The sequence below is a fragment of the Equus caballus genome, chromosome 21 (assembly GCF_041296265.1).
Source record: "Equus caballus isolate H_3958 breed thoroughbred chromosome 21, TB-T2T, whole genome shotgun sequence".
NCBI classification, from domain to species: domain Eukaryota; kingdom Metazoa; phylum Chordata; class Mammalia; order Perissodactyla; family Equidae; genus Equus; species Equus caballus.
The window spans coordinates 40,519,087-40,591,175 of NC_091704.1; the positions used below are offsets into that span (position 1 = coordinate 40,519,087).

The 72,089-nt window shown below is 38.7% G+C and overlaps 1 long non-coding RNA gene across 2 annotated transcripts; it reads left to right on the plus strand.

The window, feature by feature from the left end:
• Positions 1-37,383: 37,383 nt before the first annotated feature.
• On the plus strand, positions 37,384-59,330 carry LOC102147371 (uncharacterized). 2 transcript variants are annotated; one of them, XR_011430124.1, is made up of 6 exons: positions 37,384-37,487; positions 49,868-49,977; positions 50,631-50,772; positions 51,341-51,473; positions 52,509-52,590; positions 56,492-59,330. It is a non-coding gene; the product is annotated as an uncharacterized lncRNA (long non-coding RNA). The 2 variants fall into 2 exon arrangements; XR_011430123.1 differs by lacking the exon at positions 52,509-52,590.
• Positions 59,331-72,089: the final 12,759 nt, after the last annotated feature.

A 72,089-nucleotide genomic window follows, 5' to 3' on the forward strand; every position in this document is an offset into this window, starting at 1 on the left:
AGTAGGTACCAAGAGTGCATCTTGAGTTTGGAATCAAGTGTTTGGAATCAAGGATAGATTTAGATATCTAACCTGGAAGGTTAGGTCCAGGTGTCTAGGGCATCAGCATAGGGTAGGAAAGAGTGGGTAATAAGAGATTCCTTCAGAGTGAGGGGTGGTCCAGATCTCGGGATCCAGGCACTTAACACCTGAGCAGTACTTGTTCTCCATCTTCCTCTCTCAACCACTTTTCTTTTGGGGTGGGCACTGTTGAATAAGGACCTAAGGGTGGCTAAAGGTTGAAAGAGGGCTTCAGGTTGCTATGGAAGTGCAAAATAGTTTTGGTACCTACCCAGAATCCAGTGAATAGAGGTAGGTTAATATCCAAGCTGTAATTAAGAAGAAAACATTTTTCTTCCTTTGCTTTAGTTGGTCCTTAGGGTCTGTTATCACAAACTTGGGGTGGGGCTAGGGGATAATATTTAGAGAGGGGAAGGAGTTTCAAAGCTAGTCAAGGCTTTTGGCCTAAGGCAGGCAATTTAAAATAGAATGCCTCGGGAAGCCAGCAGGTGGTGTACAGACTGAAGCCAGGATGGAGTAGACAGTGATGCAATGAAGAGTGCGTGCTCTGTCGGAAGGGTCAGTTCCACTGTTTCTGTCATGTGGGAATCAAGGCTCGTGGTTTCTCAAATATAGAAAGCAAAAATCTGTCTTTTTAAATGAAACATCTCTGTTTTTAAACCTTGGCAGCTAATTCCCCAGGTATAGGATGCCGTAAGGGCTGGAGTCAGTTTGATGGGTGCCAGTTTGTGATGTCTAGCTTCAGGAGAATTTTTGGCTACGAGTAGTGCACAGCTTCTGTCTTCTGGATGCTTTTAAGAACCACGAAGACTTGAATAGAAACCAAAGAAAGGGAAACAAGAAACTGGTTAGTTTGGGCTTGTTGAAGTTGACATGAAATCAATCATCTCACTCTAACCACCTTCCAACTCACCAAAGTCAAAAGCAATTGAGCACAAGTGAAACCACATGAAAGGCAAAAACAACTGCCCCAAACTTCAGTTGCTCCCTCAGTGTTTCCGTGGATGGCATCAGTTACCTACTAAGTTATTTGAGAAATCTGGCAGGCTTTTTTGACTCATTTTTCTCCCTCTGTCTTCTTATGACTATTACGTGTCCTTCAGACTTCTTATGGCACCTTATGACTATTCAGGGCCAGTAGATTTCACTCCCTAAACATCCACAGTTCATCCCCTTCTTTCTCCATCCCTATTGCCATGGTCCTACATCAGGTTCTATTGTGTTTTGCCTGGATTATTCCAAAGGTTTCCTTATTGGTATTCCTAACTGATTTCATGAGGAAACAACACAAACAGACTCTATACATTTTCTTGCAGGATTATGTGTTTGACTACAGTCTGTGTCTGAATCCACAGGTGGGGCTGAGCAGATCCTTCTTACCTGGTGAGAGTGGGTGAGGCATGAGACCAGAATGTTCTCAGCAGTGGGTGGAGTAATTCCCATTTCCAGAATTAGAACAAAGTAGCATACAGGTCAATGTTGTCTGTGAAATCTCTTCTTCCCCTTTCGATTTCCATGGGTTAGCACTGGCCGTATCTCCACATATTTTTGAAAACAGGTCATGAATTAGGTGAGTTTCTAAAAAATGTACAATAATGAGATGAACTGGATGAAGCAATGATTATTTTACACCGTATGTCTCATCAGTCCCAATGGCTTATTAGAAACTTGGATGTCCATTTCTTAGGAGGCTTTGAGATCCATAAATCAAATAATTAACTTTAGATAAAACATGAAACTGGGGAAAAAGTGATCTTCTCAAGGTTAGGCCATCCTCTGGCCTGAAAGGTTAACCTGGGAATACTTCCTGGAGGCCTACATCTTCCAGATCTGATCTGGAGAAGTCTCAGCAGGACCGCAATCACTCATACTAATTTTCCTAATGCTAACTTGAAGGGGAATGAATGATTACAACAGTATTAATTAGAGTCTATAAATGAATTTTTTAAAAAAGAAGGACTCAGATTGGGGAATGTGTACTAACTTGTTTTTAGCTAGAAGGCTCTATAGTTAGACTGCCTGGATTATAGCAACAGGTTATACCAGTTACTCACTAACTGTGAGATCTTATATAAGCTGCTTATTCATAATAACTCTTAATCCCCTCATTTGTACAATGGCAAAAATATCATCACCTACACCAAATTTTGTGATGAGGATTAAATAAATCTCTTAGCAAAAATAGCTAGCATATAGTAGGCAATTGATGAATTACGACATCATTAAATTTATTGCTCAATGAATGTGTATCTCCACTTCTATGTGTGTCAATATAAAATTATTTTAAGCATACTCCTAAAAATCAAAATCCAGATATTTGGAGGAATATCAGAAGGAGAAAATACTCTTAAGAACTGTTGAAACTATAATATATTCTCACGGTTCAAAATTCAAACAGCAAAAAAAGCTAAAAGGTTTTGTATCACTCACCCTTCTCAGCCAGAAAGTTTTTCTTGAACAGGGAGCCAATGTTACCAGTTTCTTGAAAATCTTACCAGAGAAAATTGGTGCATCTACAGGCATAAGTAAAAAGGCATTTTTTCCCCAATTGTTTTTAAATCTGAATTTCCCATCCATACTGGTATGAAGAATTATTCTTATTTTTCATAAGGACTGAGGTGCTACCACTTTTATACACATACGTCTATTGTAATTTTTCTACAGTTGTATCTAAAACTTGTCTTACACCTAGGCTACAGCACTGTGGGACATATTTTATGGCTCTATTTTTGTGCCAAACATTACCTTGTTCTATATTGAATTTATATGGCAGTTCAATATGGTTAGGCCCAGATGATAAAGAACCTGCTGTGCTTAATTAAATTGACCGGGTTTGTGTGTACCCTGATGCAAATATGTTTTCCTTATAAAGAATATTCTGATCTTTGCAAGGCATAGGAAGTCTGAAATTAGCTCTGGTTTTTTCAATGAGTTTCAAAAAGTGGATCCTGAAATAAGGCAGCAAAATATCATGGTGTTCTGAAAGGAGTTTCTGGAACATTCTTCTTCTCTATTCACCCCATCCAAACGATAAAGAAGTATCAGCTTTTGAGAAGTTAAGGGCAAACTCTATCCTGGGCAGTGTTAGAAGAGTGGGAAAGCCCAATTATTCCTTTTGATAGACCATTTAAGGGCCACATTCACCCTGCAAACAGACTTTGCTATAGGAACAGGAAGTCTTGGAAACTAGCGAATTCTATAGGTGCCCTATCTAGACCCCCATTACCAGCTGGTGCACTCTCCAACGCCCACTCTGGGTACTGTGAGTGCTGCAAGCTAAGGCTTGCTGCTACTGGCTTCTCTGGAGAAGTACCCGCAGTCAAACAGGAACCCTATCATGGGAAGTTATAGCCCTGGCCCCAAGGAGCAGTCCTCAGCCAATGATGGAGTGGCATAGGCATTCTTAAAACCAATCTCCTCATCTGAAGGTAGAATAATTCTGTGAACAACTCAGGCTCCAGCGCTCCCTGTGGGATCAGGCTGAAGCTAGACTCAGCTGAGACTTCATTATTGTTTAGCTGTGGAGAGGAACGACTGGAGAGCAGGGGGCAGACATTAGGGACCTCACTTAGAATGGTATGGTTCTGCAACAATTATGGCAAAGTTCTTCTGAGCAAAAGTGAAGGAATGTTCCCAGTGCATCCTGCTTCTGCCTCAACCTTCCTAATCCTAATGTAGTGAGCGAGCCAATGGTCAACTTGATCCTAACAGAGCCACCTCATCAGCAGTGTTCCGTACCGTCCACAGAATTGCTAAGGTTACTCCTTGCACCATTGGAATCTTGATATTTCCTGTTGATACATGACTCCCAGTCAATGATAGAGCTAAAATATTGGAGTTTTTCTTCCTTTCTTTTTCTTTATCTAAAATCCAGCAGGAGGAATTTAAAAGAAGGAGCCACCAGCGGCAGTGGGAAGACAGAAGCACCTGTTTTCTTCTGACTCTCTTTTCTTTTAGGGTTCTCACTTCCTATCACAAGAAGACTGTGTTTTTGAGTTTTAGTTCAGTGGTATTTTTAACGCAATAACTTTGACAACAGTGGGAAAGAAGTAAAGGTAAACAGGCTTTATGCACCTTGGTCAGATTCAGGTAACATTCACAGCTTTAGGAACAGCCTGTTTCCTGACTCCCCAAATGTGCAGCCAACTCTAGACCCTAAGAGAGGGTGGGTAACTATTTTCAGCATTTAACAAAACCTTAGAAGACAGAAAAAGGATATTCACTATGACACAGCAGAGTGATCTATCAGTTAAAAATGGATAGAAGTCATAGGATCATGTGTTAAAGAAACTCAGAGCTGCACCGGGTCACCTTTTGCAGTCTTATAACTTTGAAGAGGAGAAAACTAACAGACGTTAAGTGCTTTGCTTACGATTCCACAGCTAGATAGGGAAAAGCTAGCGTGAGAGAGAAAATCTCTTGATAATGAACTTGCTGAGAACATCGCAAATGAGGAAACCTCCTGACTTCAAACACCAGAAATGTTGCATAAAATACAACAAACATGCTCTAAAATGCACGGCTGAACTCCTAAGCAGATAGAATCTGAAGAAATTAAGAAAACACACTACTAGAAAACAAAGAGTTTAGCAATATTGTACTTTTTCCAATCTCTTCTGAAAGAGAAGAAACAGGGAGGAAATAATTATATTATATATTATTATATATTTTTGATAATAATCTTCCAGTTTACTGTTTCTGTCTTAAACTGATAGTCTGCTATTTTACCTGTCCTGACTTAAATCTGTGTGTATGTGTGTGTTTACGTGCGTGATATCCATTATTTACACAGAAAAGTATATCAAACATATATATTACAGGCATACTCATTTTATCGCACTTCCCTTTATTGTGCTTCACAGATATTGCCCTTCTTCCAAATTGAAGGTTTGTAGCAACCTTGCATCCAGCAAGTTTATCGTCATCAATTTCCCCAACAGCATTTGCTCACTTCGTGTCTCTGTGTCACATTTTGGTAATTCTCACAACATTTTGAGCTTTTTCATTATTATTATATTTGCTATTGTGATCTGTGATCTGTGATCTTTGATGTTACTCCTGTAATTGTTTTGGGGCACCATGAACCACACCCATATAAGAAGGTGAACTTGTTAGATAAGTTGTCTGTGTTTTGACTGCTCCACTGACCAGCTGTTCTCTCATTAATCTCCCTCTCCTTGGGCCTCCCTATTCCCTGAGACACAGCGATATTGAAATTAGGCAATTAATAACACTACAATCACCTCTAAGCATTCAAGTGAAAGGGATAGTTGCATATTTCTCACTTTAAATTAAAAGCTGGAAATGATTAAGCTTAGTGAGGAAGACACGTCAAAAGCTGAGGTAGGCCAAAAGCTAGGCCTCTTGTGCAAAATAGTTAGCCAAGCTGTGAGTGCAAAGGAATGCTTCTTGAAGGAAATTAAAAGTGCTACTCCAGTGAACACATGAATGATAAGAAAGTGAAACAGCATTATTGCTGATACGGAGAAAGTTTTAGTGTTTGGGTAGGGGATCAAACCAGCCACAACATTCCCTTAAGCCACAGCCTAATCCAGAGCAAGGCCCTAACTCTCTTCATTCTGTGAAGGCTGAGAGAGGTGTGGAAGCTGCAGAAGAAAAGTTTGAGACAACGTGGATGGACCTTGAGGGTATTAGGCTGAGTGAAATAAGTCAGAGGGAGAAAGTCAAACACCATAACATCTCACTCATAAGTAGAAGATAAAAACAACGACAAATAAACAAATAGCATTGGAGATTGAATTGGTGGTTACCATGGGGGAGTGGGGGATGGCAGAGGGCAAAAGGGGTGATCAAGCTCACATGTGAGGGGATGGACTATAATTAGTTTTTGGGCAGTGAACATGATGCAATCTACACAGAATTCAAAATACATTATGATATACCTCCAAAAATAAACAAATAAATGAAAAAATAATTAAAAATAATTTAAAAAAAGAAAAGTTTCAAGCTAACAGAGATTGGTTCTTGAGGTTTAAGGAAAGAATCCGTCTCCATAACAAAGGCGCAAGATGAAGCAGCAAGTGCTGACGTAGAAGCTGCAGCAAGCTCTCCAGAAGTTCTAGCTAAGATCATTCGTGATGGTGGCTACACTAAACAACAGATTTTCAATGTAGACGAAACAGTCCTATAGTGGAAGAAGATGCCATCTAGGACCTTCATAGCCAAAGAGGAGACGCCCATGCCTGGCTTCAAGTCTTCAAAACACAGGCTGGGCTAATGCAGCTGGTGACTTTAAGTTGAAGCCACTGCTCATTTTACCATTCTGAAAATCCTAGGGCCCTTAAGAATTACACTAAATCTACTCTGCCTGTGCTCTATAAATGGAACAATAAAGCCTGAATGACAGCACATCTGTTTACAACATGGTTTACTGAATATTTTAAGCCCACTGTTGAGACCTACTGCTCAGAAAAAAGATTCGTTTCAAAATGTTAGTGCTTATTGACAATACACCTGGTCACCCTAGAGCTCTGATGGAGATGTACAGCAAGGTTAATGTTGTTTTCATGCCTGCTAACACAACATCTATTCTTCAGCAACATTCATTACTCTGTGGATCAAGGGGTAATTTTGACTTTCAAGTCTTATTATTTAAGGAATATATTTCCTAAGGCCATAGGGGTCATAGATAGTCATTCCTCTGATGGATCTGGGGAAAGTAAATTGAAAACCTCCTGGTTTAAAGGATTCACCATTCCAGATGCCATTAAGAACGTTCATGATTCATGGGAAGAGGTCAAAACATCAACATTAACAGGAGTTTGGAAGAAGTTGATTCCAATCCTCATGGATGACTTTGAGGGGTTCAAGACTTCAGTGGAGGAAATAACTGCAGATGTGGTAGAAATAGCCAGAGAACTAGAACCAGAAGTGGAGCCTGAAAATGTGACTGAATTGCTGCAATCTCATCTTATCACGGATGAGGATTTGCTTCTTATGGACGAGCAAAGAAAGTGGGTTCTTAAGATGGATTTTACTCCTAGTGAAGATGCTATGAAGATTGCTGAAATGACAACCAAGAATTTGGAATGTTACGTAAACTTAGTTGATAAAGCAGTGGCAGGGTTTGAGAAGACTGACTCTAATTTTGAAAGAAGTTCTATTGTGGGTAAAATGCTGTTGAACAACATCTCATGCTACAGAGAAATCATTTGTGAAAGGCAGAGTCAGTTGAAATGGCAAACTTCATTGTTGTCTTGTTTTAAGAAATTGCCACAGCCACCCCAACCTTCAGTAACCATCACCCTGATCAGTCTGCAGCCATCAACACCAAGGCAAGACCCTCCACCAGCAAGAGAATTACAACTTGCCAAAGGTTCAGATGATGGCTAGCATTTTTTAGCAATAAAGTATTTTTTAATTAAAGAATGTACATTGTCTTTTTAAGACATAATGCTATTACACGCTAATAGACTACAGTATAGTGTAAACATAACGTTTATATGCGCTGGGAAACCAAAAAATTCCTGTGACTCGCTTTATTGTGATATTATAATATTCTCATTACTGCGGTGGTCTGGAACCAAACCTGTAATATCTCCAAGGTATGCCTATATTAATATAAAATGTATGTTCTCTCTACTTAGGTAACAAAATAGAATATTTCCAATATTTTAGAATCCTCCTGTGTGCCTCTCTCCAATCATGCCAGCAACCACCAGGTAACAATTGTCCTGACTTTTCCTTAACCATTTACATTAGTCAGAATTCTCCAGAGAAACAGAACATGTAGAACACGTGAGTGTGTGTATGTATATATATAAGTGCATGTATAGATATGTATCTATCTATCTATCTATCTATCTATCTATAGATAAGAATTGGCTCATGTGATTATGGAAGTTGACGAGTCCAAAATCTGCATCATAAGACAGCAGACCAGAGACCCAAGGAATAATTGATGCCACAGTTCAAGTCTGAAGGCTGTCAGGCTGGAGATCAGGGAAGAGTTGCAGTTTGAGTGCAAAGGAAGTCCACTGGCAGAATTCCCTCTCGCTCAGGGGAGGCAAGTCTTTTGTTCTGTTCAGGCCTTCAACCGATTGGATGAGGTCACCCACCGTATGAGGGGCAATCTGCTTTACTCAAAGGCCACTGATTTAGATGTTAATCTCATCCAAAAATATCTTCACAAAAACCTTCAGAATAATGTTTGACCAAATGTCTGGGCACTGTGGCCCAGTTAAGTTGACACATAAAATTAAGCAGCACAAGTCCACCACTTGTCAACTCACCATCCACGTACATCTCCTTAAACCATACTCAATCTCCAAATAAAGACAATAACAAGGTCCTACTTATACCTAACATGATATAACTATCTTGCATAAAACTGAAAATGCCCTAACCTTTTTCCCAGAAGAAGATGCAAAATTCTTGGGGTGTTTACTATTTTCCTTGACATCCTGTGACTTAAGTGGTATAATATAAAGCTAACAATGCTAAATGCTATGCTATAAAGTCAACATACCTTATGTTTTGTAATAAGAGGATGAGAGTCAAGAAAACAAAGACATTTGACATACACACACATATTCATAATAAAATAAGGAAGAAATACTCATGACAATTATAGTCCTAATTTTATATCTGGTCATGTTGCTGATATTTAGAACTACCTTCTTTCATTACCCATTCCGTAGTCCCATTACCCTCAGCAAACACCTCAGCTGGTTATGATTCTTAAGCCGATGGGATGACCCCAAGCTTCAATTTGGAAGGGTCTAGGCTGTTAAAGTCCTACCTGGCTTGAGCTGTCATTGTTTTCCGTTGACTTTAATCAGAGCACCTGGTAATACTAAGAGATGCCCTAAGGGATCGTCTGTATTCCAGATATGTTCCTCCTTACCTTCATTGTGTGGTAGTAATCCAATTTCTCCTTGATAGTCTGGATCACTCATGCAGCCAGCACAGTAATTTTCTTCCTCTCTTGATTTAGAGGCATGAGGAGTCTAAAGTGGCTGGGTGGTAGTCTTAACTTCCAATTTAATAGAATCATTGGTGTGTCTCCTGTTGAGAGCAGTCTTTCCTTTGGAACTAAGGCCTCTAACCCAGCAGAACATAAAGTTTTAGGGGATAGGAAGACAAAATTTTGCTATTATGTCACTAAGAGTAATAGTGACTGATGCCCCTGCCGTTTCCACCCCTTGACTCCCAGACCCATGGATCCTGGCTATGAGAGAAACAGAACCATGTATTGGAAACTGATTCAGAGCACACGTGGCCTCTTGGAGAACCTTGCCTCAGTCCCAAAAGGAATTGCCACCTAGCTGGTGCTGTAACAGTCTTCAAAAGGCCAGTCTACCATTCTCTTAAGCCAGCTGCTGCAGCATGGTGGGGAACGTGGTAAGTCCAGTGAATTCAGTAAGAATGGGTCCATTGTCTTACTTCATTTTCTGTGAAGTGGGTTCCTTGATATATACAAAATTGAATACTACTCAGCCATAAAAAAAGATGAAATCTTGCCATTTATGACTACATGGATGGACCTTGAGGGCATTATGCTAAGTGAAACAAGTTAGAAGGAGAAAGCCAAATACCATATGATTTCACTCATATGTGGAAGATAAAACAACAACAATGACAAATAAACATATAGATATAGAGATTGGATTGGTGGTTACCAGAGAAGAAGGAGGGATCAGGGAGGGTGAAAGGATTAAAGGGCGCGTGTATATGCTGATGGATGGTAATTAGTTTTTGGGTGGTGAACATGATGTAATCTACACAGGAATCAAAATATAATGATGTACACCTGAAATTTATATAATGTTATAAACCAATGTTACCTCAATAAAAAAATTAATAAACTTAAAAGAAATTGTCAAGTATGGTACCCTGAATGAAATATATTTGAGCTAAAGTAATCATATGATTCAATAGGGAAAAATTAAAATTGCTCTAAAGTTACCAGATACTCCAGTATTTGTAGGGAAAGTAGTTTTTGAATTAAAAATGGCTTATAGAGAAAAGCCAAAGAAGAGTATAAATATCTTCAAATTTATTAACCATTAAATGTAGAAGATTGAAGTCAATTTCATTAAAACAGTTAAAACTATATGATCATAATAAAAAGAAGCATTCTTCAGAAAATATAAATGACATATTATTACAAACAGAAATGGCTAAGAAAATGATTAATGTAAATGAATATGTGTCAAAAATTACTCTACTTGTTATTATTTAATGTTCAGAAAACCAATAAAAAGGTTTTTTTGCTTTAATGTTACAAATGTATTTTTCTTGAATGGATCTTTTTTTGAAGCTAGTTTTTGAATAGAAGTATTTTGTACTGCCAAAGAAATAAATCAATTTATTCGTCAAGAAATTTTTAGAAATGTCTAACTTTAAGGTGGTCTGGTTGGTATGATAGATTATATGGTCACTTTATTTTTTTATTTAGATGTTTGTAGAATCTTTTTGTTGTTTCCTGGGTTCTGAATTGTCACAGTGATGTATTTTCATGTTTTCTCTCTTTCTGGATTTCCTGTTCTTTGATCTTAGACCTTATGGGATGGTTTTCTAATTTTCTTATCTTTTCTCTCATTTTTTTCATCTCTTTTTGTTCTATTTTCCAGAAGATTTCCTTAACTATCTTCCAACTCTTCTGTTGAATGTTTCATTTTCCCTGTAATTTTAGAAAGGTTTCCAAAATGTCTCTTCTTTTTTGTCATCAGAATGTCTATTTTATCTTTATGGCATCTATTATTTCTCATGGACTAAAAAATATTCTTCTCTCTCTGGGGATATTAGTGACGGTTTTATTTATTCATCCACTTTTAAAGTTTTCTTCTCCCTTTTTAGAGTTGGTTTCTTCCAAAGTGATTTTTTTGTGTGTTTGGCTCTTGTAGTCTCTATTCATTATTCGTGATTAGGAACCAGGGATTTAAAAGCTGATTGGAAGATGAGTGCCTGAGTGGGGATTTGAACATCACTGTAGGACGATCAGTATCTCTAGGTTTTGCCTCATGGGTGGATTAAAGACTTAGAGAAGTCTGTTCTGTTAACCTATTGGATGGTAGCGGTCTGACTGTGTTCTGGGAGCCAAGCCATTCGGCATTGAGTATTCACCTTGACACTTAATGTCCCCTTCTTGGTATCCCTCCCATACAGACGCACAGCTCTCACTGCTATGTATCAGTCCGTACAGCCTTTGTTTACCCTCTCAGAAAAGAAACCTCCAAACTTCTGGGGCAGGAATAATTGTTCCAAAGAGTGGACTGGGGAAGATAAATGAGAGGGCATCTAGTCTAGCAGAAACAGAACTGCTTCTATACAAAGAGCACTCTCCTTCACTCACAGTTCTAGAGTTACTGAGTATTGCTACTTTAAGAATATTTTAGGACTCTATGGTAGAATGGACTTGGTTATTCGTTTTTCCAACTGCCAATTTTGTATTCATCTTTCTCGGGTCTCCTAAGTCATTTACACTGGTCCTGCTTTCCAACTTTCAAAATTCTGTTACTGCTGTCTTCTTTACCACTCTCTCCATCTTTGTGGCTTAAAAAAAATTTTTTTTCATGGAGTCAGTAAAATGAAATGCATGTGTTCAATCTCCCATCATAACGTTTATAGATGTTCTAATACATTTTTCCTCGAACGTGTCTGCTATTTTTTTATAGTGATTTCATCATGGTTTCCATTCCTTAGTATTTTCTTCAATCTTTTGATACTCCTGATTTTATAATTTTTTCACATTGTGGAATACTCCAATTGCCTAAGTGAGATTTTATCAAGGTGAAACTATTTCTTTGAGTGGTTTGTAATTTTTTAGACCATGAGCTTCTCTCATCATCCAACACACCCCTTCCTCACCCCCACTTCTGTAGGAGTTGCCTGTCTTATTCATGGCAGAAATGTTGCTGTAGTTTTGCATTTCCATCTGCATCTCACCTGTTCCAGACCACTTTGCATGTTAATTTCTTAGCTTGACAGTTCCTGCATCTCATGAATCATGTAAATTCTGGTTCCACATGTGTGTTTTGGAAGCATGGATCTCACTTTCTCATGGCAGAATTTTCTTTCTTTCTTTCTTTCTTTTTTTTTTTGAGGAAGATTAGCCCTGAGCTAACATCTGCTGCCAATCCTCCTCTTTTTTGCTGAGGAAGACTGGCCCTGAGCTAACATCCTTGCCCATCTTCCTCTGCTTTATATGTGGGATGCCTACCACAGCATGGCATGCCAAGGGGTGCCATGTCCACACCCGGGACCCAAATCGGTGAACCCCAGGCCACCCAAGTGTCATGTGTGTGCTGATTTTATAATTTTTTATAAAATCACCACCAGGATGGCCCCAAGAATTTTCTTGTTATATTTCCATTCAGAGAGCTGCTTTATGGTTTGCCTAGGCTGGTGGTGCTTCTTGCACTGAAAGGACTGTTCTTCGAGGCTCCTGGCTTTAGGTAGGATTGCCCAGTTCCAGTCCCTACCTTGTAAGGACTCAACGCGTCATGTCTTAGGCTGACTTCCCCAGAATCTGACTCAGAGGTGAGAATTCGTGTTAAAGTAATTTATTAATAAGTGTTCCCAGGAAAAACAGGACTTTTGAGAAATAGGATTGGGAAAGGAATTTGGCCAAGCAAGGAAATGATATCAGGTTTAAGTCCCACCCAGGAAACTTTGGCTCAGGTCTGAAGTGGTCACACCGTAGAGCCCTCCTCATCAGAAGGAAGGGAGCCGGAATGCCAGTCCCTTCTAATATCAGTCATTAGTTAAAGGCTTCCCCATGAGGAATGAACATTTTCAGAAGGTTCCTGCTTTACATGAGCTCTCAAAGGGGTTCTAGCAGCCTGAGGCCAACTCCTTGAGGAAGAGAGGCAGGTGCTGACTGTTAGTAAAAGTACGCAGGGTGGTTGGGTGCACAAGTTGGTAGAGAATCCAAAGGAATGTGGGTGTCCACTTCAGTGGCTTCTATCATGGTGTCAGACTTGAGTCTAACATATATCACTTAAACAGAAAAAATTATCACAGTTCGCTGTGTGTAAAGTGATGACAGGTGGAGAAAAGAAAGAATTTGGATTCTCTCAGAAGTTACATGCTAGAAAGTCCTAGAAAGAATTGTGGAACATGGCAACTTGGGCTCTAGGTGATGTGTTTATTCTCTACAGTTTGCATAATTTAAGGCTGATTTGAAATTAGGTGCTAGTCTTATGAAATTGCAAACTGAGATTTTTTGTGCAAAAATTGTCTCTTTGAATTTTGCATTTCATTTTACTGGTAACATTTTGAGGACAATAAAAAGGTGTTTTACCAAATATTGTTTACTGTGGAGAATATAGTAAACTTCTTAAGAGTAAAAAGACTATATCTTAGAGGGTAGCAGATTTACATTCCCCCTATTGTCTATTCCTTGACTTCCTAAGATGCCATAGCCGTCTGAGAGACCTGGGCAAGTCGGAGAAGTAAAACAATGCACAAATGAAATTCAGAGTCTTATTATTGCAGGATGACTCGTCTCTCACAGAGTTTGATCTGATTTGTGAGGATGTGCAGGAAGAGATGCTTTGCGTGTGTGTGTGTGTGTGTGTGTGCGTGTGCGTGTATTTTAAACAGATTTGAATGAATCATATGGTCCCTGATAAATTTGTCTCTGGAGGCTTAGGGCTTAAAACAAAGGATGATTTTCTTCTTAGAAGCTCTTTTAGATATGTACCTCTCTCCAACACAGAATAACAGAATGGAGAATGAAAGAAATAAAATAAATAAAATGAACAGACAAGCATATAATGGATATGAACTCTGGAGTCGGACCTGGGAGGGCTTCTTGCTGTGCAGTTCTAATTCTGCCCCCCTGCTCAAGCTCCAGAACTCTCTTTAAGCTGCAGGTTCCTCATCTATAAAATGTGTGTCACAATCATACTCACTTCCTGGAGTGTGGTGAGGACCAGATGACATAATGATGAATTGTGTCTACCACAATGCCAACCCCTGGCTGGAGCTCAATAAATGCTGGTCACTGTGATTATTATTGCATCGTTGGTGTCAGACTAAAAATAAGGGCCTACAGAGTGCGTATTTCTGTTGGCCAGCTACTTTAAAGTCATTGACTTTGCATCGATATAGTATTATAATAGTAAATTTGAATAATATAGCCTGCCTGCCTCTTTCCCTCCTCTCTCTGTTCCTCTCCCTCTGTCCCTCCTGCCTCTCTTCCTTCCTCCTCCAGGACTGTGCGTTAGATTCAGAGTAATATTAAAGTATTACCCACTCTCGATCATTTGTATTGTTAAATCGGAAAATATAATCTTTCTAAAATCCCGATGAAACTACACAGAAATTCACAGAAGCCTCTTCAGGTTAAACATCAGTTTCAGCTTGCCTTCTTTGAGCAAACACTGCACCTGCATCTTAAAACAAAACTACTTCCTCTCTTTCAAGAATAGCAAAGGCAAATCATTTCCTAATTCCAGACACTATGGCGCTCTGTGAACTTAGTTTATTAATTCACCATAAACCTAAGCTAAGGCACATACTTAGGTCATCATTAGAAAAATGAATCATAGATCTAAAGCAAACAAGCCAACAAACACACAAGTAAAACCAGGGGATTTGCCTTACCTAGCAAAATTGCTGATTTTCTGAGATAAACTGGACTAACAACATGTTGCTCTCTCAAATCTTGGCCAAGTCATGCAAGGTTGAGTTCATAATTCTAGCTGATTTTATTACGTAAAAGTTAACAGTAAATAGGTGAGTGCTGGCCTGTCAGTTTAGCATGTGTTTTAAAATCATGTTCCTAAAGAATGCTTGAAAGTCACATAAACACTGGACATTTTTCCTTGCAAATGGACGTTTGCTCATGATTTTACTATGAAAAATAGACACCAGAGACTTCTTGCCAAAATTAAAATTTATCTGTGATACTATTTTCCTAGACAAATCATAGTATTAAAATTTCTCTTTCTTTCTTTTTTTGGTATGCTTTTTGGTGAAGAAGATTGGCCCTGAGCTAAAATCTGTTGCCAATCTTTTTTTTTTTTTTTTCTCCTCAAAGCTCCAGTACATAGTTGTATATCATAGTTGTAAGTCCTTCTAGCTGTTCTGTGTGGAATGCCACCACTGCATGGCTTGATGAGCAGTGTGTAGGTCCATGCCCAGGATCTGAACCAGCGAACCCTGGGCTGCCATAGCGGAGCAAGAGAACTTAATTGCTATGCCACCAAGCCAGCCCCACTATCTCTTTCTTTTTTTTGTTTTTATTCAAAGTTAAAATCTTTTTTTTATCCTTTTCTTTGGTGAGGAAAATTGGCCCTGAGCTAACATCTGTTGCCAATCTTCTTCCTTTTCTTTTTTCTCCCCAAAGCCCTGGTACACAGTTGTATATCTCAGTTGTAAGTCTTCTATGTGAGATGCCAGCACAACATGGCTTGATGAGTGGTGTGTAGGTCTGCACCCAGGATCTGAACAGGTGAACCCTGGGTTGCCAAAGTGGAGCACACAAATTTAACCACTACTCCACCGGACCGGCCCCTCTATCCTTCTTAAACACCCACCCCCCCACCCCAAGAAAGAGAGATTTTGTTTGCAAGAAACAATATAAAACTGATAAAGAAGGTCAAAGTGCTCTTTGAATCAGACAGTACTGTTCGAGAACTACTGAATCTTATCTGACCTGGAAAAGCCCTACCTGTGATATCTGCAGGGTTCAGATACTTCTGCAATATTATCGGAAAAATACCCAAACCCATAATTTACCATAAATCAGTAAATCTGGACTCGTGGTGATCTGGAATCATTCCTGACTCTACGTCTTCTGCAATATGGAGATATTGATCTCATGGGCTTTTGTGAGGATTAAATAAGAAGATATGTTTAAAGTTCTTACACATTGTTTGCAATTGAATAGGTACTCAATTATGAGATCCCCTTTTCCCTTGACTTTGAGTCCAAGACAATGTTGGAAATTTCAACAAAATGACATACAGTCATGAATAATAGAAGGCAGAAATTGCCCAAGTGCTTAATGTCTGGTGCAGACAATAAAAGCAATGACGACGCAGAGGTCCCCGGGGGTGCCACAGTCAGTTTATAATGAGACTTGACCCGCTTTTTGGTGGAGCTGATGTTTGGAGGGGGGTATTTATAATAACTTTAATGTTATCTTATAGAACATTATGTCTTTGAAAAATGGTAATTTGTAAATAATGAATATGCTAAATCTTGTGGTACCAGAATACTTGGCATTTTAGTGTACTCTGAGTTTATTGTGTTGCTAAGGTGTCAAACAACATAGTTTATTTATTATATCCATAGGTCAGAAATTTTTAGCTAAGGTTCATTTATCTTTAGTGCATGTAGAATTTAGCAGACTGTGACGTGGTAAATGTGAGTTAGCAGTTTTACTAAAGATGATTTCTAATTTAGACCCATTGATTCTCAGAGCAAGCTAGTTGCGAATCTTTTACAAGTTGATACTGCACTCTTAATTAAGATTTTAAGTGAACACAGTTTATCAAGTTATACCAAACTGTTTCCCTGTAGGTGTTCTGGGAAAGCTCTGATAGAAAAACCGCAGTTCTCAGTGGTAAGCTTTTTTATAAAAAATTTTTTTCATGTGAATTACCTACTTGATCTCCTGTGGCAGTGTTTGAAGCTTATCCTGAATTGAAGTTGGTGGTGTAAAATGAAATCCAGGTGGGAGTCATGAGAGAGGCATGCTCAAACTTTGAATTAGCCTAGAGAGTCATTTGATCTGTACATTGATTGGAAATTTACCTAATTTGGAGGCCTCATGGCAGAGTGGGAAAGGGGTTAGTTCAGGAGGTGAGGAGAGATGGATCCAAATACTGGTTCACCAGTCAGGGCTGTGATCCTTGCGCAAATTACTTAAATCCTTAAGCCTTAGATTTATTATCATCAGTAAGAAACAAAGACAACAATCACAACGAAAAACCAACTAAACTCCTTTCATAGGATTGTTATAAAGATGCATTGATTTATTTAACTGGTGGTTACTGGGTGCCTCCTAAGTGTCAGGCACAATGCTGGAGACGAGCCACTTGACCGGGTACAAAATCAAGCAGGACCTCTGCACACGATCAGAAGCATACAAAACGGCGTGTAGAATTCCTTCAGGGGGAGGTACCACAAGGGAGAAAAATAGGCTCTTCGGCTAGATTGACTTGAAATGGATTTAGAGCTTCAATATGAAGGATGAGTAGGGAATGCGAAATGAAGAGAAATCCCAGTAGAGAGAGAACAGTGTGTGCAAAGACCAGATGGAGGTGTGACTGGAAGAAGACCAATCAGGCTACAGAAGAAAGAGTGAGGAGCAACTGCTACCAGCTGGGACTGGAAACAGAAAAAGGACTTGGTAGGCAGTGTTAAGGATTTGGGTCTATCACGCAATGAAAAGTCACTGACAGGTTTTAAGCTGTGGGATAACATTATCAGATTTTGTGGCTAGGGTAGAAGAACATAAAGAGCAAGAAAACAGGAGGCTATTATGTAGTTTGGTGAGCGGGTGATTGCTTTGACTAAGGTGTGGGATGTGGAGAGAAATGAAATAATTGGAGAAATACTCATGATAGATTGAATGTAGGGGCAGCTGAGACGGAGATGTCAAGCCTGAGTCCTCCGTTATTGGGTTGTCTAAATGGCTGGATGGTGCTGTCTTTTGAGAAAGGGAACCACGGCAGGAGAGAGAGCATAACTCAGTTTTTAATATAGTATATTTGAAATGTTTTTGAGACATCCAAATGCAGCTGTCAAGAAGAGTTTGCATTTTAGAGAAGAGAAATGTTGTCATTTTGTTATTCCTGCTACTTATGTCTTCAACTCACTTTCTTTTGGATCTTTCCTTACTAGCCTTTTAAACATTCCCAAGACTTTTCCAATTTGTAAACACAAGGAACCCTAAGAAAAGCTCTCCCATATCACATTGCTCTTAGCCATTGCCCCACCTCCTAATCAAATTTCTGGAAATCATTGTATTCACACTTTCCATTTTCTTAGCTCTTAGTTACGCTTCTACTTACCAGTCTTTTTTCTGATCTCATCTTGGACAAACTACTTTGCCAAAGGCACAGTTCTCATCTTATTTGACTTGTCAGAACATTCAGCGCCTGCTACTTCCTTGAAACTCAAATCAATATGTATGACTGCTTACTTAACTTGAGGTCTTAAAGGCATCTCATCTCAATTAATCTGAACACAAACTCTTGATCTTCTGCCTCCAAACTCGAGGGATCTTCAGTGAGTGACTCACATTTCACTCAATTGCACAAGTCGGAATCCTGGGGTTTATTCTTGACATTTTTTATTATGTTTACCACCCTCAACTTGTATTCAATCATTGCAGACTTGTCATTTCTACTTTCTAAATACTTCTCTTCATTTTTATTGCCGTCACCCTAGTCCAAAGTTCTCAGCTTTGGGACTATTGACATTAGAAGACTGGGTAATTTTTTGTTGTGAGGCTGTCCTGCACATGGTAGGGTGTTGAACCGTGTCCTTGGCCTTTACCCACCGTATGCCAGTAGTACCACTATCCCGACTTGCGACAACCACAGTGTCTCCAGATGTACTCTTGGGGGGTGTGTGTAAAACTGCCTTCAGTTGAGAACCATTGTTTTAGTCCAAGCCACCATCATTTCTTCCTTCAACTTTTATGGGCTAACTAATCTCCTAGCCTCCATATGTGATTCCTTTGAACTCAATCTTCATCTGTTGCTATAGTGATTTAAAAAAAAAAACCCACAAATCTGTTTATGTCATCCCTCTGCTCCCAAAACTTTAATGTCTTAGCATTGCTCTTAGAACAAAAGCCAAATCCTAATGTGACCTATAAGGCATGACGTGATCTGCCTCTACCCATTCTTCAGCCTCATTTCACATTCTGTCCTCATCCTCTGTCTTCTCTAGCAATATTAACCATCTTTCAGTTTACTTTCTCTGCCTCAGATCCTTTGCACTTGCTATTCTCATTCTGAAACATTCTTTGTTCCTCATTCTCTTATCTCCTCATTACCAATTTGACTTTGTTAATGCTTATTTGTATTTCATATTCCAGCATGTGTTGTTTTTTCTGAGGGGGGCCTTTCAAAACTCCCTCTGTTACATGCTATTAACAGCCTGTAGGTCTTCTTTACAACATGTATTTATATACGTAATTGAGTAATTGACTATTTAATGTCTGTATTCACCATTATGAGGATAGGAACCATCTTCTTTTGGTTCAACACTATGTCCACAGTGCCAGTAGAGTGTTTTTCCCATAGTTAGCACTCAAACAGTAGTTAAATGAATGAGTTAGTAAATAATTAAATATGAATATGAGGTATGTAGATGAGATATCAAATTGCTCTGATAGAAATGTTTTATCGCTGTAATTCAATTTAGAAAATTGGAGGCACTATACTAGTCTCTGCTCTACTCATAGTAAATTGCTGTCTACTTTATGCTATGAAAAATAAAACCTATTTTAACATGCTTTGGGTTTTTAGGTTTAGGTGTGCTATATAATATTTCTTCCTTTTGTTTCTTGTGTTTTTTGAGGAAGATTAGCCTTAAGCTAACATCTGCTGCCAATCCTCCCCCTTTTGCTGAGGAAGACTGGCCTTGAGCTAACACCCGTGCCCATCTTCCTCTACTTTATATGTGGGACCCTGCCACAGCATGGCTTGACAAGTGGTGCATAGATCCGCATGTGGGATCCGAACCAGTGAACCCTGGGCTGCCGAAGCAGAATGGGCGAACATAACCGCTGTGCCACAGGGCTGGTCCCTCCTCCTCTTTTTTCTGTTAGCCTCTAGATGGGGAACTTTAGCCTGGATGTGGAGGGATATATCAAATTGGATCATGAAATAAAAAGTTGGTGCAGTGAACTATGAGATAGTTGCAGGGGCTTGCCCACAAATTCCATGTATTGCTATTCATATACTGAAACAAAATTACCTCCCCTCTGGGAGTTGGCTGAGAAGAATTTAGTATTTAATGAAAGGTTGGCTCAATAAGTCATATTTTCCAAATCAGAAAATAAAACTTTAAGAGGAAGAAACTTGGACAACTATTCCATGAGGTTATAGACATTAGGACTTGGCTTGAAGATACCTTAAATTACCTAGGCCTGTTGGGAGTATGGTTAGTGAAAAGGGATATAATATGGAACTTGAATAATTTTATGTATTGAAATTTCTCCAGTTATTAATATAATGATCAACACTCACCCATCTACTAAGCTATTTAGGCAAAGTCTAAACGTATTATTTTCCCTTTTTCATGAAAGTGGAGAGAGAGCCATAGATAAAGAGAAAGCAGATGTTTAATTTTTGTAACAAACAGCCATAATCTGGGGTTGGTTAGCTTTATGACTATCCATTTTAAGGAAACATATTTTCCAGTAAAGCTGTCAATGCTCTTGGAAATGTTTTGGGAGCTCTAAGGGGTATTTTGTCATAACCTTATAATGTCTAGTTGCTGCAAGCTTCTGTCTTCACCACAATCTGGGTGTGATTGGGCCAACCATACCTTTCATATGGACATACAGTTGAGTGTAGAAGCACTGTTCCTCCAATAACTAACTAATCTTTTCATTTTTCTCTGCGATGTGGGAAGCGGAATGCTTTGATGTGATAGCTCAATGAATAAATGTCAATGTACTGCCTTATTCCTTTCTTTTTTCCATTGTAAAAATAATGTCACAATATTAAAGAAAGTTTGCCTCCCAAATAATATCTATGCTCTTACTATTTTAATAAAACTAATTTCCTGTTTATATTTAAAATTCTACTCCATATTTAGATGCATAATTGAACACCATTTTATAATGGCTGCATTCTGCCTCATCAAACCATTGTGTAATAGTTTAATTAATTATTCCTCATTTATTTAACTTCTGGATTACCTTGAATTTGTATGTTTATATCTTTTGCCCAATTTGGGAAGTTTTTGTCCATTATCTCTTTAAATAATTTTCTGCACCAAACTCTTCCTCTCCTTCTAGGCCTCTGATGACATAAATATTACCATTTTTGATATTGTGTCATAGGTCCTTGAGATTCTGTTCACTAAAAAAAATTTTTTTGTAATTCTCTGATGTTCAGATAACACAACTTCTATTGATCCATCTTCAAGTTTACTGATTCCTTGCTCTGTCATTGGCATTCTCTGTTAAGTCCATCTAGTGAGTTTCTATTTTGATTGTTGTATATTTTAGTTCTAAAATTTCCATTTCTTTTTTTTTACCAGCTTATCTTTAAGATTTTTGCAAACTTAAAGGATAATGAACAAATTATACACCCAAATTTATTCAAATTCTACTCTATTTGTGTCTATAAAATTTGTGGATTTAAATAAAATATAAACTTTAATAAGTCATTGTTGGATGTAGAGGTTAATTTTGTGTCTAATATAGAAGACTTTTCCTACAATGCGATATATTTGGAAACATAGGTAAGAGTCCTGAAAGTTGGTGGTGAGAAATGATCAGAGTCGTCACTTGGATTTTATTTATCAATAGCCCATTGAGAGGTATTTTTGGGCTCCTTTGGCTATGAAAACAAATTGAAGAAAGAATAAAAGGTGAAAATTTGCCAAAATTTTATGGCTAGTGGATAAACTATATTTTCCAAAATGTGACAGTTACGATTTGTTAGTCTCTGATTGTCCCTGAGTGAATTTTAAAAAATAATATCCTTTAAATTTAAATCCCACAGGGCCTTTTTCTTTTTCTTTCTTTTGGTCAGTTAATGATTCATATCTTTTGGTGTTAATGGTTTTGGAAAAGTCATTTTATTTATCATCCATTTAAGGTGTACTCTAATGTTCATAATGAAAAAGGGTAGTGTTAATTCTATATGTCTATTAAAACTGGTAAGTTAATTTTTAAGAATAGTTAAACCCAATATTTATTGTACATTACTATGTACCACTTTTCTAAAGACTCCATCTCTTTTGTATATATTGAGGATTAAATATGATAAATATGTTAATTGAATGAACTAGATACTCTTATTATCCCCATTTAAAAAATCAGGACTGTGAGGGGCTGGCCCCGTGGCCGAGTGGTTAAGTTCGCGCGCTCCGCTGCAGGCGGCCCAGTGTTTCGTCGGTTCGAATCCTGGGCGCGGACATGGCACTGCTCGTCAGACCACGCTGAGGCAGCGTCCCACATGCCACAACTAGAGGAACCCACAACGAAGAATACACAACTATGTACCGGGGGGCTTTGGGGAGAAAAAGGAAAAAATAAAATCTTAAAAAAAAAAAAAAAAATCAGGACTGTGAGGCACAAAGAACTTATTTAGTTGCCCTGGATCACCTAATGGGAGCAGCGAGAAGCCAGTATTCAACTTAGTTATTTTGACTGCAGCCCCTTATTTTCCTCTTTCTTCTCCTAATACTGTTCAGGACCTACTGTATATATGCCAGCCACAGCGAGTACATAAATGAAAAGAAGCAATGCTTTTCTAAACGTCTATTTGGGAAGGAGATCTGCAGGCAAAGAAACGGAATACAGTGTAACAATTATAGTGAAGGTATGTCCATGTGTACTGTAGGAGGAAAGACAAGAAAGTGCATCATTGGCTTGAGGAAGTTAGATCAGGCTTGGCAAAGAAGGTAACGAATAGTTGTCTCTTAAGTGTTGAAAGGGGGTAAGTGCATTTCCACCAAAACACAGATACGGGTATGGTGTGTTCATGGAATGTGCCTGTAATTCTTCATAAAATCAGAGCAATTATGTCTGCATATACGTGAAGTATGAGTATCGTATTGGTTAAGGTTCAGTTGCAGAAAACAGAAACCATCTTGAGCTAGTTTAAATAGAAAGAGATTTAACACAGGGAATTGGGTGCTTTCAATATGTTAGAAGAGCTGGAGTATAGGCTCTGGGCTAAGCTTCCAGGAGTGAGTCCCCAAAAAACACCATAGAACTGGTCTGCCAAGGGGGTTGAATCCTGTGCCAAGACCAACAAGTGTGGGACATTTCCTTCAGCTTGGGAATCAGAAAGCTGCTGCCTAACTCTTGGTGCCAGCACACACGTCCTCAGTAGCCATCCATGGGCCAGAAAGCCACCGCCAGAACCGTTGGTTCTAAAATCACACCTCCTGTCATCCCCACCAACAGAATGGGTTCAGACTCTTCTTAACAGCCATGGAGCGAGGGACCAGTCACTATAACTTCTGCTCTGTGTTTGTAGAAATCTAAGCACATCTACCCCGAGGTTTGCCAGCAGAAATGCCTGCAGCAGCGGAAGAGAGGCCTCTGTCTCCTTCTGCTACCCAAGTCTAAGCCACCTCTGGGTCTCGATCACATTTGGAATAGCTGCAGGGGAGTCTGAGAAGCGTCATTTTAGCTTCCTGACTTTGCATTTTAAGAAGGTACACTAAAAAGGGTTAAAAGCTTATGGAGGGAGTTATTCTGCAGCAACTACCGCATAGCAGTATCTGCTAGATTGGTGGTAGAAAAATAAACGGAAATACACACCCAGAATTCTTCATCTACGAGTACTGATATCTTCAGTGTAATCACCTTCACATATTATGTACTGTTTTTTTAAATGCTGTCTCTTTTTTTAGACTCCTATCTTGGATTTGTTTCCAGGGCTTGTTTTCTTCATTGAATAGTATTGATTGTGATGAATGTTTGCCTATTGAAAGTGAATTTGAATACTGGAAAGACTATTAAATCATGATCAATAAGGTAGGTTGCCATGCTGAGTAATACTGTTTAGATTGAAAACATTCACCAAAAAATACACTTTCAGCCAGAGCATTGTCATCGTGAAGAAAACAGTCCTTGTGTGGTCGTTCAGGCCAAGTGCCTCACCGCTGACTCCCTGCAACGCTTCAATCATTAACTCAGGTATTTGTTGAACATTTAACGTGTGCAATGGCTCTTCAATGTGCTACGGCATTTAGAAGTTATATTTATGAGTTTTATAGCTCTTTTACACTGTAGCTTCCTGTAGATTATCTTATTTAATAGGCATAACCAGTTTATTTTTCAAAAAGAAACTGAGACCCAGAGACTTTATTGTTAAGAATGCCAACCAAAATAAATAGCTCCATTGGATATTTTATTTTGTGAAATTAATTCAGTGTGAACAATACCATTCCTATTCCTAAACTGACACAATTTTGTTTTTACTTGTGATTTTTGACATATATGGTTTCTGGAGTGTGTTCGACATTAGAAAATTCTGATGAGGATCTTGAGTGTTGACCAGCTTCTTTGGAAGGATTTTTATGAAAGGGATACCTTACATTTTCATTTTCCTCAAAATACATTGAACAACGTATTTCTCTCATTCAAGATTATAAGAATCCGCTTTATAAAGCACACAGTAAACATTGTTGTTGTTTTCGAGATGCACCCACACATTTAATTATGGCAAAGCTGTTGCTGCATATATAATTTTAATTGCTAAAGATGATAAGGATTTCGTATTCCATTGAGTCCACCTCTATTCTTTTGTCTTTTTGCACTACTCTTACTCACTGTTGTTATTTACCTATTTTACTAAAAGGGACAAAACATGGATGAGTATTTTTTTTGCATTTTGATAAATTCTAACTTTTTCTAAGCAAATATTTAAAAACTGAATTTACCTGCATACTGTCCTATTTTTGATCATTTCTAACTGATTTTTTCACTATTAGCAATTTTTTAAACTTAAAAGTTGATATAATTCTAGTTAGGCAATTTCTGAACCTTTCTTTTCTTGGTATAAAGTACCAAAAAAAAAAAAAGTTGAAGAAAATTCTCTCTCTCTCTTCGTCTTTCCATCCATCTGTCCATGCATCCATCCATCTTAGTTATCCAGTGACCCAATTTTCTTTATTTGCTTTTGTGGTGATTTGCAGCATCTAGACGTTATTAAAGGACAAATGGTTATAAAATAGACTATAGAAATCTATTATCTAAATGGAGACCAATAAAAGCAAAACAAGAAAACCAAGGGCCTTATGCCACTGATATGCGCTGGATAAAGGAAAACGCATGCTTTGCTTCTGTTAACAAATGTGAGGATAAGTCAAACAAGATTAATGGAGATGATGAAACTGACTTGACATACTTTTTCTCACTTGGTTAATACAGATAATGACCAGGATCCAACTAATGTTCTGAAAAAGTTCATGTGCTCTTTTTAGGTGCCCATGGACAGCCAGAAAGTAGTAATATGATGGAAAAGTTAACTTTTTTTGCGCTATTCTCACTTAGGAATAGAAATCTGAGCTATGGTCAACGTGCAGTGACTTTCTCGTGGTTTATGTAATGACTTGCTTAGATGTCTGCCCAGGGTCTCTGTAGTTCTACACATCTAGAGTCCTACAGCCTAATTCTAGAGTTTATGAGTAGCTCAGTCCCCAGGGAGGAGGGATTTAAAATGCCTTAGCTCAGCATTTTAACGCTAGCAAACACTATGTGCCAGACACTAATTAGTGCTAAACACTAATACATGTATACTAACCTAATCCTCACGACAGATCCATGAAGTTGGTGCCATTATCCACACTTTATAAGTGTGGAAACTGAAGCACAGGTAGTGTAAGTAACTTTCCCACAATCTCACAGCAACTAAGTCACAGAGCCAGGATTCAAAGCCAGGGATGCTGCATTCAAAGTCTGAGCCCTTAACAGCTGTCCCCTATGCCTCGTCTATATTATACAGCTTCTGCATATGTCAACTGTCTTGGTCTTAACTTTTGACCTGATTTTAGTAACTACATTCTTTCCTGGTTACTACCAACAGTATTGATAATAATTTGCTACTGTTTTATTTTTAAAAATAAGAAACTTGCATATAAGAGAAACTTTATAATTTAAGTACATAGATCAGTTGGTCCTCATAACAATCTTATGGAAAGGTCAAGGTGAGTATTGTTATCTCATTCTACACAGAGGAGAAACTGTGACTCAGAGAGATTGTGCTTCATTCAAGGTCATGCAAACAGAAAACTGTAAAGCCACGACTTGAACCCAGGTCTGCTTCTTCCAAGTACAGGGCTCATTGGCCACCCCGTGTCTACTCCCTACAGTATGGCTTTCTTAGTGCAAGTTTTCTTTCTGAGGACCTACCTCTTCCTTCAGTCAACTGACACAGAGACTGCTCATTCCTTCCCTGGGTAACTGCCTTTACCCATGGCAAGCCTATCCACAATCACCAACTCAGAACTCAGCGTAACATTCATGCAGCAGATGTGCCCAGACAGCAGGAGGGGGCCATTTTGTTGTACTTCCTACTGTTTATCCTTACAATCTTGGCCACTCTATCTTCTTCCTGCTTAATTCTGGGCTCATTCTGGGCCAAAGTCTTCCCATGGTTTGCGAAGGATTTGATTGATTAGTTATAATTAGTCTTATTGTTACTTAGAGGAGGCCCTCAACCTTCTTTTGTTGCAAAACTAATAGATACCAGAGGCCTATAATAGTATTTAAGGCATGCCAGGTTGCTACTGGGCTTCATGATCCATTAACATTTTCCTGATAAGGACTTTCTTCATTATAAGTTTGTTCCTAGTAAATCAGATTCACTTTGTTGTCCTTAAAAAGTCAACATTTAACAATTAACATTTATTCCAGAGCAAAATATAACAATGATGAACATCATCAGATTTAAAAAATTCATTTAACCTCTACAACATGACAGTTAACTTCTAGTGGATGAAGTTTCTTGTGTCTTGGTAAAATCACCCAGCTGCTTAAGCTGACTGAACAATTTGTGTGGCAATGCAAGAGACAATAAATGACTGTAAACTGTTGCATAAAACAAAGAAGCCAAGCAAAGAATGAGCACAAAGGTGTGGCTGGCCACTGTGTGCGGAAAAGCCCATTTGAAACTCCAACAGACATTTTGGCTATGAAGACCTCAGCGTGTTATCTTGAGTACATAAAATACCGTAAGTTTTGGTGGCCAACTTTGTGAGTCAACTCTTTTCACAACAGATTTAACTTAGTTTAGCATCTCTCTGCAGCATTTTGGTTAGACCACACAAGACAAGTTGTGATAATTTGTCAACAACTCAGAAAGAACCACACTCAGGGAACACTGAGAAAAGATAAAATTAAACCATGAATAAAAGTGATTTCTAGAGTTTACAGAGTTATGAGTTGTTAACCGTGAATATAGATCTGATGGCATCCTACTGACACTTAACCCTCTTCATAGTGCTTCAGAGCACTTGTCCTGATATCTGAACTTGTTTTAGCAATTGTAATATTTGCTTCCAGGCTACACTCTGGAAATGATGAATCAAACACCATGCCTTTCATCTGGTGTGTCATATTCAATCAGAAGACACTGTGAAAATATATCTTACGGTATAATGTTTGTGAACACTAAGGAATAGAAGTCAGGGCATAGATACGTAGCCAGACATCAACTTCACCCCAGCTACTGTAATTCTTCATGTATGTGTTCGTGTCTTACATACAAGGAACCATTTTTTTTTTTCATATCATACACTTATGTTCCATTGTGTAACATGTTATTTCTTTCTATCATTTGCAAATCCAGTCTTTTGACTGACCTGTCTCTTTGTCCTCAGGTTGGTTTTCTAGTTGTTTATAATGCTCTTCTTTCATCTCTAGTTTTTATTAAAGTCCTTTCTATTTTCTTTCTTTTCTCTCTATTTTTCTTTAGCCCTTCTCTGTGTCAATCAGTATCTGACAAAATTCAATAAATGTCCCCAAAGGAATTCGTGATATTCTTAAATATATTTAATTTTCTGGAAATTAATTCAATGGTCAACTCTTTATTTATATATGATTATCTTAGACAACTTTTTGTTTTTAACTTCCCCAGTTGACTGCAAATTTCCCTTTGCCCAAAATCCTGTAGGGAGACTGCCCTCTTATCTGGTTGCTGACTTTCTTTGTGGCTGAGATTACCTGTGAGATTGTCCACTAACCCTTAGTAGAAAACTAGTGATTTTTAGTACTCAACATAGCTCATAATTCTTCAAAGGACTTCAGTTTACCTCATTTGAAATTTGAAAATTACTCCAATTTACCTCTTGAAACATTACCATTCTATAACCATTGTGGAATAGCCCCAAGACCGTGAGTTCAACAATTCCAGTGTATTATAGACTGAGTCTCTCTATGATTTCATGCCTTCCAACAATCAGTTGCTAAGATACTCTTTGTCAAACAATCCAGCAATTCAATAGGAAAAAAAATAGTCTTGTTTTTGCCAACTCATTCCAGTCAAAACAGGTGAACTGTAATAAAAATACAAAAGATTATGATTCAATGAACTCTTAACCCCTAAAATAATGTGGAAAATTGTGATGTGTGCATATATGCATTTTCTGGAGAGGATTTATTACTATTATTAGATTCCCATTACCTTGCACAGTGCCTGACACATTGTTGAATCTGACTAAATATTAGGTGAGTGAATTATGAATGAAAAAAGAATTCTAAAAATGGTCAACTCATTATTAAAAAAAAGTTTAGGAATAATCATAGTCATGTTTTTGGGGTTTTTTTCCTTTGAATTTTGCCTCTCTAGAAATCTCCTCAGTTTATTCTTCTTGGTATTTCCAGGAGGTAGGTGTTGTAAGTTCTGAATTTATCTTTCATGTTTCTTGACTTTTCTTTCACACTTTTCTTCATTCCTTTATGATATGTTCTAGAAAATTCATCACCTCAGGCTTCCAGCTCACCAGTTCAACTTCAGCAGTGTCTTTTCTACTATTCATTTTATTTAAAGGTTTTAGTTTTAATTTCAATACCATTTTCCCCATGATATTTGATTTATTATTTGTCCTATTAGCCTGACTTTATTCTTTAGGCTTGATAGACTCTTTTGGCTTATCCCTCTTCCAGAGATCCCTCATGGCTTCTGGTTTACTGAGTTTCCTTTTCTTGGTTTTGAGTGTAGTTATGGATTTAAAAAGACTTTTTTTCTATAATTTTTAGACACCCAGGGAGGTCAGAGCTGAGGGAGATGAGACATTATGTGTGTCTATCCTGTTTAAGTAGAAGTTCTTACATTTTTTTCCTAAGTTCATTTGAAGTCAATGATCACTCATTTGAAAGAATAGTGTTTCTCCTATATTGCTAAATTATATAGCAATGTTGTTAGGTCAAAAATAAAGAAAAAAATCTAATGAATAAAAATGAAATCACCCACAATCCTACTATTAAAAATTTACTACCATTACTGTTTTGTATAAATACTTTTCCATTTTTCAAGACTTTCCTACTTCCTGCTCCTTCACCACTGGGGATAGAGGGCGAGGGGTGTGGAGAGTATCCAGGAACTGAGTAAAATACTCTTAAGGTTAAATTAATAAGGGAAGAGATTGTAATGTGGTTTGAAAGGAGACAACATTCTCTTTAGCAAAGTAAGACCTAAAACTTATGCTGTTAGAGTTGGGGGTGGGGAGAGGATGATGCAAAAGGAAATTAACTTTCTCAGTGTAAGATGTCTTTGATGATTATTGTTGTTGCTGCTGTTATAATTATCTTTTTCAGGCAAACAAGAAAAGAATGTCAGAAATCTTTGGCATAAGACAACCCTCAATGCTCTGTTTTCTCTCGTCTACTCGGAGGGTGGAAACTCCCCTTCCTCTATCCCACACTAGAATAAGAGGAAGAATAGTGATATAAGAATAGCTATCTGAAAAGTTTCACATAATTAGCACAAGAATCCAGGAAAATTTATAAGAAACAGAAAGACTTGGAGCTTGCTAACCACTAGGTCAATGAACACAGCTCCATCAGAAAGAGAGGAGATGGGGGGACTTGTGCTAGGAGAAGATGGTAAGAGGAGTGAGGCATTGGGGGAGGGGCTAGCCAGATGAAAGATGAGGATGAATAGACTCCTCCACTAACCTAGGGAGCATCCACATGGGGATCACTGGAAGGGCTGAGCCATGGGTCTGCATGCTGGTGTACAGTGCTTTGGGAGGAATTAGATAGACCAGAGGTGGAAAGTCCTGGATTTCATCCCTCTCTCAAACTCAGTACAGTTGAACTGTGCCACTGTGAACCTGGAGTAAAGAGTTAATTGAAATTTATTAGGGTATGTCTTCACATGGCAGAGGGAAGGGAAGAGACCGCATCTCCCTGCTCCACCTGGTCAATGACAGGCATCTAAGACAGTATTGGTGTGTTCAGTGATGAGGCTGGGGCCAGCAAGGGAGCTGTTTTTAGTTACTATGGGGCTAGAGAAACAGTAAGACTTATTTCTATGCCTCTATCACTTTCCCCCCCAATTGTTTACATAGCTAACTTCCACACTTAATTGGTGTCCCAACTGAGGTGCCTCTCCTTCCAAGAAGGTTTCTTTTTAGATGAAGTGATGTTCTTCCCCTCCTCCCACTTTTCCTTGCCCACATTTAGCATGGCATCCTGTACTACCTGTATGTAGCACTTATGATTTTACATTGCAATTGTTTGTTTATTGTCTGTATTTCCAGACTGAAACATATGAGGGGAAGAACTGTTTCTATTGTGTGTGCAATTGCACTTGGGACATCTGGTTCTGTGCTTGAACTATAGCAGACAGTCGGTTGACTTTACTGTTTGTATCTACCATTAACGTTCTAAACAGTAACAGTAGATAACACCTGTATAATGATTACCATGTTTCAGGCTGGGTTCTAGAAACTTCACATATATTAACTCATTTAATTCACATAACATATGGGTACTGTTTATTATATACAATAAAAAAGTTTGGTATAATTTGGTCCACATCATGAATAGGTGCTATTAGAAAAAGTTTAAGTTTTACAGATGAGTGGGTTGAGGTACAGAAAAATTAAATAATTTGTTGAAAGTTACCCAGCTTGCAGACTGAGAAGGTAGAATTTTAATTCAGTTGATTTAGTACCTGAGTGTGTGTTCTTAACTATAATATCATACTACTTCTAAACCAAGACATTCTCTATCTCCAATCATTTGAAATTATACATATAAATATATTCACTTAAAGGAGACTTAATTCCTAGAACAAATCTTATATGAACATTAATATCCTTCCAAGGATGACGTCTAAGGTCAGAAAGGAGCCAAGTTTTATGAGAAGTATACTTGCATGCTGGAGGACAATAGTTTTCCTGGAATGAGGTCAAAGGAAATCATTTACAAAAGAAGATGGAAGACATGAAACAGGCTTGGGTTTTCTAAAATTGTTCTTGATAAAGAGGGGAGATGCTGTAGTTTAATTGTTTACCTGACAGAAATCCAATGAAGAGATCAACAGCTCTGTGGAATTATATGTTCAAATGGTAGCTTCTTTCCTCACTATGAAGAATAATCATGGGTGAACAAAATTTAGGCATGCATCTCCCAGGTATAATTGAATTCCAATAAATCTCAGCCCTTTTCTCCCATTAGGCCAGTTACACAATGCACCTGGAAGTATAAATATAACTAGGTTTAACCTGGGTATGGATAATGTATTATAAGAGAAGGTGAGGAACTTAACTTACAGTCTCGTTGCCTGTAACTAACGTGGTGAGTTTGGACAAATTACTTAAATTCATGCCTCAGTGTACTCCTAAAGATGTAACCTGCTGTGACCAAACTAGGGCCTGATCTTTGATCTCAGCTCTCCTGCTCCACCTTTCAACTGTTCAGTGAGAGAACCAGAATTCTATCTTAAGCTATTTTTAGTAGCAGCCCTGTAACCAACCCAATTTCGGAAGTAATCAGACTCAAATAAATGGTTGTCCATGTTCCAGTAGTAGAACTGAAGACAGATTTATCTAAGTGATTTTTGGAGGTTGGGCTGCTTCTAAAATCGGAACAGAGTGCTGTGGCATCAGGTACTTTCGTTTTGGTAATGGAAAACAAACTCAACCTTGCTACTACTGTACAAGCACTTTTGAAAACTTTCACATAACTTCCATCGGTAACGCAGGCATTAGGCTTGGTATACAAGGTCTCTAACTTGACTTCCCTGAGGTTCTATCGACCCTATTCTCTTTCCTGTGTTAGCTTCATCTTGTGCATGATTGAAAGACAGTAGTTCAGGCATCTCATTTAAAGATGAACATGCGTGGAGGAGGCAGAGTCCATGTCTCCTGTCTTCCCTCCACTTGAGATTGAGGAAACTGTTCCCAAAAGTGCCTCAGCTGACTCTCCTCATGTCTTATTGGCTGGAATTGTGTTAAATGCCTGTTCCTGAACCAATCACTGACGAGGATTGCCATAATTGGCTTAGATTCTGACAGTTTTTGCCAGTTTATTAGTTGCTTTCGTGAAGGGACAGAGCCCTGAAGTTCCCCACTCTGCTGTTTTTGGCGATATCACTTGATCTTTCTGATTGCCTTAGATTAATCAAGATTTACCCTTGGAGCTGGGGATGCTTAGAGCTATTTTTGGAAGAGAGAGAATCCAGATAAATTAGGCTTAGCAAGAAGGAATGGGTAACAGTGTTCACTAGAGTCGCTATGGGAGATGATTATAATAAAAGAGAGGCATTGTGGAGAAGAGGGGGTGATTATGGAGAGTCCTTGAGCAGAGCTGCAAGAGGACAAATCCATCACTGAAGAGGACAGCAGAGTCTGGAGGAGGACATACTCAGGTTCCAGATCTGCCCTATCTTCTTCTAGGTATATGAATATGGGAAAATCAGCTAATTTTGTTGTACCTCAGTCTCCTAATCATAATAAGATGGGGATAATAATTTCCCCATTTCCGAGTTGATGTAAAAGTGATATAAGAAATACAAAATGGCAAAGCCACCTCATTAGTGGTTATCATTACTATGTTCATGACATGACCGACCCTCTTGGAGCAGAGTGATTAGCAGAGCAGACTAAGTACGGAGTTACTGGTAGGTGAATGACTGTAGTTAAATCACAATACTTAGCCTTTGTCGAGTACTTCCCATATGCTAAGGGTCATTTATTGATTCTATCAACAAACAATTACTTAGTGACTACGTGTCAGGCAATGTTCCTGGCACTGGAGGACAGCAGTAGACACAGGAGATAAACACCTCTGTCCTCAAAGAGTTTACAGCCTAGTGGGGGAAGACAGACACAAGTAGACGTATAAAGCATACGGAATATGAGATGGTGCTGAGTGCTGAGGGGAAGTATAGGTGGGGAAGGAAGACTGGAGGGCGAGAGTGGGGAGGCAGGTTTTAACGGGGTGCTCAGGGTCCTCCTGAGGAAGACGGCATGAGCCCCGAAGTGCAGGAGGGGAGGGAGTAAGCAGTGGGACATTCTGGAGGAGGAGATTTCCAGGCAGGGGAACAGCAAGCGCAAAAGTTCTGACGCTGGAGCTTGCCTGGAAAGGTCATAGAAGAGCCACGAGGACAGTGTGGTTGGAAAACAGACAGCAAAACAAAGATCAGGAGGAGATGAGGTCAGCGTGGTGTCAGGTGAGATGGGGTGGGGGCATTTGTGAGCTTTGAAGGTGATGTCAAGGACTTCGGATTTCATTCAGAATAATTTGGATAGTTGTGAAGGGTTTTCAGCCCAGGAGCGGCATTCATTACTTTTCCTTCACTGCTCTTCTGATTTTCTGCTATTTGCATTCCGTTTATTTTTTAATTTTTTTAAGTTAAAATATTTCTTCTGTCAGTCTCCACTCAGTTCCTAGCTTTTCAATGAATCACTATGTAAATTAATAATTCCTGCACCCATCGCAGCTGTGTGCTCCAGATTCCTGGACATTCTTCGGCTGCCCTGAAACTACTGAGGAGTGGCTGGCAGGATATTAACGAGTCTCATTTCATGGAGCAAGTGTGTGGACATAACCATAACCTTTGCCTGCTTCTGCCTGAGGGGACCCTTAACGTCTCCCCAAGGAGGTTAGACTGTCCTTGGTTTCTAGAAATCCTTAGAAGACTGGTGCTTGTTAAAAGCTACCTCCTGGCCCTTGAGCTGCCTGGCTAGAGCTCGTGTTGGGGGTTGGTGGGAGTACCCTCTCCCGCTCTTCTCCGTGGAATTTGGGATGGATTCCCCATGGGCTGCTGCCTGACTGATGGCTCTACAGTCTGCTGTGAACTAAGAATGAAGTCAAGCCTGGGGCCTCCTTCTGAAATCAATTTGTCCTCATCCCATTGGACCTTGATAACTGCCTGCATGTCATCTAAATTTGAGATGCAATATCACTTGGTTATTATTCTCACCACCACTTTTAGACATATATTGGCATCTCTTATTCTATCTCCTACGTGTCCCAGCTGTTCTTTCAAAATTTTTATCCTTGTCCTTTTGTGAGAAATTCCTCAGCACTATATTTCTATTCATTAATTCCTTTTTTTGTCAAATCCTGAGTTCAACTAGCTTTTTTTTATTTAAAAATTTTTTATGTGCAGGTGCACACTCTTATTTTATTTTCCTATTTTTCTGTGATAATTTATAATTCTTTTTAAACGAAATACGTTTTACAATTCTTAGGTGGAATATTTTTTGACTACTGGTCCCCTGCAGGAGATTCTTTTTCCCATTGTGGGTTTTGTTGGTTGCCTTTCTTACCAGGAGATTTCTTCCTATGGTATGCGGGATCCTTTTCTGAGTGGGATGATTTTATCTTCTTTCTTTTCTCTTCTGTGCTCACTTCCTCCTTGTCTCGTGGTTTTCTCCGTTGTCTCCACCCAGCTCATTGGGCCTCCAGTCTAGAATCAGGTGTGTTGATGAGTTGGGGGCTCCCGCGTTGTTCAGATGGTTGATATAGCGCACATCCAGTCTGGGAGCCCATTCTTGAGCTCGGGATTATGCTTTGTCAATCAGCTTCATTGAGCCCACTGTTTCTAAGGTCATGGGCCCTGGATGAAAGCAGTTTATCAGCCTCCTCCTATGAGCAATGAGCAGGGGAGGATGGGCAGAGAGGAGTACTTCCGTACCAGCACCTGATCTTATCTCACGTCTGCTGTAGAATTTTACATCCTACTTACTTGAAGTCACTGGAATCTCAACCCCCTCCTGTTTCCAGACTGTAGACCCTGCAGATTCTGGGCTTTAGCCATATTTTCTGCTTTGCATTTCTGTTCCAATTCTCGTTCATAATGATGTATATTTTACTTTGAAGCTCAGTTATATATTCTGGATTTTCTCTTTTTAGATTTTTCAATTATATTTTGGAGGAAGTAGGGTGTGATAAAGTATGAAGTTAATTCACCATCTTGACTGAAGTTTTCAAGTAGGTTTTTAGGTAGAAATTTAGAATGCTATTTGAATCGCTAAGTTTTATAACTAGTCAAATCATGACTTTCTTAGCCTGGATGTCTTAGTCTGCTTGAGCTTGCCATAAGAAAATACCGTAGACTGGGTGGCTTAAACAACGGACATTTATTTCTCACAATTCTAGGTTCTGGGAAGTCCAAGATCAAGGTGCTACAGATTTGGTTCTTGGTGAGAGTCCTCTTCATGGCTTGCAGATGTCCACCATCTGGCTGTGTGCTCACATGACCTCTTCTTTGTGCTAGCACGGAGTGAGAGAGAGAGCTCTGGTGTCTCTTCCTCTTCGTGCAAGGGCGCTAATCCCATCATGAGGGCACCACCTTCATGAGCTCATCTAAACCTAATTACCTCCCAAAGGGGTTAGGGCTTCAACATAGAAATTTTTGGGGGACACAAACATCCAGTCTATAACACTGGACAATTACTACGTTGTTGGTTCTCAGTTTGCTTCAGAACCATAGTTCATGCAGTTTCAATAGATATATTGATAACAAAGAGTGCTTCACTCAAATGAGTTTGGGAAACTCTGGATTAAACAAAATCAGCAAATTTTTCCAGTGAAGTTCTTTTCAGAGCCTCAAACATGTGCATGTACATTGTGAATTATCTATAGAGAGATTAAATGTACATAATCTCCCAAACTCATTTCCCTATGGCATCTTTTTCATGCTATGCTTGCTAATATGTCCCAGAAGATTATTTCATGGAATGTAGTGTAGAAAATGCTAATATTGACCAGACAAAAATGTGTGTGTATATATATTTACATATATATGAATATGAATTTGCATATGAATTTACATATATGTGTGAATTTACATGTATATTCTGAGTACCTAGAAAAAGAAAATGTTTTATATATGTGTGTGTGATATATTATTCTATCATATATGTCACTAACATTAACAAATAGCATAATATTAGAAATGAAAAATTCATTGCAACTGTTTTGTTTTTAATCAGTGCAAGGTAGGATGCAGGTATTGTGGAGCAACAGAACATCAGAGTGGAAGAGTATTTTGATATAGAATTGAATGCTTTCCAAAGTTTTAAAGCTTTTCTCAAACTAAATTTTATATGGAAATTCTCTTGCTCTCTCCATATATGTATACGTATATATACATATATACATATGTATACATGTATATAACAGAGTTGCAGTGTTTGAAGTAGAGTTGGGAAAATGGAGGCCTCACCCTTCCTTCCCAAGATGAACCCTGAGGGCTTCTCTGAAGGAGCCTCTGAGCTTCACAGGGCCTGGCTTGAATTCCACCATCTGATGCCTCAATTCAACAGCAGGGGAATCAGGCTCTAAAAAGTTGAAGTGATTTCTCAATGTCTGCTGGCCAGTAGGGACAGAATAGGGCTAGAATTAAGATACCCTAACTCTTAGTTTGGGGCTCATTTCCTCACAGCACTGGTTTTCCTTCTTTTTTAAATCTTCAAATCATTTTTTCAAATGAAACATCATGCAGAAATTCAACCTGCGAAACAGAAGTAAAAGCCCAGCTCCTCTGGTTGAAGGAGGAAGGGTGTGTCAGGTGTCAGGCGGGAGGGCTGAGGGACCTGTGGCCTTGTGTGCCACCTGCCAGTCTTCCCACGTTGGTCCTATTTAAAAATGATAAACAAAACTAGGCAGAAACAATGCACCCAGTCCTTCAAACCAGGGAGGACACCATTAATACCCGTTGGATCTTACCCCTTCCAAGAGATTGTGACTCATAGCTAAAAGAGAAATTAAAATTTCTTTATTTAGCAAAGGGATTGTTTTTTGTCAAAGATCCAAATGACAAAGTTTGTTTTTTAATTTAAAGGAAGAGACTAAAGAGTTTCCCCAAACCTTACCAAATGAGCTGGCATCAGAGCTGCCCACATCAGAAACACAAAGAATCCAGTCCCTGGGCCCCAGGGCACAAGCTTCTAGAACTTTGGCCATTATGTGAGTGATTCATTTTGGTGAATCAGGCCCTTTCTATGATTTCAATTAATGACAACAAGCCCCAGGAGAAACAACAGCATTGTTCAGAGCAGTTAGTCTCTCATCTGGGTGCACAATAGTATGAGAGAAAACATATGTGAATATTCCTCATTAATAGCAAAATCATGCCCTTGTCCTTATCAAGTGCTGCCAAATTATTCACACAAAGTTGAAATGAGTCACAGATAACATTCTGTGGGTTTCTTTTCTGCCTTTTTCTCTTCCTGTTTAGAGAGTGAAGATGGGCTTAGAAATCTAATTACTCTGTATTGACCAAAGTGAGATGAGAGAGGTAATCCAGAGCAAGGACTTTTTTCTACAAAATCACTCCCAGGTAGGCAATGGGGCTCTAACTCCTGCTGGAGGATGGGTCCTGCCCTGGGGTATGAGGGGTTTCATGTCTCTTTCTTTTTTCTTTGCTGAGGAAGATTCATCCTGAGCTAACATCTGTGCCAATCTTCCTCTACTTTACATGTGGGACACTGCCGCAGAATGGCTGGTGTGTGGAGTAGGTCCATGCCTGGGATCCAAACTTTGGCCACCAAAGTGGAATGTGTGGAACTTTAACCACTTGGCCACAGGGCCAGGCCCCTTATGTCTATTTTTAAGAATCTTCACTCCTCAGAAAAAGGCACAGAAACTTATATCTGAGAATTCTTCATGTGAGAATACCAAACAGTAAACACCAAGCTTTGGCTAGTAGATGCTACTGTTTATCAATCGATCTATCTTTAGCTCTATCTATCTATCAATCATCTACCTATGTATCCATGTGTCTATCTATCCATCTAGATCCATCTAAGAACAATTAAATACTTTTTTTTCCTATTAGAGTCTCTGCAGTATTTTGTTTTACTTTCGCTTTTATCTAGGATCTCATTTTTAGTTAGAAGACCTGCATCTAAACCTGTTTCACTTCTAGTTTAATTGTCTACTCACTGATACTATGGAATGTATCATACTATGATATACTATGACATACTATGATACTTTTGGATACTATTCAAAAAATGGTCCTTACTAGACTCTATTCTCCACTCTTTCCACTGTTTAGAAGTTGAGGGCAAATAGATATGGTGTTCATTGATTTGATTGATTACTTATTTTGAAAAATATTTTGGGCACATACTATGTGTCAGACATCATACTAGGATCTGGGGAAGAGAAATGAACAAGAGAGACAGTCCCTACTTTCAATGAGCTTTGAGTCTAGATATAATCACATATTCTATTAATCCACATTTATTAAGTATATATAGCTTTAATCCCTTTAGAGTTTTGAAGCAAGAACATTTTGCTCCAAAAGTACTTGAAGCCTTCAAGGTACAAGACATACAGATGGAATTAATTGCAATAGCTGCATCAGGAGTTGAGTAATGGTGCCTATTGAGAAGATCAGTTACAGCAGGAGACTATGTCATTCAAAGGGAGGGTGATGAGGATAAAGAACAACACCCAATAATCGGAAATTCACTTGCATTCATCTTTTGAATGCATAAGACAAAGGCAGCAGCTTGTTCTCATTAGAGACATATGCCTTGATTCACTGATTCTTTTGATTAGGCTATATGTGTTCATTCTGGAAGTCCATATTGAGTACCCAGGAAATCTGTATAAAATTCAGAAGATGAAATTTAATTTAATTTTTTGAAGGAGCACAGTCGTAGAACTCTGTCACTTTCTCATCGCATGAGTTAATTATAGGGCTACATGTTAGACCCACAGTCTTGGTGCCAGGCCCTTTGTCCTTCCTAAGTGAAAATTCTTTGCTCGTAGCTCATAGGGCAGGTCTAGGAGTATCGTATGACCCCCAAAGGCTTCCCTAACCAAATCCACAGACAGGTCAATGGCCTATTATGTGGCCTGGTGCAAAAAGACGTATAGGCCAATCAGGCTTTTTCTTGTTTGGACCAAATTAGGAATTGCAGAGGGAATTGGGAGGCATATCAGAGGACGTATAGAGAGAATTAAGATGTGTGGTTGAGGTCATAAGTAGCATCAAGCTGGAGTTAGAGGAAAGCAGAAAGTATTAAAAGAGAACTACGTAAGAAAAAGTATGAAGGTAAAAAGAAAGAACCAAAAAACTGATAATGAAGAGAAGAGAGCAAGGAGAGATGTTAGTGACATATCACTCCAGGGTAGCCATAAAGTGTAGAAACAGATAATATTATTTCATCGTGCATTGTAACACAATACCAGTAAACCATTTATTATGTGTTTGGCCGTATTTACAGACTTGTGTCTAGGTTTTCAGTGGAGATTCTGTAGCCTGGCTCTACTGTGGATCCCACTCTAGTTATTCGACTTTTCCTGGATTCCTTTGCAATTGTATTCATACAGTACACCTCCTCGCCACCCCAATGTTACTTGATTACTTGGGATCACTAGATGAGTCTCCTTTTCCTTGCAACTGGAAGATACTGACTGATCCAGACTGAGGGTGGAGCACATTTTTTAACATGGGTTTATATACTTTGAGTTTTCTTTGTTCTTACCCTTCTAGTGATCTGTGAAATATTTTGGCTTCTGGAATTTGCAAAACTTAGGTTTTCTTAATGCTGTGCATCGATTAGTGCTTTTTTCCCATGTAAATATTTCTACCACTTTATAAACTGCAGTGTTTGATTTAAACCATTGATTTGTATATGCAGCACAGAAAATAAACCATCCAGTTTACTTCTATCTAATAATAACTCTAATATCATGCTTGCCAAAACCTCCATTAAAGGCATATGCTTTGACTCATTGATTCCAATAATAGGGAAAATCACTATTTCCCAGCAGCTGGAGATTCAATGTTGCTTTTGAGGAGGAAATAAAAGGATCCCAGCAAAATGTTTATATAGCTTGAGAACTCTAGGAGGCCCTCAGTAGCAGGCAGGCTTCTAGGATCCCCGGTAGAACAGGAATCAGGAGCTCTAAAGGGGGTGTAAGTTGGCTTATAGTGAGAACATGGTACAGATGGATGCAATCAGTAACGTAAAATAAAAGTCAAACTAAGTAACAAAGTTGGGGAGCAGGGGCATGAAGAAGAGAAGCAAAAGCAAAACAAATCTCAGATTAAGAATAGTATAAATAATTAACTCTAAACTTTATACTCAGATTTTCTGTAGCCCAGGCAAGAGGAAAACAGCAAATGGTGTAGTTCTCATTGTCTGACAATAGGATAGACCATCTATTAGCTGATGAAAAGAAACAACGTTTTCCTGTCCCTTCGATATGAGGTGAATGTATCGTGATGTCCTTATACAGACAGCACTGAACAAAACCATGAATCTAAAGCTGCAGGCCGGACATCAAGTCTGTAAAGATATTAAAACACAAAATTATGCACCAAAGAGCTTTTTTTGTTTTTTTTTTTTTACTAAAAATTCATATGGATTCCACATCCAGTGTTTTTTTTTACATTGGCTTTGGCGAAGAAAGTCAAACTCTTTACTAAACGGTAATTCTGTAAAGACAAATTTATGGAGATAGGGTAGAGAAGGGGTGATATGTTCAAGATGCATTACTCTTATGTGGTTCCTTTGGGTACAGGATGAGACTTATTTTCCTCTAATATAAATGAATAAGAATAAAAGGCTCAGTTGAAATATAGAGGACTAAAAAAGTGTTCTAGGCTTCTGACTGAGAGATCAACAGGATTTGGTGGGTATGCATAATAAAGGAGAGTATGAAATTAAAGATTCAAGGATCTTGTGAAACACATTGCCCTCTTCTGGCCCCCTTTCGACCTGTTTTCTTTCTTCTTCTTCTCCTCCCTATCAAAGCTCTGTCTCATTGGGGCTAGTTTTATCAGGTGCTTGTCAATTACAAAATTAATAACAAATTGGGAATAATCATCATCTTTTCCAAAACCTGCTTGTCTTCCTGTATTCCCTCCCTCAAGTCAGAAATGTCTCATTTTTCCTTTCTCTTTCTAATCACACACAGACCATCAGATATCAACTCCTTCATTCTGCCGCATTAATAATTTTCAAGTCTGTCTCCTCATTCTCTCTCTTTGCCACTGTACTAGTTCATGACTTTATTATTTCTCAGCTGGATTATTGCAAGTCTTCTAAATTGCCTCCAGTTAAATTTCCATGTGGTTCTAGAGTGATCTTTCTAAAATGCCAATTTCGTCCTAGGCTTATAACCCTTCAACGCTTCTCTCAAGTCTTAAACATGAAGCATGGCAGATAATGCCTTAAATGACTTAGGCCTTGACTATACCCCCAGATATATTTTGACATTCTCATATAAACTTCTGTTATCTATTCCTACTAAACCATCTGCAGCTCCCTTGAAAATGTCATAATGTGATTTGCCTCCTTGCCCTTTCGCTTATCTCTAACTTCAGCTGGAACAGTTTTCTCCATTGTCATCTAGTTTTGCCTACTCATCCTTATGTTTCACAACTAAGCTCAGGCAATACATTCTTACACTCCCCATGTTGGATTAGTCTCCCCAGCCTGGGATTTTGGGAGCCAACCACTGTATGCATGGTGTAGACTATTCTAGTGGAGTGAAGAGAATAGAGTGTCATTGGGTCTAGAGAACCCTCTTAAGCCTTTTTCAGTCGCTGCCTGTCATGGGCACTGTCCTGAGAGCTAGGTACCATCACAGGGTAGGAATGGGCTTCTTGTGTTGAAAAACAGTTGCTTCTCAACATCTATGCACGTCCTAGAGGAAGACCAGGGGATTATTAACGAGCTCCTCAAAGACCACACAAGCTGCCTGGCTGAGGATTGTCCAGCACCTTCAACTGGACAAACCCAATCTTGACAAGGTCATGTAATAAAATGCATCAAGCAGGAGAGGCCGAATGGCTATGTGGTCTCCTAGACACTAGGTGACCCCGAGTGGGCCTGGCACTAAGGGTACACCTGTGAAGGAGCCAGGCCTACTCAGGAACTTGGTCTCCTAATTCAAACAGAACACAGTTACAGGGGTTGTCAGCCTGCCAGTGGGTGTGTCCAATGGGGGAGAAAACACAGGCATGCTCTATGCATTCCCGCCCTGTGGCTGCTCATAGCAGTACCTCCAGTCAGCACTAGGGACACTGGGCAAGAAGGACATATAGTGATAGCTACAGTCAGAGACACTGCTTCACCCAAAACTCTTTTCTAACTCCATGTTTTTTTGTGTCACAAAAGCATTTATTTAAAAATCTCATCCCCTCCTTACCCTACACCTCAGTTTTAATTCTCTGCTGGTATTTTTTAGTTAATTTTATTTTTTTATTTTATTTTATTATTTTAGAGGTCCTGTCCACCACTCAAACTAAGTTTTTAGGTTTTGCTTTGCTTTTATAATCATGAGAAGGGACTCCTGTTATGTTGATTTCTAGTGCACAAGACACTATCTACTGTATTCTGAATATTTTAAATTTTTGATTGTGTGGAAAGTTGTCAGTAGAGCATTTGTCAAAGGATGGATTTTAAAAATTCCCACAGGGTCATGATAGTGGGATGAGATGATCCCATAGCCAGAGCTGGGGGGAACCTGCTGGGTCTCAGGGCCATGAGGAAGAGATCTTTACAGGTCTGAAAAGCTTAAAGCTGAGTTAGAAAGAGGACAAATTGCAGATGCTCCTTGGGAGTAATTTTCCTAGGCAAAAAGTAGACCACGAAAAGCCAGGTGCTGACTTTCACACTACCTATGGACTAGGAGAACAAGGGACATCGTGCTGGGTACTAACGGGAGCCAGAACGTCCCTGAGGACTCACACCAGGAGGAAATTTCTTATGCCAACATCAACTCACCATTTTTGGGAAAGATGTGTAAATTATTTGATTTAATTAAGTGTTAAATTAAATCAGACATTTTGTATCTTTTGTTCTGCTAACCAAGGTCTGGGACTCAAGAGAAAGACATTATTTAGGAAAAAATCAAGAAATTAAATTTTTCTATGTAAACCTTAGTTGTGGAATGACTTAAATTTTGTGACCTTGCAACATGCCCAGTAAGGAAAAAGAAATTATTTTAAAAAACACACTTTAATTATAGGAGATATTTACCAGAATGTGTGCAGAAAAGTTCCATAAACTAGGCTGCCATGTTACAGGCAAACTTTCAACTATTTTTTCTTCCCAGGGCCTTGTACTCATTGTTCTTCCCTCACTGTTGTGTGCTGTTGTATTTGTGATGATTATTATTAGATTTTGCTTCTTCAATGAAGATATCAGAGAGCCTAAGTCATTTCTGGAAGCCAGGTTTTTCCCTTTGTCCTCCTGCTTTCCATCCTACTGGTCCTTGCCAGAAGTATCTGGTTGCCTGGTGTAAGAAAACATCATAATTATCTCATTAATACTCGGTCCTGGCCTCCCTGCTAATCAGGTTAGTATTGCAGAGAATTCCAAAGAGAACAGAAATCTCCTAAGAAGGAATAAATTGATCTTTGGACTAGAGTTCCAGGAAACTGCCCACGGAGAAAAGTTTGCCTGCTGGGAAATAAGAGATCATGTAAAATGTGGATTGATATGGAGAGCGTAGCTCCATGAATTTAACTAGTGTAGACTCCAGGCTTTTAGAAGGCAGAGACCATGCTCTTAGCTCTGCTGTCAGCACCTTGTCTGTAGCAGGCTCTTAGATTTGCTGATTGCGTCAAAGATAAGCAAATTCTGAAATGAATTTTTTTTTCCATTCTCTGTCCTTTCTGAATTTACTTACTGCTTCCCAGAACGTGTTTGCTGAGTGGAAAGCGATCTGTACTGGATATGCCCAAATGGGCTGTTGTAACTCTGGAGATAAATTCGTGGTCTACTATCTATCATTCAGAAGATATTATTATTATTATTTAAAGTTTTTGGCCATGGTATAATAGACATGTTTGCCGAATGCTGAAGTATGGTATCTGACACTTATCAACCACTCTGTGTTAAATATGTCACTATAATGGATAGGACTGATTCAGGTAATAAAGCTCTCTGTGATTGAGGTAAATGAGAACCCAGAGAAATAATAGTTGCTACTTCCAAATTACAGCCAGTATTTCTGTTCGCTATGACTTCAAAATGCATTCTAAAACAACTGTGACTCTTGCAATAACTCCAAGCCAACTCAAAAAGGAGATTCTTTTCCACTGGGCATAATGTTATTAGACAGATAGGGTTGTGTAGATATTCATATCAATGACAAATTCTCTAAATTAGTACAGTGAATATTAACAGAACACAATCTTTGTGTTCTATCCCATGCAAAATGTATTTGTTGATGTTTCACTAAGAGAAACTGGAAGTTCTCATGAATGGATGCAAACCTATCTCATTGTTTACACCCACCCCCCACCAAAGTGCCAGTACATAGCTGTATATCCTAGTTGTAGGCCATTCTAGTTCTCCTATGTGGGATGCTGCCACAGCATGGCTTGACAAGCGGTGCATAGGTCCATGCCCAGGATCTGAACCGGCGAACCCCTGGCTGCTGAAGCGGCGTGTGTGAACTTAATCACTCAGCCACAGGGCCGGCCCTCATTGCTTAAATTCTTTCTGAAATTTGCCGACATAAGTTACAAATTCCAGAAACAGCTAGTCAAGAAAACAGTCTGTAAAAGTTTTGTCTAACAACTCTAGATTTTGAATCTGAATAATATATATCCATAGTTCTCTGAATTATTCATGGAGAATATGTGGCTGGGAACACTTTGGAACACTGATCAGCACTTTCAATCTGGTAGGATAATTAGAACCACTCTGGTTTTGCTGTTGTCATGTCCACTACTTGTAAAGTTATAAGAGCTGTTATTTACTTACAGAAAATGCAATAACATAACCCAAGTGTCATTTCTTTATCTGATGAAAAAATGCATCTAATTCTGAGACTTGATTATTTTGTTTACCAACTGGAAGCAAGCAATGTGAAGAAGCATGGGTTTTTTTGTGTTCTCGATTGCCAGATCGTCCCCAATATGCTGTGGTTACAAAGGGCGTGGCCACTTGATAAGAGTAGCAGTCCTTGGAGATGAATTTCTTGGGAAATCTCTTTGAACAGTCATTTATTTTCCTGAGGAAAAAGAAGACAAAACTATAAGCAGAATGTGCAATTTCTGGTTTTCCATTGAATCTGGAAATGTCAGAGCTAATGGAGAGTAGTTAGGAATGAAAATACAATGCATTGAATTGGATATAAAACATGCAGCAGGTTGCTTTTTTTGCTGTTATTCTAATCATAAGAAAATGGCATGCACTCAGTCATTTTATTTCTGCAGCAGATTCTTTGATACACAAAGGACCCTGGGGTTGATGTAGGGCTGTACATTGCTTGCTGGAAAATTCTTTAAGCCATTTTCATCTTCCATCAATGTGTTGTTTCATCATAGTCTTTTTTAGATCAACTAAGGACCAAGGAAGCTGTTCTCTGATATAATAATGAGGGAAGAACATTGACTTCCTTGCTTTCCAGTTGGTAAGAACTTTGCTAAGCCAAAGTAGATAATTTCTAGAGAACTCAATAAGGACTTTGACTTTTCATCATGACATTTTAAGGTCTAGCATCTAAAGAATAAATTTATTATAAAGTCATCAATGAATAGGAAAGAATCAGATCTCTTGTCTTCTTTTATGCCAAACTTTCCTGTCCTGCTTCCTATTCTCTTATCAGTCTTTCGTAAGTCTTTTTCCTTTCCCTCTGAATCTTTTGGTGTTCACTCCAGTTCTCTCTTTTGGCCTTTTTTTCCACCCTGTATTTTCTTTCTCGGCAATCTCACCACTTTCACCATTTCAACCATCCTGAACAATTTGAAAACTACAACCAGTCCCAACATTTCCTTGTAGTCCAGACTTCCAAAATGTTAACAACAACAATGGCAATATTCACTGTGTCCTTAGTATGTGCAAGGTACTGGGTTACCAAGTATACATGCAGGATTTCATTTAACTCTTAGAACCACCACCAATGAGGCAGATGCTATTATCATCTCCATTTTATAAGGAGGAAACTGAAGTTCAGTGATATCAAGCAGTTTGTCTAGGGTTACAGTGATAGAAAATGTCTAAACTCAGCTTTAAACCCTGATAGTTTGACCCTAAAAGGAGGGTTTTTCAACCATGGAGATCTGCCTCTGAACCACATGCTAAACATCTTCCTCTGAATCTCCTACAGGCCTCTTAAAGCCAATAAACATATCTGCTTCCCCTTTGGCAATTAATTCATGCATTCAACCAAGATAAAATTTGTCAAGCATCACTGAGGACCAGACCTCGGCCTATGCACTAAGGATAAAATGTTGAACAAAACAATAGTGGTCCCTGCATTTATAGAGTTTATTATTTAGAGACGGGAGACTCATTAATCACATTATTATGCAAATAGGAAATTAATTTCACATTGGAATAAGTGCTAAGAGGGGCAAGTACAATATGCTGTGAGAGCATCTAACAAGAGAGCAGCCTTCTCTGAAAGGAGGAGGAGGGAGAGGGAGAAAGACTTCCATGACAGATTGCTAATTAAGCTGAGATTAAAAAGATGAGTAGTAGTTAACTAGGCAGAGGATGACTTCCGGGCGGAAATTATAACATCTGCAAAGGCCTTGGGGGGGTGGGTAGCATAGCGCATTAGAGGGAGACTTGCATATTAGAGAGACTAGAAAGAAGATAGATATATCTAGGGGAGTGGTAAAAGTTTTCAGTATAGACTAGGCAAGCAAGGACAAGACCAAGTAGGCCCTTCTAAGATGTATCAAGTATTTTCATCTTTTCCTACAACCAATTAGAGAAAATCCATTATGGGAGGCTTAATACTTATAGTGAAAGAATAAAATTTATGCTTTGAAAACATCACTCTGACTGTTATTGGGAGACTGAATTGGAGGGGAAGAGTAGATTCAGGGAAACTAACATGGAGGATATTTCAGTGGTCTAGGTGAGAAAAGATGATATCTCTCATTACTCTTTAGAGAAGGGTGGTAGCCTTGGAGATAGAAATGAAAAACACTCGAATCTACTTTACCATTGGAATCAGAAATCTTGGGGTCGTGTCAACTTCATTCTTTCTCCTACTCCTCTTATCCAGTTATTCTTCTGTTGATTTCACCTCAACGTCTTTTGTATGTTTTCCCATATCTCTATTTGTTTTTGACATTTGTCAAAGACATTTGTCTTTGAGCATGTCCATCCCTCTCCCTGCATTTCTCTCCTCCTTCTTAATACCATTATAGCTATTTCCCATCCGCAAACCCTGCCCAGGCTGGTCCCCACTGCCAGCACATCTGTATAATCCCCCGGCTCTCCATGGCATACCTTCATGCCAGCAGTCTCTTGAGAAGTGCCCTTGCTTTGATCTATTTTCTGTCTACATTACTTGACTATAGACCAGAAAAGGAAGAGACGACTGTAGCATTACCTCTTCATGCTTCAGGCCTATGATGGAAGTGATGGTGCTACTGACTAAAAGAGGGATGATCAGATTTCTGAGGAACTTGATAAGTTCAGTTTTCAAGTATGCTGAATCTGAAGTGTTTATAGATTATATAGCAGACAATTGAAAATATGGGTTTAGTGCTTATAGAAAAGTCTAGGCTAGTGATATTATTTAGCAAAAAAAGTGGCTATTGAAGCCATGAGTTTATCCAAGAAAAGTACAGATGGAGGAGAGGGCTGAGGATGGAGCTCAGTGGAAAACTCTCTTTTGAAAGGGGAGTGGGAGAAGAGAACCCTGGAAGGATACTGAGGAAAAGTTGCTGGAAAGGTAAGAGAAAATCAGGGGAGGATAGCATGGAAGAAGCCATGGAAGGGGAGAATTTCAAGAAAAATAAACTGATTACTATGTGGGTAATGTCAGTCTTGTTGTCTGCTCAGCAAAGCTATCTCTATTTGAGACTCACCCCACCACTATCCCAGGTAGTTCTAGTGGTACCGTCAGTTTCAGTGTTCTGCTTGCATTCTGACACAGGGTAGACATGAAACTCAGATCTGACAAATCATAGCATAGGATTTCCCTCTTTAAAAGGATTGGTCCAAATTAGTAGGAATGTGATGGAAGCAGAGCCTGCATTTTTCCAAGTGAGAGTGGTTTTCCAAATTGTGTTGATAGTTTTTTTTTTTAAGCCACAAAAGGCAACTATGGGTGCATAAACCAGCTGTTAAGTCTATAAGTGGGTTATACAATCCAGTTCCTAGAATCTACCATTTGGAAATTACCCTTATTTTCCTGGTTAGAGCTTACAATGAAACTGCTGTGTTAGTTAAAGCATTTTTAAGATATTCTTAAATATAAAGTACATGATTAATATTAACTTAGGTGACTCTATTGTCTTGGACACCATTTGCAAGAGATGTATTACGGTAATCTTAACACTTTGAGACGAAACTATTGTAATAAGAAAAAGAAAAGACGGTTCATTAAAAAAACACTTTTTTCAATAAGTAGAAGATAAAAACAAGGATAAACAAACACATAGCAACAGAGATTGGATTAGTGGTTACCAGAGGGGAAGGGCAGAGGGAGAAGGGTGAAAGGGGTGATTAGGCACACGTGTGTGGTGATGGGTTGTAATGTGTCTTTGGGTGGTGAACATGATGTGATCTACACAGAATTCAAAATATATTATGATGTACACCTGAAAGTTATATAATGTTATAATCTAATGTTACAGCAACAAAAAAAATTAAAAACCCACTTTTTGCAGATCTAATGAAAACCTAGGGTTGGTCATCATGCAAAATTATGATATTCAATCACAGGACTGTCTCTCAGTTTCAGACTCTCATTAGCCATCTTCTGTAATGAAAGAAAATGTCTTTAATCTTGATGGATGATCAGAAGGATGATGTCAGCTCATATCCTGACTATTTCACACATGGGACTTTCATAATTCGTCTCTCAAAGAGGAAATCTTGCAGTCACTCTTAATGAATCTTTTTTTTAATTGAAGTATAATTGACATATAGCATTATATTAGTTTCAAGTGTACAACGTGAAGATTTGATATTTGTATATATTGTGAAATGATCACCACAATAAGTGTAGTTAACATCAGTCACCACACGTATTTACAGAAGTTTGTTGTGTATGTGTTATTGAATCTTAATCTGCTTCCTCTCAACTACTTACTAATCAGAAATGTGAAGAGGATCATAAAGTTTTAGATTAGAAGGACTGTTGAAGATTATATAATATTCTAATCCTCTCCTTATACAGATGAAGAAAATGAGGCTGAATTGTCCAAGGTCACTGGGTTGGAGGCATATCAGGAACTTTTCCAATTCTTAGCCCAGAAACACTGTCACCTTCACATGCTGGTCTAGAATTATCCCTTCTTAAACATTAAAGGGAGCAAAACCAGCCCCTGACTTAAAATGGCTAGAATGGCTTTATTATTAAATGTGCCAAGCTATAAGGTTAAGTGGGGGATCATATAAATAATATGATTAATACTTCGTGACCATGTGCTTTGTCTCTTCATAGTTGGGATGTGAATATAGTTCACAGCAGCTAAGGAGACCCTGTTCATTATAAATGCTATGTAACAGCTGCACAGTATCACTCTGGCTTTTGAAAGTTTGTGAAGTAAAGCGAACTACCAAAATAGCATTAACTTTATTTGGTTTATGAGAATTATTTTTGACTAATTGTATATCTTGACCAAGATTAATAACATTTCATAGTTTAGATTTCTGATCTGAGTCTGCTATTTTTATAACCACTGTTACGAGCGGTGGTGCCCTGTCTTCTTTGTGGCTCATTATGAAGAACTGTCTGATATGTCCAGTTGAATTCACTGTACTCCTGCAGTCTTCCTGAAGGATGCCCCAGGAACCCTGAAGAATGAATCAAAACATGCTTTCAGATGCCTGTCGGTTGACTCCAGCTGAATAGACTTCATGGAATAGTCCACAAGATAGGTACTTCAGGAGCTTTAGCACATTCCATTCTATTGTGCAGTTACCGTGGCTGGAGCTGGCAGCCATCCCACAATACCATGACTTGATGAGATTGAAAGGGCTTATCATGTACCAAATTTAAGCACTGCCAAATTGTAGTGGACGCTGTCACGCACAGCCCCAATCCCCTTTAATGAAGGGCTTGTTGGGAGTGCTGTCAGCAGACATCCTTCAGTTGTCAGCCCCTTCAGTGATTACCTTGGCAATAGACAGCCATCTCGCCCAGGGTCATACCCTTCCCCAGATGACCCATGTCCAATGATTGATGGAGTGTAAATTCTGATTATCTGGGCCAACTCTAAAGGTCCATTCCAGCTCCAGAGTTCCCCATGGCATTGGCCAAGGCTCTTTTCAGGTGGTCACTGTAGCTTGACTTTCCTTTATGCCCATTTCTGCTTCTACTCCCTTCCTTCCCCAAATATTGATCCCAAGGACACTCGTATATAAACATCTTGTATGCAAAACTTTATCTCCAATTCTGCTTCCCAGGAAACTCAACCTGGGACATAAATATTTACCTTTTTCCTATTAGCTGAAATGTATTATCATCTATTTGCATGTTGGCAATGCTATACATAGAAAAATATGTTTACAGAAGTCAACTTGTTTTTCAGGAGGATGGAAAATAGTGCAGAAGCAAGACGGATGGAGAAAACAGGAGCCATGGCTCCTTATACACTAGGTGGAGCAAGCGGGAGTCTTGGCCAGGCTGTAGGTGGTTACAGCCTCGCTTGAGGGGCAAGCAACTCCAAATAGGTATGAATGGAAGTAATTTTTGCAATATTGTTCCAGTTCATTATTGGGGAAGTTAGGTCGCTGCAGGTGGTACCAGTGGGAAAGAGATCTGCTGGTCAGGTGCTACCCAGTATTGCCACTTGGATGCTCTGATTAGTGGTTCTAGATGTAGGGTTAATATGTACACTTCCTAAGCTTCAAGTTCACTTATCCATTTATTGTTCTTAGTAAATGGGAATATTTGTCTTGACTACTTTCGTTACTAGGTGTTCAGGAATGGCTAGAGATGAGGAGGAGGTAGAAGTTTCCAAAGGATACCAGATACGTTGGGCAGTCCTTTCACTTGGCACTAGACCCCCATTAGTGCATTGCTCACTATGGGTAGGGAATAAAAGTTTGATGAATTAAAGTTTTTCGTGAACTATTTTGGATCTGAGAAGGGACTGAATCTAACCCAAACCCTCAACTAATCAACATAGTTTTTCAGGTATGTTACTTTTAAAAAGAAGTAGGAAATAGTCACAAAATAAGCTTTTAAGAAACTTGTTCAATAAAAAAATGCAAATTTCTCACTTTATCTTGGAGCCAGTCTACATTCACTGCAATGTCTTCGAAGAATTTGCATCTGCATGGTCAATGCTGTAAAATACATTGAGTTTACAGTCACGCCCTGACTCCTGGGAGATAAAATCTCTGTATTTAAAATGACAGCCCTGACTCAGGTAAGAACTTCAAACAGTAAAAATTAATTCAGTTAGGTTTGCAAGAGAGAGATCAACTTACTAGAAACATGAATGGATAACACAAAATCATTTCTGATTTATTCTCCTGTTTACTAGAAAATTCAGTTAACAAGAAAAGCCGGCACCCTGTGGGGTCTTGTTAAAGTTTCATTAGCTGGATCTAACAGAGAAGTGAAAGGAGTCTTTGAAAGAACTTTTTCCTTGAGGCAACTTTGCATGTAACAGAAAGTGCTGAAGAAATACCCTTCTTAAGGGAAAAAAAATCTTTCTTCTTTGGATTAATGACCTAAGGACAGGTTGGAAATAAAAATGGTAAAATATCACCCAGAAACAGAGAAAGCAGGACAAGGAAACATAGACAATTGCTTTATTTATGAAATGAATTTTTGAAAATCATTGAGTAGAGCATGAAGAAAGGCATTCGGTTTTGGAACTAAACAGTTTAACATTCAGTGTTGGGAATTATGTATGTACACATCGCATTTCTTAGAGAAATCTCAAGCATATTTTCATTAAGCTTACTTATATGGAATAGATAATATAAATAGCAATAATAACCACAATAATTTATTCAGCGCGTATTTTGATTTTTATGATTTTGCTTTGATTTTTTATAATTTTATGATTTCTTAAAATACATGTGTAGGTATTATTTAATTCTGTAGTTTCTCATAGTTTTAGAATTATTCTTCTTGTTTTACACATGAGAAAAGTAGAAGACCAAAAAGTCAAGGTCACATTTTTCAATTGGTAAAGGAGTTGTGGGAGGTAAACCTCCTTCTGACCTCAAGCCTTTTCCAGGCACGCCACACTTACAAGCGTTAATTCTTCTGGTAATTTTCAGCAAACTTACAGAGCAGACAGCCAAGGCACATTGCTGTGGCTGTTCTTTCCCTTCTACACATGTGGGATCGAAGAAGATCAATTCCTGGAATTGCTTCAGCTCAGAAAGCAGGTCAGCAAAACAGCTGGAATTGGAACAAATGTCCTAGCCTTCTCACTTTTTCCTTTCAGAAGGAAGTAGATTTCCTATGCGTTTTCAGAGCTCGGCCAGATTGGGACTGCCAGAGGGTGGTAGTCACTCTGCCTCTCCCAGGTGTGAAATATATCCACAGCTACTAGATGTTAATGTTCTTTCTGACAATTTCCTTCATGCTCTGTAATTTCAGCCCCCAGCAGTTCACATCTTGTTTTACTTTCTTGAATTTATCTTAACACAGTCATGCCAATTAAGCTCTTAAATAACAGGAAACTCAAGGAAATAGCAATAAAGATTAAAGATATTTCCCAGAATCTCATGCGCCAGTGAGCAAGAGGCTTGAAGTCCTTTAGTTATGGTGTCTAGGAAAAGACACCATAAAGTCTAGGAAATAATTTTCCAGCTTCCACATTTATGAGAATCGTTTACCGTGACTTTTTTAGCGGCGTCTTTACCATCATTCTTCTCCTCCGACACAAAATGGGTCACTCTGTATGCCAGACGTTGTGCTGGAACATTCTGCTAGGCAATGTATTTTGATTAGCAGCAAAGTTCTGTGAATAGCTTATCTGAATTTCTACTGCAGCTTTTGAAGTATGTTTTGCAGATATGTAGATTTGTTACATGAGTATCTTCAAATGTTAGTACACTGACACCTGACACCTAATTAATCCAAACCTACATGGATAATTCCCAATCAAACCAGCTCTTATGAACCTGGTAATTATAGCACTGTTTTCCTAGTTGGGGGGCTAAAAACTTATCATCTTTTCATTCTCTTCATCTCTCTTCCTCTTTAGGTAATTAGATACTGTGTTTTGTTGTTTCTGCCTTCTCAATATTTCTCCAATGCTATGTTTCCCAAATTTGGTGTATGAAATACTAGTATACCATTAGATGTTTACAGGCTTTCTGTGGGATCGAATGAGTTTGGAAAATGGTGTATTAAAGAAAATTAAACACATTTCTTTATGGCAAGACTTCTCAGGTCTTTAATATATTTGTGTGCATTCAAATGTTCAAGAGAGGAATGTAATATATGACATTTCTAATGTTTATTTGATCAAAAACAATCCCCTCAATTTCCCAATTACATAAATACTAATAAGAACATTGATACTAATGGATATTCAAAGATGTTCATTAGTAAATACTGGTATTCTAGTCTGGGAAATACTGCTGGAATCTAGTCTCTTGATTTCCTTGACAATTTTCTATCCAGACCCAGTCATCTTGCTCAAGATTCCTATCGTGGATGTTTCACAGCTGTCTTTCTCTCCAATCTCTCATCTCTAAATTTAGCTTTTTCACTACTGTCACCGGTATCTTTCCAATGCATAGATAAGATGTTACTTTCCTCCTGAAAATCATTTAATTTTCCTTAGTATCGCTAGAATAAATTACCTATATAATAAACTCTTTGGTATGGTATTCTAAGTCACTGATGATGAAGCCATAACATTTTTTCTATCTAGTCTCTCCACAAATCTAGAATATTCTTTGCTAATGACAATCCATTAACCTGGAGCAAAATTCTATTCATTTTTAAGATCCGTCTCAAGCATTTGTAACCCAAGTATTACCTGGGGCTAACCTGTCCCAATGTAACTTGCCTTCTTCACCTCTAAGCATAGAAGATGGCATTAATTTCAAAACTTTTGCCTCACTAGGTACATGTTACAAAAGAATATCAAAATCAAGTACAAGAAAATAAAAATCACACCTAATCCTACCACTTCAGAATGACTGTAGTTAAAACCTGCCATATATCTTTATACTAATATATATCAATGTCTATCTGTATCTATTTATATTCATCTATACACACTCACACAACTTGTACAACACACCCACACACCACATGTCACGTGCAACACACACAACACACACCACCCCCCACGGAGCTCATGCTATACTATGTGGTCAGTTAATGAATGTTTACTGTGTCAAAAATAGAATCCTAAAGGGAGATTGGAACATTGTGCGGAATTTAACAATATACATTTAAAAATTGATAAATATAAATGTCTGCAAGTGAGTTAAAAATGCACGAAAGAGAGAGTGGCTTTGTAACAATATGTGTAGAAAAGACAAAGGTTTTGGTTCATAGGAAGCAGCACATATTCAAAAGTATAAAAGTCATAAGTCACTCTTAAAAAGTTAACAGGATTTTAGCATTACTGGAAATATAATATCTGATAAAAGAGAAATTTCTGTCTCACTCTAGTCTGCTTTGTCAAGACGCGCATACAATAACGTGTTTAATTCTGGACCCCGACACTTCAAGAGATACGAACCAAACTGGAAAGTGATTAGATTGTGAAGGAAAAAATAGATGAAGGAGGTACTCAGGGGAGAGAAGACTCAGGGGGACATGAAAACTACCTTCTAATTTCAGAGGGAATATCACCGAAAAGAGACATTACGCTTGCCTGAGTATTCTCAAGATACAGAAATTGAATATGTGTGAAAAATGCAGGATTTCAGCTTTTTGATCTAACATGCAGAATACACCATTGAAATGTAACCACACAATCTATATTAATATGACTCTCATATTTAGCTTTATATTGAACACCAAAACCAAATGATATATTTCTTCCCCTAATATCTTAAAGATATAATATTTCAAAATATTATTTTCTGTACTTATTGATTTTTAATTAGTCTGAAAGTTACATACAGTTTTTCAAAATGATTGTACCAATTTATGCTTCCACTTGCTATGAGAGCACATTTCTGTTCCATGTCATCGCCAAACTTTTTTCTTTTTTTTTGAGATAGATTAGCCCTGAGCTAACTACTGCCAACCCTCCTCTTTTTGCTGAGGAAGACTGGCCCTGAGCTAACATCCATGCCCATCTTCCTCTACTTTATACATGGGACTCCTACAGCAGCATGGGTTTTGTCCAAGTGGTGCCGTGTCCACACCCAGGATCTGAACCGGTGAACCCCAGGCCGCCCAGAAGCGGAACATGCGAACTTAATCACTTCGCCACCAGGACAGCCCAGCCCAGCCAAAATTTAATATTGATAGTCTTTTTGCTTTTAGCCATTTGGGAAGATATGCACTGGCATCTGAAAGTGTTTATAATTTGCATTTCTTTCAGTTTCTTTTCATACGTTTATTGCCTATTTGGATTTCCTCTTTTTCCAAGGGACCATTGAAATCTCTTTCCCATTTTTCTTAATGACTGTGTTTTTCTTGTTGATTAGAAATAGTTCTTTATATATTCTGGATACAAGGCCTTTGTCAGTTATTGAATTAAAATATCACTTCCACTCTGTAGCTTGTCTTTTTAGTCTCTTTATGAGGTCTTTCCAGGAACAGAACTTCTAAAATTTAGTGTAATCATATTATCAATCATCTCTTTTAAGAACAGTGCTATCTGTGTCCTATTTCAGAAATACTGTCTATCCCAAAGGCACACAGATATTTTCTTATAATAATTTTTAGAAGCTTTATTGTTTTGCCCTTCACATTTAGAACTTCCCATATTTATTCCACCTGGAACTGGTTTTTGTGTATGGCATGAGAAAGGGGTCAAAATATAAAGTTTTCCCTCTGGATATCCAATTCACCTAGCAGTTATTGAAAAGATGGCCTTTTCCCCCAATACTCTGCAAGCCATCTTTATTATAAGTCAAGCGTCAACAATCGTGTGAAGGCTATTTCTGGATGTCGTATTCTGTTCCCTAAGACTATTATCTGTCTTTGGCCATTAGCATGCAGTCTTAATCATGGTAGCTTTACATTAGATTGACATCCGGTAGAGCAGGCTGCCTACCTGTTTCCTCTTCAAGAATGACTTGGCCATTCTTAGTTATTGCATTTCCATATAAATTTTAGAATCTGTCAAATTTTACAGAAAAAAACTGTTGGGAATTTGATTAACATTGCAATGAATCTATAAATCCAATTAAAAGAATTGATATCTTTGAATTTTGAGTAATTTTATCCATGAAAATAATGAAATTCTCTGTTTATTTGATGTTGACGTCTCTTTTTATTTTACAGTTTTCTGCTTACAGATCTGGGAAAGAAGGATTTAAAGCAGCTGACCTGTGATCCATTTATTTCCCTCTGATTACTGACCTGGTCTATCTCCTTATAAACCTAGTAACTGGACCTCTAGACAAATAGAATAATGACAGTTGCTAGAAGAGTCCTTATCTATAGAATGATTTGAGCAAGATATCCCTGGTTTAGGATTGCTTATTATAAACAAACCTACAATTTATGGATTTATGAGGTATGACTCCTTGGAGAATGTCACATAAGCTATAAAACTCTCTGGGTTATAAAATGAGATGTTTCCTAACTTAAAATTTCCCCATTGTGTGAAGTGACCTACAAATCTCATTAGAGACCTCATCTATTATTCAGGACCACAGATCTCCTGTCTGATGCAGGAAAGAGGGCCTTAGGGAGCCACATAGGAGGCTTCAGTCCTTTTCCTCTTTTGCTGGTGACTTGATTGCTTGTGTGCTTGAAATTATTAGTAACACTTAATAAAGGGTCAGAGTTCTGATTTGGATGAATTGTATCTGACAAGCACATACTTTGTATTAGGTCAAGGTCTTGCACATATTTTGCTACATTTATTCCTGGGTACGTGGCATTTTCATGCAATTTTAAATGCAGTTTCTAAGTTCTTATTTTCTGTTTGTGGCTGCAGTATAGAATTATAGTTGCTTTATTTTTTAAATCAACCTTTAATGTTTTGATTACTAATTCTAATGATGTATATTTTTGGATTTTCTACACATACAACCATGTTATCTTTGGATTTTGATAGTTTTATTTCTTGTGTTTCATTATTTATGCCTTTTATTAACTTATCTTTTTGATTTTTTGCACTAATTATGAACTCTGGTATATTATTATGAACTCCTCAATTTTAGAAAAGCATTAAATAGTTCGCCATTGATTATAATGTTAGCTGTAGGTTCTTTTGCAATGCTCTGTGCTAGATTAATAAAGTTCTCTATTTCTTGTTTTCTAATAGTGCAATTTTTTTAAAAAGTCATGAATGGATGTGAAATTTTTTCAAATGTTTTTTCTGGGACAAATGAAATGATTTTTCTTCTTTATTCCATTCTTGATATTTGGGATGCTGATATGAAAATTAAATTGATTTTTTTTAACTTTTCAGTGGCCGTAAGGCTTCATCCAGGAAAGCATAGTATTACAAGAAGCAGAAGAACAGCAAAGGTCCAGAAACGTGTTTCTATTCTTGCAATTATTATTATTATTATTGCCACTGTAACTATCTTAGTAAAACAGACATTGTAAATTTTGGAGAGAGGCTGAGACAGAAGTAGAGATAACAGAATAGAGTCTTCTGATGCTCTGCTGATTCTGTGTCCACTATCAGCAGTCTCTGGGTGACCATAAAGAGCGTTTCTTGTTTTCAGTCTGAAACTTCTAAGGTACAAGTAACCCATTCGTCATGGTAATAACCTCTATTAATCTTTCATTAAATAAGTTGAGCAAGTTTTAAAATAAATTCTGTACTAAATAGTCCCTAAGGGTCAAAGCTTTCCACAGAGAAGTTAAAGACATTTTAGGAGAATGTGTGGGAGTGGGACCCACTAAATTTGTACTTATATGGCTTCATGTGGGGAGATTCTCACTGTTTGCATTAAAGGTATGGCATCTCCAGACAGAGATTACTAACTGCCCACAATTATGGATGTGGAAATGAAAGCTCAGAAAGGTTAAGTGACTGACAGCAGCCACACGTCCCATAAGTGTGGTGGGGTCATCATTGGAGCTCACAACTCTGATCCAGTGCATACTGTGCCAGAGTGTGACCAAAAATAGGAAGCCTTGAAATCCACAACAAATAGGGGATTTCCTACTAGATGTCATCAAATATAAGTCATTTAGATAAGCATAATGAAAACAAATATTCTGGAAGAAATATAGGAGAAAGGCAGGATTTCCTTAAGGGTCTGATATTCTCATTGCTTTCAGCATGGCATCCGTCAAGCTCCAACTTGTAGGATGAGGTGCTTTGTTTGGTTGTTTCCTAATGTATTTAGCCAATCACATTATCATGGTCCTGACAAGTTCCTTCAGTTTACCCCTGAATTGAGATTAAATTTTTCTCATTTTGGCTCCTTCTCTGCTTGGGGACTAAAGATACTTCCAAAGATAGAGTCTCAGGCACCAGAAAACCATTTGACACTTCCACAGAGGGCTTCCTGCATTTGAAAACATTTTTAGGCAACTTACGAGATGGGTCCTTTGCCCTTTGTCTCTGTGGTTGTGATTTCTGGTAGTTGTGACTCTGTCTACTGCGGTGTCCTATAGGGAGAGTTGGAGAGACTTCATGCCATCACTGCTCATGTCACCTGAGGGCCTGGAGCCCTGGCTGGGCCTCCTCTCTGAGAATCTGTTGCCCCAGTCAAGATTTTGGGTGTGAGGGGGAGAAGGAAGAGCTAGAACACAGCGAACTGATGTTCCCCTCTGTTACAGGCTGAACTGTATCCCCTCAAATTCATATCCTGAAGCCCCAACCCCCAGTACCTCTGAAAGTGACAGCATTTGGAGACAGGGCCTTTAAACAGGCGATTAAGTTAAAATGAGGTCATTAGTATGGGCCCTAATCCAATGTGAACTGATTTCCTTATAAGAAGAAGAAAGCTGGACACACAGAGAGACAGCAAGGGTGTGCACGCACAGAGGAAAGACTGTGTGGGGCACAGCAAGCAGGCAAGCCAAGGAGAGAGGAGATGACCGCAACCAAGGAAAGAGGCCTCAGAAGAAACCAAACCTGCCAACACCTTGATCGTGGACTTCTAGCCTCCAGAATTGTGAGAAAATAAATTTCTGTTGCTTAAGCCGCCCAGTCTGTGACATTTTGTTGTGGCAGCCCTAGCAAACCAATACACCCTCTGGTCTCATTGCTCATGTATTTTCCTCCATTACTTCATAAATGTGTCTCTCTACCCCTCCCTTATTCTAACTCCCTGCTTCCCTCCCTTCCTTCCAAAGATGTTTGGAAAGCACTTATTTTGTGCATGCCCTGTCCCAGGAATAGTGCAGTGCCTGGTCATTACCAGTGCCTGCTGCACTGCTAGAAGCTCCATTGCTGCCATGCCCCACTATATGCTGGGGCCAGACCCACTCTGGGAAGTATTGCCATTGGCTGTTGCTTCTTCAAAATTGCTGGTCTTGTCTCTCATCTGCCGGAGAGATGAGGTTGAGTTCTTTCATTTCTTGCCACCTATTGCAGAGAGCAAAATTCACCCCAAGTATACTAGCGGAAGAGGAGGACTTAAAATGAAGACTCCAGTGTCTCAGACCTTCTCTTCCTATGGTTGGGATTTTACTTCCGCCTCCTTTCTCAAAGACGTAACTGGAAAAAGCCAGCCTCACATCTATCCAGGTCCAAAGAAACCAACTGCCACCTTTTTTTCAGTTCCTAAGAGACCTGGGTGAGGTTAGGAGGTGGGAGGAAAATGACCGTCACCTACCGTCACTGCTCAGTAGACAGTTTCCAGTAACTGCCCACAACCTCCAAGTGAGCCAATTTTCTAGGTGCTTGAAAAATATCCCATTCCTTTGACCCTCACCAGTAACCCAGGCCACTCTCCCAGTCTGGCAGGGGTTGTTAAATCACGACCTCCTGTAGCTCTCTTGGAATCCGATTGCCGAAGAGGAGCCAGCAAGCCCTGGATTGGTTCTGGGCTCATAGATTTCACACTTTGTAAAGGCTGTTACAAAATATCATCTAAAGGCTTACTTAACCTCTGTTTGTTTCCATCAGAGGTTTAACTTGGCATCAGGGGTTCTTAGCATGAATTTTATAAAGTAACTTCAGGAGTCCATAGCCCTCAGAATAGTGTGCAATATTGTGTACGGTAGGTCCATTTTTTTTGTTCCAGGAGAAGATTCAGTTTCTCAAAGGCATTCAGGGCCTACCCAACACTATGAATTATTGATTTTTTAATATTTATGTAGACATGACTTAACGAGAAAATTATGTACTTATTTCTGTCCTTTTCCTATTGTCATGTGTGATCCAGAGTCTAGTTTCACAAAGCTAACCTTGATTGAAACACACGTGGAGCTGCCACATTTGAGCCTGGTGTTTTGGTGTTACCACATATGTTTCAAATCATCAATATAATAATGACTATGAATATTTCTTTTGGTATTTGTTATTTTTAGATAATTCCCATGGATTTCCAAATGGTCCTTTGATGTAATTTAGTTTATCGAAAAAAAAAAAAAAGATAGTGTTTTCTCACCAGTGTCTTTTGATATGACTCCAGGGCTGTTACCAAGATGAAGAGTTTGTCTGAAAGAGTCATTCTGGGAGAAGATGACTCATTTTTTATAAAGATTTCTAGGGTATTTTCTGATTTGCAAGTTTCTGTTTGATTTTTCTATCCTTCTCTGCTTATGTAGCAACTGACATTAGATTTTATAAGGATTTTTAAAAAGGATGTGTATTTGTTAATTTCTTGTTTTCCCATGTGTATGATCAACTACAGATTCCAAATTATTTTTAAGCCAAACCACACACTTACTGCATAGCCTTGTAAATTGTTTTATTTTCCTATAATGCTTCTGAGCACATGCATCTTGTTGAAATAAAATGAGCAGCAGTAATTCAGGTGTAGCAAAGGGCATTGAGAAAGTTTCAGATGGTTGTTAGGACTTTGGGTAGCTTTCATTCAAAAGGATTCTTCAAACTGTTTGGGGGTAGTTTCAAATGGAACATCAGGTTATTTAATCAAACTTTGGATCAGGACTTTGCATCATTTATGAATCTGTGGTAACTTTTTTGTTGTTGTTTGATTCCAATGGTAAATGATTATATTAATATGCTTGTAATAAATAATATGAGGTATGTAAAAGAGATTGGAATATAATTTCAATCCCAATCATCCCTCAAATTCAGTCTATTTCAGGAAACTTAAGTCTTGCTCTCCTTTACTTATATAAAGGAGGAGGAAATTGGGATGGATAAGGCAACTAGAGTAGAGAATTTAGTGTGGTTGGGTGTTCAGTGGCTTTTCTTAGTAAGGCCTTGTTCTTTCCCAATCTACAAGTATCCATTAGTTGAGGGATTGAGCAATGTCTTAGGGGAAGAAACTCAGGGGGAATTGTAACAGGGATGACCCTTCTCCTTCCCCTGGTCTGGAACTAATCTCCTCTCCAGAGCGTGTGTTAAAATGAACAACCCCAGAGAGTATGTTTAAATAATAAACTGCTTTCTGTTGAGTCCTGTAAGAAGGGAAAAGGGGTTATCTGAATAGAGCCTCTTCTCTGTCTAACTGTGACTATGGATGAGAAGTGGATGAGGAAAGGAGGCAAGGAAAAGGACTCTGGAGGAAACACACTGCCAGGTTCTTCTAGTTTGACCAAAGACAGCAGAGTTGTGGATTTAAAGCGTGCCACCCAGTCCCTTCAGCTTGGCCAACCCCAGCCCCTTCTTTAGGAATATCATTAGGCCTCCATATTTCTTCACTTAAATTGCAGAATCCAGGTACGTTCACACCCTCTCTTTGGTTTTCCTTACTACCTGCCTAGGGCTTGCCTTTATCTACTTCTAGGGTTTTCTTTTCCAGCCCTTAATTCTGACTCCAAATTCTTACCAATTTCCCCTCCTCGTTGTCCTGGGTTTTCCCTTTTTGCAGCATTTATCGCTTACTGGGACAGTCTTGTAAAAGACTTTGGGGGACATTTGGGAGTTGGGTAGCAAGAATCCCAACAGAAGGAGATTGTGTCTCTCAGCTACATGATGACAGATGAAAACCATCCCACTAACTGTGCAGTATTAATACAGACCAAATAGAACAAAGTGCCATACAGCTGAGCTGGCTCTGTGAGCAAAGCCTGAGCTGGGCCAACTTACTTGGCTTTTAAAATGACTTGATCTATGTCCATGAAGCCTTATCTTAACAAACGAAAACACAGAGGAGATTATAAGTTTTCATCTTGTGTTTTTACAGATTTTATTTTTTAATGTTGAAATAGGGCTCTTTGAAAGTTCCCATGGAAAGACCATGTTGTTTGAATGCCTGGTTGATGCTTAGTACTATGAAAAAATTGAGAAGGCATCAATTTTAGATAAGATATCTGAATGCTGATCAAAGGTGGCAGATCTGAGGTGGGAATAATCAGTTGCTGATTGGGCATAATTTAGGAGGAATTGGTAAAATTGTATGTGTTCATCAAAAGTCAGTGAACAGGGGACCTGGATTGCAGTCTAGCTGATGTGGGGTAAATTTCCCCACTCTGGGCTGTAATTTCTTAACCATAAAATGAGGGTTTCCGGCAGAGGTAAAAGCACTGGTTTCTAAAGTTTGAACTCTAAAATCCCATGATTTTAGGACAATTTTATCAAACTTACCTCCCTCATTGGCTTGCCCCAATAACTGAAATTCCACATTTAAAGATTGTTTTGTAAAAGTTATGTTGAAGGCATTTTTCTCTGGGGAGGACAATATATTATGATAATATGAGCTATTAACCACTTAGAAGAAGAATAATTTACCAGATAGTTAGCTGAGGAATGCAGCAAGGTACAGGTAAGGCTTGTGAAAGAATTAGAGTTTATAAAGGATCTTAGCAGGCGATAATGCCTCCATAATCTCTTGGGCCTCAAGGTTGTGGGTGCTAAGGAAGGTGTAGAAGGTTAAGAGATGGAAGGGCCCCAAGGCCAAACCTGCTTTATAGTTTTCCAAAAAGCTGACATGCTGGAAGAAAATGGCTCTTTCTCTGAAGGGTCTGAGACGATGGTATGGCTTAGATGACTCACTTCAAAGGTACAGTGATCAATTCCCACAGCATTTATCTTACGTCCTGGAAGGGAAATATTTTCATTCAAGAAAGTAGATGGGATTTAGAGATGTGTGCTATAAATCCTAAAGGAAGGAAGCAAAAATGCTTACATTTCTGCAATACAATCTATAGGTTGCACAGATTTGAAATTTGAATCCACGTGAAAGTGGCTGAAAAGAAAAATTAATCAAGTTAATCAAATTAATAAATTAATCAAAAATTAATCAAGACAGATAAGCATATCATGCAGCACCTGTGCCTGCAGCACCAGGGAATGGGGAGCAACTCAAAGTGATGTTTTGGCAGGGGGAGGAATCACTTCACTGAGAGTCAAACAGGAGAGCCTGGTGGGCTGTTAGATAGACTGGAATGGAAGCCTCGCTCCCTCCCTCCTAACTGTGTGCATTTCAGCAAGTTGCTTAAACTCTGGGAGACTCAGTTTCATTCTCTGTGAAATTGGATTCACTATCTACCTCTTAGAGTGAGAGGATGAAATAAACAACTTGTAAAAGATGAGACATCACTGGTTCTCAGTAAAGAGTTGTTATGAGTATCATTAGCTGTGAGACTCTATCCTTTGGTGGTCCTGTCACTTTTAAAAAGAAATAAAACCTTTTCCCAGTTATACTAGGTTCATACGAGATTAACACCCCAAGATCGGCTTTTGCTATTTCCAGTTCACTCTCCTTGCCCTCTTGTCACTGGAAGAGATGAGCCATGAGCAGGATTTGCCAGTGTCTAATGTTCAGGCACAGAGAGTTCCCAGGGCCTGAAATTTTCCGGAAAGGTCTGGAAGACATTTCACCATCTCACCAGGATCCCTTGGGCACAGGATTCTCTCTCCCTTTATATGCATCAAAAAAGTGCAAAATATGATCTAGTGTCCAATACCTAGGAAATTCTGTCCTGTGATTTATTTAACTCGAAGCAGCAGGATTCTGAAGAACTATGTTGTAGGCTGTGTGCTGTTCAGTACAAGGGAGTCACGTGTGACAAGGCAAGGATAATACGTGACTTTCCGTTTGTATCCTATGCTGACTTCCAGTGCATTTGTAAGGTTTTGGGAACCAGAGTATGTAAGTGGCACTGTATAAAGTTCCTTATATCATAGACATAAATTGGATTGTGGCTTCCTTTACTTCTGAAGCAACTTACCCTACTCAAAAATGCTTATGCCAAGTGTTACTGACTCATTGCAAGCAGGACATATGATTTGCAGAATGAGATTTTACTGCCTGGCTCACATGATTTTAGTATGCTTTGGTGTGGAGTAAGATTTCCAAGACCAGAGAATTTGGCAAGTACAAGAAGACGAAGTTTTCATTTTAGGTACCCCCTCTCCCGAGTCTCTCCAAGGGTGAGGGAAGTGGTTGGTACACTGACAGATGCTTTGTTACTCTGTGGACATGACATTTCCAGAACTCTTCTTGCTCAGGCTAATAAGATTGCATCTGATTAGTTGTACTTACCCTTTTCAGCTTGTGATTTCCCTTTCACCAAATCATTACTGACCTCAGGAGGAGATGAGCTTCCTCAGTTTCATGTGGAGCATAGAAGTAGGCCAACAAAGAGGAAGGACTTAGAGATATCTTTTTTTACTAATTTAAATTTCAATGTCTCTTGGCAGCAGGGTCTCATCTACAATTCAAGACACTTGGCCTTCCTGGATAAACATGCCTGGGGCACACTTTCTCCTTTTACTCCTTTCTCACATCCTTCCCTTCTTTGTTTCTATAGCGGGCTGAAACGGTATCCCCCACAAAAGGTGTGTCCATGTGCTAATCCCCAGAACCTGTGAATATGACCTTCTTTGGCAAAAGTGTCTTTGCAGATGTAATTAAGTTAAGGATCTTAAGAGGAGGAGTTTATCCTTGATTATTTGGGTGGACAGAAAATGCAGTTACAGATATCCTTAGAAGAGAGAGACAGTGAGGAGAAGACACATAGAGAAGGAATCCATGTGACCATGAGGCAGAGACTGGAGCTATGTGACCATCAATCAATGATTGACAAGAGCCCCCAGAAGCTGGAAGAGGCAAGGAAAGATTCTTTCCAAGAGCCTGTGGCAGGAGTGTGGCTCTGCTGACACTTTGGTTTGGGTCTTCTGGCTTCCAGAACTGTGAGAGAATAGATATCTGTTGTTTTAAGCCTCCCAATTTGCAGTAATTTGTTACAGTGGCCTCAGGAAACTACTGCATACAGCTTCTTTTCACTTTCTCTTTTGCCCCATTTCAGTTCTTCTATCCCTTAGTGCACCTGCCCGTTTATGCCCTCCATCAAAGTAATCTCAAACTCCCCCGTCCCATCTCTCTCTCTCTGTCTCTCTCATTGTTATATCATTGCGAGGATAAGCATTTGCCAATAATTAATGCTATGCTTGTGATTGGACTTTTGCAAAGTTGATTTGACTATTAGGCCAACTAACCGTGTTTTAAACTTTAATGGACATGCCAATCACTTGGACATTTTGTTAAAAATGGAGATTCCTGCACTCCACCCTAAGATATTTCTGATCTTGCAGTCTGGGATATCCAATATCTGCTTTGTAAACAAGACCCTCAGAGATTCTTATATAGATGGCCATCAATCCACACTCTGGAAAACGTTAAAGTAAGGCAGCACTCCTTTAGTCTGCTATCCAAAACTGACACAGAATTGTGGTATGGGGTTGTCCGTCCAGAAGCCTGTCACAATCCAGTAATCCCGGGATTATGCTAAATCCCGGGCCTCTGTTTGTGAAAATATAGGTAACATCAAAAGGATTTAGTTAGATTCACATTTAACAATGCACAGGGGACAATTCAAGGAAACTTGGGCATTTGAACTCAATTGAACTCCCGTGAACCTAACGCCCTTGTCACTTATTCTTCAACGTCTGACTCGAATTTCTTTGTGCGTGGGAGGCTTGCTGGTCCAGCTGTCTGCACATAGCAGACTTTATAAGGATAAGTTAGCAGATTTTCCATTTTTTCCCCCATGATGAGCCTAAAACAGTCAAACCGTGGGACTGAAACAAATCAAAGAAAATGGGCAAAACAGATTGCAGAGAAAGACTAATAGTGTAATTAGCAAGCAGAAGAGAAGCAATTTTAAAGAAGTCGCCTTTAAAAAAGACAACTCGTTTGGAATAGTTGTAAAAATAGCCACTTGAGAAACTACCACCCATATACCCAGAACCAACGAAACTTCCTCAGCTGTTTTTCATAGAAAAGAAGAGATTGCAAAAGAAAAAGAAAAAAACCCCAAAACTATGTACAAGTAGCTACTACAAGACAATGCTTCTGGCATTCTAAGTTCTTCAGAAGAAATATACCATAGAAATATTATAAATGTTCTAAACAACCAGCGTCTCCTCTCCTTGTCCTCTCTCAAATCTTTTACATTTCAGAGTCATAGCGCAGGATTTTTTTTTAATAATTTGTAATTAGGTAGGCTTCTTTGTTAAGTACAATCTGTCCCGCCAGTTACTTAGATGTGCCAAGAGTAGCCATGGCATCCTTGGGCCTTGTAATAGGGAGCAGTAATTAGAACTGGATGAATCCCATTTAACACAGCGGTCCCATGTCAGGCACACACCCTTGTTCTTCAAATTCAGAGAAAAGTTAAATTGCTACAAAAATAAATTCTCTTGAAACATTTGCTCCCTGGACTTGACATTTTGGTGTTTGGGTCTTTTGATGTTTAGCACTGAGTACTGAGGAGTAAATAACAATGGGAGCCTTTCTGAGTACCACATGAACACGACAATTTACAAAACAGAAGCTGCCAAATGTCTAGCAGTCTCTGTTTAGGCTCTTGGATGGCAAGTCCAACATCCACGGCCCTAGTCTGTTAACTGGGGCTCTGACTTGGTGAAGGTACATCCATCAAATGTGAAGATCTCTTCACATTTAGCAGTGGTTGGACAGTTTACTAACAGAGACTTAAACTTTGTGTATGTGTGTGTATCTGCATGTGTGTGCAGTTTAAAAATAACAATTACAGATGACAATGTGCTTGAGATCTTTAGAGTAAATACCTGTAGAATTAAAAAATATATATATATATATAATGCCAGAGTTGAAAGTGGCCTTAGAATTCTTTTTTTATCCCCTGGCCACTCATTATAGGTTAAAAATAATGAAGTCAAGAAAGGCAAAATGGTTTGTTTAAGACTCCGTGGTTTTCTGCCACTCCCCTATTTGAATCCCCAATGAGATTTCAATGACTGTCGCACATTGCTCTACCTTTGCAAACACTTTTTAAAAATGAGGGAGTAGAGAGGTCTGACAATCAGGCTGGAGAGTACAAATGAAGACATTAGCTGGGGCGGAAAGAGCTCTGTCTATCAGGAGGAAGCCACATGGTAATGGCAAGAATGTTCTTTAGCTGCTTGCCCTCCGCCCCCACCCTACCTACCCAGCTGGACTACAGATGTGATTGCTGGTAGAGACAGCCTGCACTGTGTCCAGGGAAGCAGCGCTCTTTGATCTCATCCTCACGCTTGCTCCCATTTACCAAGACAGCTAAGGCTATTTTTACTCCTCCCAAGGGTCAGAAATGCTCACTCTCATTTAAGATAATTTTTTTTTGTTTGACATTGGCAACTGCATGTCAAAGACGAGATAACAAAAATACTTTCAGGAGGGTCAAAATGTAAAAAGGTGAAGCTGTTTCATGACACAGGGAGGGATTCTGACTGCTTTTCCAATGACAGTGAGTCATGAAAACCGAGGGCATACATGAAAAAATAAAGACCATCAGAAAAGCCATCTGAACCTAGTGCTTCATTCAGTACTTTTCTCCATCTTTGGGCCTTTGACTATTTTTTTTCACCAAATGTAAGAAAATAAGGATAGTCTTCCAGAATTGAGAACAAAATATCTTTTCCAAAACATTAGATTATGCAGGCTGACTGGGGATCAAAGCAGTTCTTAACGGGGCACTAGATGGATGATAAACCTCCCCAGAGATGCTTGGATTACTGAGCGAAGAACTTCTTTTTGGTTCCAAAAAAATCTAACTAAATTTCTACTTGAAGTTGAACTCAAGGTCAAGATAACCCAGAATCATCCTGGAATAAGTTAGTTTACTTCCTCCATCAGCTTTTATCTGAAAAGCTTTGAAGAAATTAATAATAATAGATAGCCTATAATTAGTAAATAGGCATTTTAGGAATCCTAAAAGATTTAGGGGACAGGAAGTTTCTTGAAAAAGGAAATTTAGGAAATTAATGGAATCGAGTATCTTGACTTGTAAAGAACTATAACACTATCGAGTATTAAGAAGACAAGAACTGCGTAGAAAAAACACTCTTAAATTTGGAAAATTTTAGAACGATGGAAAAAGATGAATTAAATTAATCTTGATAACGAAATGGGTGAAACAGCAATAAAAGAGAACACATTATTTTTCTGGGATTGCAGTGCACAGAATACGACAAACATCTGGGAATATCTTCCAGTAAGAGTTCATGGAAAGTATGTGTGCAAAGCAATTGAAGTTATAACAGAAACTCTCATTTACCTGGCACTTGTTATAGACCAGGCTCTGGGCTAAGGGTTTTACAAATGAGGGCTGATTTAGTCTGTAAAACAGGTGAATCAGGTATTTTTGCTCCTATTTTGCAAACAAGAAAATGGAGGTTTAGAAAGGTTATAACAAATCTAAATTCTTAGAACTTTTTAGGGTAGGAAGTGGAATTTTACCCCATATCTGTCTAACTCCAAACCTTTTACTTAAACCCCTGGATTGCTCTTTCTCTACCCATTGTTTCCTTTAACAGACTCTAACTGAGATTTAAAAATCAATTTAAATGAGATGAAAATTTGCATATTATATGTGAAAATATGCATAGGTTACCATTTAAAAAAATGCTGTCCATCTAAATTTTAGCATTTTCTGGTATAAACATATTTATATGAGATTACCACTTTTTAAAAATGTCATGCTTTTCATCTAGATTTAGTGTTTGCTAGCATAAGCATTTTATACCAGACTAGTATTCCATTAGGTTCAAATATTTTCTTTTTCTTTCAGCATATGCCTGTTAGTCACATTAGAAACCTGTTTTTGACATTTACTATTTTACAAGGCCATTATTTGGCACCTAAGTCCTTAAAAGTGATCAGTTCAAGAGCTGACTGTGACTTGGGTAGTTCTTCTGAACAAATGAGGTTGTTATAGCTCCTGTAATTGGCTCAAAATGAAGCTTATATTTTCTTTACAAGGTGGCAGTTGACACCAGTTGTTTGAAACATGTCAGTCTGATGAGAAAACTGCTGCTACCTGAAAAATGTAGGCCAAAAACCACAGAGAAGCACTGCTTTTCATATTCCCACAAGGACACAGCTTGAACCAAACAGCTTTTATTTGGCTCTGGTGATGGGGTTTGCGGTTCTCCTTTAAAACCGAAGGTATCCTAACCAACAGCCAATTCTTCACAAAATCTTTTACAGGTTTGCAACCCTGTTGCCTACTCAAGCACATTAGTAAGCAAACAATTACACACGTATGTCATGGTGGAGTAAATGTTAGAAAGATGGGCAATGCTTTGGGGGGTTCAGAGCAGAGGGGAGATGAGTCTCCTGGCGGTACTAAGGAAAGGATCACAAAGGAGGTAGTATTTGCACTGGGTTTGAAAGCTTTGGAGAAACACTTCAGGAGTCCAAGGCGCCATGCATCAGAAGAATTTGCTTTTTAGAAGTTTGACTAGATAGCTACTTGTTTTTAAAGTTTTCTAGTGGAAATTAACCTTTATTTGTTCCTTGCACACAGAGAATGTTTTCATCTGCTTTGTTTCCACTTATCCCCACTGAATGTACATTGGGCATATCCAGACCTCAGCTCTTAGGCCTCTATCATTCTGTAGCATCCCAAGCCCCTGGGGAATCAGTGAGGAACAGGTAATGTGAGCAATCTGTGTCAGAACTCAACATATCCTCTTTGCATGTGCTCATTTAGGAGAAAAAGAGGATACACTGGGAGACTGGCCTCAGAAGTTAGCATAATTCAAGTGAAAATGGTATTAAATCATTGACAACAATTTAGCTCTCTGCTAGCTCACTGATGATTCATTAAGTCACTTCTTATCCCAAATCAGGCCACCTGCCTAGATTATAATCAAGCTGTGCCAAATTCCATAATCACTCCCTTAGTTTTCTAGGTCTCAATGGGTTTTCAGGGACTGTAGCAAAGAAGCTGGAGAGTGGGCACTGGATTACAACATTTGCTTAGCTTAGTATCAAAGCCAAGTGATGACTGTATGCCTCTACCCTACCACGACTGGCCAGGGAGATCCTGTGTGCTCACACTGTATTCATCTCCTAGATCATCATGGCACCCTCAATTCCGGACCATGATTTCAAAAGGAGGTGACTGTTATCGCATTAGCCATGAACTTCATTATTGTTTTCTTCTTCTCCCCAAAGCCCCCACCGTACACAGCTGTATATTCTGGTTGTGAGTGCATCTGGTTGTGCTTGAACTTCACTGTTTTTGGGAATTGAAAAGAGAATTATGTAACAGAGGGATGTCAGGCAGTTATTGGTAGCCTATGTAATAAACTTATAATTGGACATTTTCTAAGATAGAAGAAGCAACATTTTCCGTTGGTCTAACTTTTCCTGGTGAGACTGTCCTAAGAGATTCTGGAAACAATCAGCTGTGATTCTTCACCTGTCTTCTACCGTGTTACAACAGCTTCTATACGCCATACTCTCATGGGTAAATGCAGATTGGAATGGTTAAATTACTACTTAAATAAAATGGATTTTGGATCATGCAAAAATCATGTGTTCTAGTCTTTGAAAACTCATGTGCCACACATCTGTGTATCTCAATATCCCAGTGGAGGAGGACTAAAAGTAAAATTAAAGATTTTGTTCTCTGTCCCCCTTGTGTTTCTGGTCTAAATGGACACAGGTATATTTACAGATCTAGAACGTGTCCAATGGCATAAGTAGAGGGAAAGGAGTGGGAAGTGAATAAGAGGACACACTAGGCAGTATGTGTTTTCTGCTTGCCATAAAAGTTCTTGAGAGACTAAAACGTGAGATGGAGGGTATATTGTCGTATGCCTCTTGTTAGGTGTGCCCATGGAAGCATTATTGCAGGCATTTACATATGAGGTGTAGTACAATTTTAAAAAGGTGGAAAACTTCTACTAAATGAGTCACCTATAAAAGATCATGAACTCAATTAAGAATGAAGTGACGCATTAAAGTGAATTTTGTCTTGCTGAATTTGTGACATTCTGGATTTTTCTTCATAAACAATTAGTGGGTCAGACTGGGTCTCTTGTGCTAGCATGTGGAGAACAACTTAATTTCAGGACTTTGAAGAAAAGGACTTTTTCTTTCTATGAAGAAAAGAAGGGATGTTGGAATTACACAAAAATGCAACCTAGAATTTCAACATTGTTTTTGCATTCAGTTAATGGGGATACAGTTTTCTGAAGACTAGTATCTCCAAATATGTGGTCTTTTGAGAAAGAGCTCCACTATGTCATCTATAGTTTTTGAGATGTTTTAAAAGATACAATTAGCAAGTTTTTTCATAGTTTTTTTGTTTGGTTTTAGTTACTCTGAGGACAAGCTTATTTTCCTGTTTCAATATGTATGCATATTTACAAAGGCCATAACCAGTATCACATAAATACTAAGAGAATTGGAGTTGAGAGTCATGAAACCTGGATTTTATTCGTAAATAAATTTATCAAATATGTATTGAGCCCTTACTAACTTCTAAGTTGTGGAAACAAAGATGGATCAGAACAGTTCTTGTCTTCAGAGGAAGGATAACCTTGAATGAGGTGGGTGGATGTGTCAGAAAA